This window comes from Melospiza melodia, chromosome 6 (genome assembly GCF_035770615.1).
Source record: "Melospiza melodia melodia isolate bMelMel2 chromosome 6, bMelMel2.pri, whole genome shotgun sequence".
In the NCBI taxonomy this organism is placed as follows: domain Eukaryota; kingdom Metazoa; phylum Chordata; class Aves; order Passeriformes; family Passerellidae; genus Melospiza; species Melospiza melodia.
The window spans coordinates 3,631,047-3,685,700 of record NC_086199.1 but is presented as its reverse complement, the minus strand read 5'-3'; the positions used below and the strand labels follow the sequence as shown (position 1 = coordinate 3,685,700).

General features: G+C 45.6%; 3 protein-coding genes across 6 annotated transcripts; 1 reads left to right on the top strand and 2 right to left on the bottom strand.

Annotated features, from left to right (window-relative positions):
• Positions 1 to 1,918: 1,918 nt before the first annotated feature.
• On the top strand, positions 1,919 to 21,418 carry DLGAP5 (DLG associated protein 5). The gene is made up of 19 exons (XM_063159666.1): positions 1,919 to 1,978; positions 4,411 to 4,660; positions 5,775 to 5,977; positions 6,406 to 6,498; positions 6,880 to 6,964; positions 8,655 to 8,750; positions 9,478 to 9,551; positions 11,176 to 11,468; positions 11,906 to 12,024; positions 12,104 to 12,224; positions 12,653 to 12,738; positions 13,268 to 13,428; positions 14,153 to 14,245; positions 15,646 to 15,850; positions 17,252 to 17,462; positions 17,818 to 17,875; positions 18,986 to 19,139; positions 19,495 to 19,544; positions 20,201 to 21,418. The coding sequence occupies exons 2-19, from the start codon at positions 4,420 to 4,422 to the stop codon at positions 20,321 to 20,323; spliced, it is 2,466 nt and encodes an 821-aa protein (XP_063015736.1). The 5' UTR covers positions 1,919 to 1,978; positions 4,411 to 4,419; the 3' UTR covers positions 20,324 to 21,418.
• Positions 21,419 to 22,338: 920 nt separating this feature from the next.
• Positions 22,339 to 27,610, bottom strand: LGALS3 (galectin 3). The gene is made up of 7 exons (XM_063159665.1): positions 27,555 to 27,610; positions 24,679 to 24,726; positions 24,520 to 24,542; positions 23,832 to 24,254; positions 23,595 to 23,683; positions 23,185 to 23,353; positions 22,339 to 22,590 (listed from the first exon to the last, which is right to left on the bottom strand). The coding sequence occupies exons 3-7, from the start codon at positions 24,535 to 24,537 to the stop codon at positions 22,435 to 22,437; spliced, it is 855 nt and encodes a 284-aa protein (XP_063015735.1). The 5' UTR covers positions 24,538 to 24,542; positions 24,679 to 24,726; positions 27,555 to 27,610; the 3' UTR covers positions 22,339 to 22,434.
• An 11,568-nt stretch (positions 27,611 to 39,178) lies between these two features.
• On the bottom strand, positions 39,179 to 53,392 carry MAPK1IP1L (mitogen-activated protein kinase 1 interacting protein 1 like). Of its 4 annotated transcripts, XM_063159664.1 has the most exons (5): positions 53,311 to 53,361; positions 46,265 to 46,388; positions 44,410 to 44,437; positions 42,763 to 43,476; positions 39,179 to 41,852 (listed from the first exon to the last, which is right to left on the bottom strand). In XM_063159664.1, exons 3-5 carry the CDS (start codon positions 44,431 to 44,433, stop codon positions 41,841 to 41,843), a joined length of 750 nt encoding a protein of 249 aa, XP_063015734.1. In that variant the 5' UTR covers positions 44,434 to 44,437; positions 46,265 to 46,388; positions 53,311 to 53,361; the 3' UTR covers positions 39,179 to 41,840. The 4 variants fall into 4 exon arrangements, with proteins under 4 accessions (XP_063015734.1, XP_063015731.1, XP_063015732.1 ...); XM_063159661.1 differs by lacking the exon at positions 46,265 to 46,388 and having other exon boundaries at positions 53,311 to 53,392; XM_063159662.1 differs by lacking the exons at positions 46,265 to 46,388; positions 53,311 to 53,361 and adding an exon at positions 46,572 to 46,663.
• Between the last annotated feature and the right edge of the window lie 1,262 nt (positions 53,393 to 54,654).

The window sequence follows — 54,654 nt, the reverse complement described above, 5'->3', positions numbered from 1 at the left end:
ATGGGACCAAATGAACCACTATGTCCCTTCCAGCTCTCTCCGTTCTGGGATTCTGTGCGTGGTGGGAGCGCTCATCACTGTCCCTGAGTCCCGGTGGCACTGAGGGCTTTGCAGAGCCCTGATCACAGACGTCCCTCAGCCACAGGCGACCCCCGCTGCCATCTTGGCGCCCCCCCGCCCCGCGGGACGCCAAGGGCAAGCCACGCCCCCGCGCCCTCAGAGGCTTCACCTCCCTCACTCCTCCAGCCAATGAGCGGCAAAAATGGGCGGGGAAAATCCCAAAGCAGCCAATGGAAATGAAGAATGACCATGGGGCGACCAATAAGCATCCCGCTCTGGGGTTCCGGCGCTGTCAATCACCTGCCGCACTGAAGCCAATGGGAGCCGGGCATCCGCGCTGGCCAATGAGCGTTGGCGGGTGAGATTTGAAAGCGAGGCGGGGCGGCGCGCGGAGGGGGCTGTGCAGCGCGCGGGGCCGGCGCAGGTAATGGCGGGCCCGGGGGGACCGGGGGTCCCGCGGCGGGGCTTGGGAGCCTGGAGGGGCTTTGAGGGGTCGGAGGGGCCGTGACTCCCCGGCAATGTGCTCCGTAAGGGTCCCGCCGTGGGGCTGGGCTGGCAGCGGTGCTTCTTCGCTGAGTTGCGGTGGGAGCAGCCGGGGGCGCTGGCGCGGATGGGGCTGAGGGGACGGTCCTGGGCTGGCCCCGCACGGCCGGGGCTGGGCTGGGCCCCGGGGCCCGGCTCGGAACCGCTGAGTTCACGTTTTACTCAGTCTCCACCCGCTTGTATTTGTTTTGGTTCAGAGCAAATTTGGGAGAGGGTTTTTAAAGGAGTTTTTGTAGGAAAACAGGTTCAATCCGCCCCTGCTTTTAACCGGTCCGGGAGAAACTACTTTTTTGAAGAAAAGTAGGAAAAAAAAAGTTTATTAAACAATAAAACTCTTCGCTGCTCTAAAAGAGATGACAAACTGAGAAAAGCCCCCTGCCCGGGTTGCAGCTGAGCTCACTCAGTTTTGATCAGTTTGTTCAGTGCTGGCAGTGTCGCAGGCCAGGCCCGGTGGGTGCCGGTGCTCCCCTGCGTGTTCAGTCCAGAGCAGGTTTCCAGAAGTCTAAAGAAAAGGGGAAAAAACTACTACAGTCTGGGGAACTTTCTTGCTTCAGCTAGCTAAAGTAACCAAAAGCAAAAGAGAGCTCGGTCCCGCTGTCTGTCCATCCGCAGACAACACAGTCAGCAGCAGGAATGCAGAGGAGGAGTGCAGAGTATGAAAACAAACTTCACACTATTTCTCTGCCCCCCTTCACTCTCTGGAACACGTCTTAAAAGTGCAAAACTTATTATTCAGCATAAAACAGAACGAGACAATTGGGGATAAAAGCATCATATAGTCAACACAGGACACTGCTTTAAAAATAGCAATACTTGCTCTTCCTGCTCTGTTTTCTTATTGTTCAGCCTAAAATGTTTTCGTGTTCAGGTTGCTCTTTGGTTCTTATTGTTGGTCAAAAGTGTCTGTTTTCCTTTGTTGTTATTTATGGAAATAAATTATCAGTTTTAAGTTTTGGTAGTGTACGTTAGCCAGTCACAAATCCTTTGTCACAAGGATTCTGTGCACAGTCCTTTGTCACAAGGGGTCACAAACCCTCTGTTCCTTTCTTGCTCATGCTCATGTCCTGCTCTGTTTTCTCACTATTCAGCCTAAAAGAGCCCCTAAATGTTTTCATGCTCACATTGCTGTTTTGTACTTCTTATTGGTCAAAACTGTCTCTTTTCCTCTGCTGCTATTTATCCAAATTAATGATCACCTTTAATTTTTGGTACTATATGTTAGCCAGTCACACATCCTTTGTGTAAGCCCTCTGTCCCTTTCTTGCTAAGAGTCTTTACTTGAGTTTATGTCAATTTAAATACCAATTCATCTTCTAGGCTCCTGTTTGGGCAAGATACTCCACGGGAACAGTGACCTGGGAAGAAGAGCAGACAGGTATTTTTGTTTTGAACACATCTTTGGGATGTTGAGCATGACATCCATTTTTAATGAGCCCACAGAAATCACTGGTAACCTTGCTGTTCTCAAAGGGTAAATTTAGGAGCTTTGTCCTGAAAAAGGATGAGTGTAGAGACTAAATTGCAGCTTTGAGGAATATTTATCATCCACTGGGCTCAAAAGGCTGCTGCTTCTAGGACACAGATAGTAGAGATGTATTCCCACTGTTTTCTTTATGGCTTTCTGTAATGCCATGGAATTACTAACAATTCTGTCATGAGTGACTCTGTGATTACTAGCAGGATCAGTTCAAATATGATTATTGGAGATGCTCATTAATTAACCTCCCTTAATCACTTCTATGTAAAGCAGGGCAGATATGACCTATGAACTGCAGTGGAGGTTTTTTGCACTCATCATTAACTGGCCTTTTTAATCAGTTTCTGAAAAGTGGAATGCAAGATGCAGGGTGAAGCCCAAGATATTCACAATTCAGGTGGTGCTGGTGTGGAGCAGCTCTTCCAGGATTGTGTGGAGAACATCCAGCCCCTGATTTGAGTTTTGATTTTTTTATTCCCCTTTAGTCTTTAATTTCCACTGAATGTTTTTCTCTCCTGAAAAAAAAGGAGCACAATGCACTGATTTTGGTTTCTGTCCAAGCAATTTTGGTTTCTGTTCTAAGCAATTCCAGGGGGTTGTGCAGGTGCTGTTGGTGCTGTGCAAGATTCCCCTCCATGAACACTTCCATGGAGTGGGGAGCAGGGAGCTGCCACTGATGGCATCTGAACAGGCTTGAGCTGAATTCCTTCTTCCACCAGCTCAGCTTCTCTCCTTGACTGCTTTTCCCATAAATAAATCCACTTTATTTCTGCATTATTTCTATTTTGCTGCTTTTTTTCTTCTAACATTTGGGTTTTCCAGCTGGGCTGCTGGTTGAGTTTTTGGCTTTTGGTGGCACACAGATGGGGAGGGGATGGACTTTAAGAAATCCTGTATAACCACTGTCAAGGCTTTTCAGTTCACTGAGGTTCCAGAGCATGCTGTCCTGAAATGGAGAGCCTCAGTAAATGACTCAATTGCCAATGAATTAATAACTGTTGGGTGTTTAGTTTTGTTGCAGACATCTTTATGGAAAATCCTTTCCTTAGGATTTTTCCTCCTGAGAAGCTGAAAGGCCTCAGAAACAAAATGTGAACATTGATTATCTGCTGCTGTGGGATGCAACAGGTGCATCTGGGATTGGTCTCATGTGGTTGTTTCTAATTAATGGCCAATCACAGTCAGCTGGCTCAGACTCTCTGTCCTAGACAGAAGCTTTTGTTATGATTATTTCACATTCTATTCTTAGCCAGGCTTCTATTCTTTTAGTATAGTTTTAATATAATATATATCATAAAATAATAAATCAGCCTTCTGAAACATGGAGTCAGATCCTCATCTCTTCCCTCACCCTCAGACCCCTGTGAACACCAGCACACAGTGTAGCTCTGTCACCCTTACTGTAAAAGTTTACTGCTCACTGTGAAGCTGTGTTCTGTAAGTGGTGGGAGATGAGATGTGTCATGGCTGAGGTGGAAAACCCTTGACAAGCCAGGTTTCAGTGGGGGTGCAGGGGATAACAGAATCCCAGAGAGGTTTGGGTAGGAAGGGACATTAAAGCCCATCTTGTTCTCATCCCCTGCCATGGGCAGGGACACCTCCCACTATCCCAGGTACTCCAAACCCCATCCAACCTGGCCTTGGACACCTCCAGGGATGGGGCAGCTACAGCAGCATCTCTGGGCACCCTGTGCCAGGGCCTCACCACCCTCACAAAGAAGAATTTCTTCCCAATATCCCATCTAACCCTGCCCTTGGTCTGTTTACATCCATTCCCCTTGTCCTGTCATTCCAAACCCTCTGCACCTCTCCTGGAGCCCCTTTAGGTACTGTTAGCACAGCAAGTGCAAACCAGCTGACAATTGGCTTAAGGCTTCCTCAAGTTAAAAAAGATGGGAAAAATTCTGCTTGAAATAACCACTCTTTATTGCAGTTACATCCTGGAAACATCCTGGTTCTGATGGCAAAATTCCTTGCTATCAGATAGGTCTAATCTAAATGGAATGTTGCTTCCAAGTATTGTCCTACAGCTCTGTCATTTACTTGCTCATCTCCTTAATGTGGAAAACAGCTGTGGAGAAAGCAGCCCAGCCAATCCCAGCCATGGGGGCAGTGTCCCCTCCTAATTCTGTGCCACACTTGGTGACACTCAACACCCAAACTGGTCCCTGGAATGAACAAAAATCATGAGAAATTGCTGAAAGAGTCATTGCTGAAGTTGTCATTTGAGTTTTTCTGGCCATGTACAGAAATAAAGAATTCAGGGCTTTGCTCATAACATTAACAAAACTGGAAAACAAATCATGACAGTGTTTTGCTTGTTGTGTAAGGTCATCAGGATGGCTGCTACTTCCCAGTTTGCCAGTAGATACAAGAAGGATTTGAGTACAGAAGCCCTCAGGACCAAGCTTGCCCGCAGGAAATCCATCCTCCAGAAGGAGAACAGGCACAAGCTCTTTGAAAAGGGCCGGCAGCTGGGGCTGGCAGATGTCAGTGTTCAGCTCCCCAAGGACAGGGCAATTTCTGAGCTCAAGGAAACCAGGGACTTGTGCTCTCAGGAGAACAGCAATGGGAAGCAGAGTAAGTAAAGAATTGCTATAAGATTGTTTTTTAAGTGTTAAAAATTGTAAGTAGGTTTAGTAGCGTTATCACAGAAACCTAATAACACTCAACATTTCAATTTGACAAAAAAGTTGAAGATTTAAGACCCTATCAGCCTTTCCAAGTGTTAAAATCAAGACAATAAAATCTTAATACAGCTGTACCTTTGTGGTGTGAATGAAGCTTTGCTCTGGTTTGTCTGCAGCAGCTAAAGGAAGAATGCATTTTGTTATTAATATTCAATAGAAGTGCATTTATGATTGCTTTGTCCTTTAAGATGTGAAAAACTCCAATCTAAAATACCATCTAATACACATGTCTGTTATGTAATTAAAGTGTGCTTAGCAATGGGCAATTTTATATTATATATAAAATTATTAATGGATAAATGCATTATATGATTGCATTTTGAAAATAGCTAGTTTTGGACAACTTCTTTTCCTCCCAGAAAACAGAGCCTGCATATATGCTGAATTCTGCCCCCTGGCTCTCCTGGATGCTTGTGGTCTAAGAAATTAAGTTAATATTTCAAAATGTTAACAAGTTATTGGAGGATAGTAACAGGAGTTCAGTCTGTATGTAATATTATCAAATAGGAAATTTAATAAGTTTGTCTTGATTATCTTTAATAAATTTCAACTTTAAGTGGATATTAATTTTTCAGGTAGACATAATTCAAATTTTGCAACATCTTAAAGTTTTATTCTTTCATGTAACTTCTGCCTCATTTATTCTCATTTATTGGTATCTAAAGCTGAGTTTTCAATGACGTTGCAAGTGTTTGAATAGAGAAACTGGTACAAATAAACCAAATAAGAAGATGAGGTGTTAATTTTCATACCAGTAACCTTGCAAGCCTGTGAAATGGGAGTGAGTTTCTAGTAATCCTCAGGTGGATATTTGGGGAAATTCTATTTGTAAGCTGAAATTTACCATTGAATTCCCTTTTAGTGGGAAGGGTTAAAACTCGTCAGAGATTCCAGTCAGTTCCTCTTCTACCTTGGCAAAGTTTCTTGGAAATTTCTGACTTCTTGTTGGCTCCAAAACCATCTTCATGATTTCCTAACCCATCTTTGCTGCGTGTGTGCTGCAGGGGCAGCCCCCAGTGCAGGCTCCAGGAGGATGAACGAGCGCAGGGAGATGCTGCAGCGCTACAAGGAGGAGAAGGAGCTTCGCAAACTGCAGGAGCAGAGGGAGAGAGCCAAGAAAGGGGTGTTCAAGGTTGGCCTCTACAGACCAGCTGCACCTGGCTTCCTTGCTGCTGAGGAGCCTGCAGTGGCAAAGCCAAGAGAGAAGGTAACAATGAGAAAATATTTCATATCTCAATTAATTGCTTCTGTGTATGCCGTTTAAATTGGTGTTTTTGTACAAGATGTGTGTGTTATTTCAAATAAACTGCTTATTTTGCAAATGCTTTATTAATGTTATGATCAGGGAGTAATTTGGCTCATTCTCTTTTCTAAACAAAGCTGGAAATAGTACTAATGATATGTGGATTTTTGTATTTGTGATTAAGTTCAGTTCAAAAATTGGAATGATTCATCCACAAATGAAAGAGCTGTGTTATTTTAGAACCAGTAACTTGTTCATATTTAGTCAAAGCTTTCACACTTGATGCATTTTGCACAGACATGTTGTTTTTCACATTTATGCTTCTTGCTCAGTCTCAGTGACAAAGGGAAAAAGGAGTTAATAAACTCTCATTTCCTTGGGGATGTTTTCAGGCAGCTCCTGCTTTCTCTGGAAGGATTACTCGGTCAAAAGCCAAGCTCCAAGAAGGAAAAACCATGATACCAACTGCACCTAAGTCCTCTACGGTTTGTTTTTTATGTATCTATAACTCCAGTGAATAAATTTAGAGAAAGGGATGAAATTTCAGACTCAGGGTAGTATCTTTACAAGTTTGATTAGATCAGAACAAGCAGAAAAGAGCACAGGTTTTTCAGGTTATTTAAACTGTTTCTTAAATCTTTTTCTGACAGTGCATTAACTAGTTAGATAATGCACAATAACATATCCCTAAACCAATCTATTTTAAGTTATTCCTAATGTCTCTCTACTTTTTAAAGCCTCCTGTGCCAAATTATTTAACTTTTTTCTTTACTGTAATCTAGGGTAGATAGATGAGGAAAGAAATTGGGCTGCTGATTTTCTGGAAATCTGATACTTCACAAAAAACTTGTTTTTTTTTCTCCTAGGTCAGTGCCCATGGGCAGAGTGTACACTCTACACAGGCAGGACATAAACAGATGAGTGCAGCCAAAGTGGCTGAAAAGGAGAAAGGTATGGAAATACAGCTGAACCTGAAAGTTGGGTATTTTTGGGGAGAAAGACCCACAGCACATTTTTGGGTGTAGGAAGGAAGGAGGAGGTTTTAAGATGGCCATTTCTACCAAGGGCAGCAGCTGGTGAATTATCAAGTGTGTGGCTCCAGGGCTCACAGGAGCTTGTTGCCTCCATAGGCTGGGGAAATGCAATGCAGGGTCCTGACAGTCCTGGTTGCTGATTATTGCCCCTGGGAGAGGGAAAAGAAACAGGTCAGTAGGCAAATGACACAACTGCCAGATGTCTCAGCTCCTGGAGCTGACAGAGGTTTGCCTCAGGAAGAATATCACAGGTAGTGTCTCATTCTGTGCCACAATTACAGGTATTTCTTAAGAAAACAGCAGTTAAAAATAAACAACCTGTGCCACCTTTAAGAGATTTGAATGCCTTGGATCAGAAACTCTTCTTCATAGCTCAGTGAGATCCTTAAGTGGATACAACCAAGTCATGTGGAATGTTGATGTTCATGCAAGATATTCAGTAATTCAGAGTGAAATGACTTTCACATCATTAATCTAATCAAGTCAGCAAGCTGCAGACCTTTAATTTCAGTAGTGCCCTTGGTGAATACTGAAAAGATGTATTATTAGTATTTGATACAAGAATTAAAATGTTTAATTCTTGCAAAATGGTCATCCATTGATTATTTCTTTCTAAAATTGATTATTTCTTTCCAAAATTGATTATTTCTTTTGTACTGAATCAAGGATATGCATTATATGTACTTAAACTTCCCTGCCCATGGCAGGGAGGTTGGAATGAGGTGATCCTTAAGGTCCCTTCCAACCCAAACCATTCTGTGATTCTTTGAAACACCAATATAAAAATGTTTGGGAAGTGAATGTTTGATAAATCCAATGTTGTAGTTATTTACCCAGTGATTTTTTTCCCCCAGCTTTTCATTCTAGAATCACAGCTTGACAATAAAGACAGGAATAGCATGAACAGTTACCAAGTGGGGATTTTAGACAGGCAGGGAATGGAATAAAGAGCTCCCATGAAATTTGTCTGTGCAGGAAAGTGCTGTCATTTTAAAAGCCTGTTAGAAACAGTGCTAAAATACAAAGATGAAAATGATGATGATGATGGGTGATACAGTGCATGAACTTGTCATGTTTTATAAAATATTTCAGAGCAAATTAGTCTTAAGAGTACTTTGTTAGATTGCATTAAATTCTAACCTTGGAAATCTTTCATATAATGGCCAGGGCATCACTTTGTTACACCAATGGTTTGCTTTAGCTTCCAGCTGTGCCAATAACCATGGCAAAGATATTAATCTAAAAAACTTCATCTGTAAAACAGGGAGGGCCTTGACTCTGCTTGCAGGGAGCTGTGGGGAGCATTCCTTATTAATGTTGTTATAAAGGAGTAATTATTAATGTTATGATAAAGGAGTTTGTGCATGGCATCAACCACACAGATGGAGCTGTGCAGGAAAAGCACCTCCAGTCAGGATCCCTCAGTGCATTGCCTGCATGCCAGGGCCTGGCTGTGCCCTGAACTGACCCAGCCCTGCTCATCCTGACAAACCCATGCAACTGATAACTGCTGGTGCATTCCTGATTGCTATAAAATGGAAACTTTGTTGTTACTTGAGTGCAGCTCCTCATTAAACTTGGAATCTCTGGGTTAATCTCTCTTGCAGTGTTGCAGCCTGCAGCCCAGCCAGCCCCAAGTGTGAGAGTCACCAGAGCAGCTGCTGCTGCAGCCAGGCAGGTGCTGAAACCAACTGCTGCTGCTGGTAAGTGAGGCAGAGCTGGGAAGCTCAGCTGTACCTTAGACTGCATTTAAATCTTGCCAAGTTATCATCTAAGAAAAGGCCTGAGTGCTGCATCACCCACACTCTTGTCTGGAGCTCTACATCAACATGTTGAAACCAGCACTTCCCACAAAGCCCATCAGTGTGGAGCATCCATGTCCACATGGTAATTACAAACTCAGAGAACAAAGCCAGCACTGGTACAGATTGGCACTTTGGCTGTTTATGGCCATAAAATTATTAAATGTGTGAGCAGGAGCATCTCTGGAAGAGATGAGAGCCTTTGTTCTTCAGGTGAGAAATTTCTCTCTGTCTGGGTTTGCCTGTTTACTGGAATTCAGTTCACCAACAGAATTCCTAAGCCATATTGAAATTAAAAATCTAAACTCAAATTGGCTTGACACTCTCTCTCCAACCTTTTAGGAAATAAGGTGACTTTTATTTTTACTATATGGCAAGATGTAAAGATTGATGGCTTAATGAGTTTGTTTTCTTTGTGATACATCTGTTACTACACTGTTAAATCCTAGGCCAGGCTTTCTTTTGAATGAACTTTTGCAATGCTATTTCTTCCCTGTAGCCACCTCCCACCCAAGAAATAAAGCAGTCTATCCCTATCTTTAGCAACTGGATTTTTATGGCAGTGTTTTGGTGAAAGATTACATGAATCAGCTGCCTTTTTGACCTCTGGGAGTGTCTCTTTTTGTAGGTAACCAGTCACAGAGAAAGGCAGCAAACACAACAGGAAAGCAGAAGAAAGCAGTAAAACCTGAACCCATAAAGGTAGGTCATGTAATAGTTGAAATGGAAAAGCAGTAAAACTCATTTAAGAGCCAATAACTGTGTCATTGTAGCTGAAGTGCTCAAACATAAAAGCAGTAATTTCAGTAATAAGCTCGAATTTGGGAAGGACTTGTATGTATTTATACTGCCATATTTTAAAAATTAAGATCAAATTTAGTGCTCATGTAGAATCTCAGATTGCTGTGACTTACAAGAGACCCACAAGGATCATCCCATTCCAACTCCTGGCCCCTCACAGGACAACCCCAAGAACCCCACCATGGATATGGGCATGGCTGATGAATGATCTGATTACTAATCAGGATCTGGACAATGATTTAAAATAGACAAGAAGTTCTTGCATGACATATCTGATGTTTTAACTAGTCAAAAAAATAAAATTGCTTTGCTGGTTTGATCAAGCAGCTGTAAATTTTTGAAGTGTATTCTGAATGGATCCTTTTCCTGCTCAGGTAACAGTATGAGACTCTAGAAGCTGAGAAATAAACACATTTTAAAATTTAGGGTTTTAATAAAAACCTAAATTTTAGGTTTTGAACCAAAAAATAAGGCTGGAAATGCTGTTCCCTGCAAAGTAGAACACTATTCTCTGCATGATTTACAGCTCAAGGCAATCATTGTGGTTCTTGGTGTCATCACTTCCAGAATTTTTTATGCATTTCTGTGCAACAGCTATCCATGATTTTTTCCTTCTTTTGCTACACTCTTCCCTCTCACACCTCCCATCTCCACCTTGTTCCTGTAACTGAGCTGTGCTCTAGAGTGTTTGAGATTGTGCAGCCACACCCAAACAGGAGGTGAGAGCACTTTTCTCTGCCTTGGACAAGCACCTCTCCACAGGCAGAGTCCCTGCCAGTTGCTAACCACAGGCAGCTCATTGGAAATGTTGGCTAAAAGCAAAATTCAAGGTTTACATTCCTAGCAGAGGTGACTGAAGTACAACAAGACTTTCAGTGGGTTGAAGATGCATATTTTCTTGAGAAACACCCAAAGTTTTTCTGGCTGGCTTGAGCTAACAATCTCAATTGGGTAGCTCAGAAATGTGTTCTGTGTGACTATCTGGTCACTCAGCTCATAAGAATGTGAATTATTGTTTAATTTTTTTTTCCTCTTTTAAAGACATTCTGTGGTGCTAACTGCACTTGGGTTGCATTCCTCAGCTATCAGCCTATTCCAGTTTGTTTTTCAGTCTTTGGATTGGAGTATGTGCATAAACTATGGTTATTCAACAGTGCCAGTTGGATTTGGAGCCAGTAATTCTGCTCTTGAGGGTTTTATCACCTTAAAGCTTTTATTTCTAGCAGAGGGAGCAAGCATTTGTCAATTTTAATTATTGTTTTGGTTGGTAAGGTGTTCTGCTTTAGCCCCTGGAGTGGATTGTTGCATAGTGAAGTGTTACTTCTGTCTCTAGAATTATTTGCAGGTGTCAGAAAATGGTTGGACTTGTTGGTAACTCATCACTTGTGTCCAGATGTGCTGGTTGAGGAGCTGATTTACCTTAAGCTGTTCCCTTCCTGGTGGCTGTCAGACACTCCTGTTATAATTCAGCCCATGCCTATTGCAAACACATGATTTGATGATTTGTCTATCTATGCTGTTACAGATAATTTCTTCTGAACATGAAGTGGAGACGAATGCTGGAGTGGAACCAGAACTGAAAAGTTCTGCTGCTGATTCCAAGCACTCAATGCCAGTAGAACTTCAGCAAGAACAAACCTCAGTGGAAAACACCAATTTTTCTCCAAGGAGACCCAGAACACGCTCCTTTGCTCCTCAAAACTTTGTGTTTCAGCCTCTGAGTGGATTGGCAACCTACACTGTGACACCCATGTCTCCTTCAAGGGCAAATGCTTTTTTGACACCCAGTGCTGTCTGGAATTTTTCAAAATCTCCAATGTAAGAGTCTTCCTTCTAATAGGGCCTAAAATGCAAGTGAATCTCTGTGGGGATACCAAAAATCATTTTTCTGTAGAAAAAGATTCACTCTTTAACAAAGTGTTGTGGTGTTGTAACACCTGATCTTTATGGTTTCTATCATTGTTTAAATATGGACTTAACACAACAGCAGAAATGGGTGAATTTATATGGATATAATAATGGATATGGATATAATCCATATAATATAACAGATAGGGATATAATCCATTATTCTGTCCATGCTTGAGTAGCAGCTGTCAAAGACTCTGCCCTGTATCCATCTGCACTGATTTATTTATTTATTTAGTGTTCTGTGGAGGTTTGCCTTCTAAACTCTGCATTTCTGTGAAATTCGCCCATATTTGATGTCACTTTCTCACTGTGTCTTAACTAAATGTACTTTTGTTTGTTTCCAGCAAAATATTTGAAAAATCCAGTGAAACTAAAGCACAAAAGTCTAATTTAAAAAGTCAGCCTTCACCTTCTGTTAAAGGCATTCAAGAACAGCAAATGAGCACAAGTTTGGAAGGAGGAGGTAGGAAGTTCACATTTAGTTTATGCTGATGCTTTTAATTATCACCAGATTGTGAACAAATTCCTTTCATACTTTTCAGCAGGTGAATCAGATGAGAGAACTTCCACTCAGAGATCAAACAGCACAACTCCTGTCTCAACAGCACTTGCAGTGAAGTCAGATGATACAAGAGAGCAGGAGCATGATGTGCCCTATTTCAGGTTTGGCTTCACTTGTTTCATTTCCCTGATGTCCATTTGAAAATTCTTAATAAGAAAAATGAGACTTCTTCTAAAGATCAGCTTAATTTAATGCTGACTGGTGTCTGTCAGCTCTTACCTGAGTAGGCAGATATTCCTGCATTCTTTTTTATACCTTAAGGTACAAAAGGTACCTTTTGTACCTGTTTGCCTTGCACCTAAGTGCAAGGAAAGTAAAATTCTGGAGACTAACACCTTGTCCTAAGGATCATGAGCTTGAAAGCAGTAGAAAAAAAATTGCACCTCAGCCACTCAGCAAAATAAAACAATCCAATCTTCAGCTCAGAGGCTGTGGGTTCTCTGAGAGCAAAAGGATATTATCATTAACAGGCACCACAAGTCAGGAAATTCTCCAAATCCTTATTTTTTCTCTATCCTTGTATTTTCAGAAACATTCTTCGGGCTGAGACAGAGAGGCTGCTGTCCCAGTGCCTGCAGTGGGAAGGAAACCTTGAGCTGGACGTCCCAGAGGATGGTAAGAGTGAGCTGCAATGGGACAGAGAGAAGGACATGTATGTGCTGTTTGCAAAATAGCAAAAAATAATCTGCAAAGCTGTGCTAGAGAAAGTTTAGAGTTGGATCTGCCTCAAGATACAAAATCTCCTATTCCTAAAATTTGTGTAGCACTTGCAGTGATGGTGATTGATAAAGTGAACAAAGTGCACATCAAAATAGTTGTTCTATTGCCAGTCAGTATTTAAATGTAGGAACTTTAACCAAGCTGGTTTTTAAAAATAAGATTAGTTTTTAATGTGGAATATGTGCCCTTATCTGGGAAAATACAGATGACTCCAGCAATGCTTATCTTTAACACTTGAGAGAGAATTTTTTTTTTTTTTTTTTTTTTTTTTTTTTGTAAGAAGCAACTTCAGAGCATTTAATTGGGCAGGAAAGCTCCATCTGAATTGAATTGCAGGTTTGCAATAGGTGGGACAACAAATTCCAGGCTCCTCAAACACTTATTTATCCAAGATATCCTGTGTTTTTCTTCTTCTTGCTGCCAGCTAAAGACCTGATTCGCTCCACAGTTGGTCAGACAAGGCTGCTCATAGGAGAAAGGTTCAAACAGTTTGAAGGACTGGTTGATAATTGTGAATTTAAACGAGGTGAAAAAGAAACAACATGTACAGACCTGGATGGATTTTGGGATATGGTTAATTTTCAGGTATGTACTTGCATGTTAACTTAGTAGGATAAAATTGATGGAGTTATTTATGAATCAAGTATTGATTTTTTTTTTAATATTCAGATTGTATTTTTTATCTTTAATGTAAAAAATGCAGGTTCTTGTTTTAACACTTGGTGACAGTGAATTGTTCCAGTTGGGATACTATGAGCTATAATTCATTTACCAGTTCTGTGTTGTTTTTGGGCTGTGTGCCTTGTCTGTCTCTGGAATAATTATGTTGGGCCAAATTTTATTCTGTTTTGGAGTGAGGATACAGTCACAATGTCTACCTCCCAGTTTTTGGAGAATTCCTGAAGCTCACCTGAAAAGTAGGGGTCCCGTTCTTCAGTATGAGAATAATGCAGAAATTACAATAACTCTATTTAGGGCTCAGCTTAGGTGGTAGAAAACCTTAATCTCTTTTCCTCTGTTGATGCTTTCTTTAGTTTCACAATGAAATATAATCTGAATTACCAAAAGAGCTCTCAACAAAGGAGTTTGTAAGTAATTAAATTAAATGCAGAGATGGACTTGTTATGGTCCTAGTCACAGGTTTTGGTCCTAGTCACAGATTTTGACTTCTTTGCAGAAAGTATAAAAGTTTGATCTGCTTCTTCAGAAGTATTTGAGAGCTGTTTCCTGCAGGATGGAAGACTGTGCTTGTTTGAATAAAGGTTATTTTACAGTGTATTCTTTTGCTTTCCTTAAATGTGACCAACAGATTGAAGATGTGAATAAAAAATTTGATAATCTGGTGAAGCTCCAAGGCAATGACTGGCAGCCACTTGATGTCCCAAGCAAAGCAGTTGTCAAGGTATGAATAGCCCCTAAAGCACATCTTGCATGGCTTCTTTAGATAGATTGAATATTGAGTGAAATTCCTCTCAGGGATTTTCTCCCTTCTCCCTCACCTCTCTTGTATTATTTGGTGGGTTTAGTCCCAGTTGCCTCTTTTGGCTGCTAAGATTAGAACTAAGAATTAACAATGTATTTTTGGAGTCATCGGATTCTATGCTAGTAAGACAAAGCTCTTAAATTTAGGATGTAAACTTACTCTTCAGATGTAAAACAATTTATCTGTAAAACAATTTAGCTGGGCCACTGACATAACTGGGAAGTAAACCACCCAGGAATTTGGGAGTGAGTGCCAGTTTGGAGCAGGGAGTGCTCCATTGTAATGGTGTCCCTTTAAGCCAGCACCATGGGTGGCTTTAAACTGCTGCTGCTCTAAGCACAAATGGATCTGACACTCTCCAAAATAAGTTAGTGCTGATTGCAAAATAAGCTGTAATGCGAGTTGTTTTATCTCCTCTTTGGTTTGAAATATAGGATTGCTTCTGAATATAAATTGTATTTGCATTGCCTAAACTCTTAAGTTCCTTGAGACTGCTTAACTAATTATAAAATTGAGGTGAAGATGGATAAGAAATTCCAGGCATGGGAAAACAGAGGGAATGTGGTCTGTGGGAGCTGCCCATAAATGCCAGAACTCTTCAGGTGGTACAAAACAAAACTTCCCTTGGAAAACTGAATGCCAAGAGAGGCTTCCCTGACTGCCTGGAGTCTGTCCTGTGGTTACTCTGTGTCCCTGCCACTAGGAGTCCCTGCATCCCAGTGCTTCCAAAATCTTACTGAATTTATCAGGAAAAAAGTTACATTGAGGATTTTTGAACTGCAGATTCATTTGAAAAAAAAATTATTGATGCTGTTAAGGTAACTCTGTGATGTCAGCTGGATGGCAGCCCAAGAAGTGCTGGGGATGGGCAGAGGCCTTGATGCATAAAATTGTAGAATTGTTGAGGTTGGAAAAGTCACCAAATTTAACCATTCCCCCAGCACTGGCAATGCCACCACCACTGTCCCCAAGTGCCACATCTCATGGCTTTTAAACCCCTCCAGGGATGGGGACTCCACCCTTCTCTGGGCAGCTGTGCCAGGGCTGGACAACCCTTCCAGTGAAAATACTTCTCCTGATATCCAATCCAAACCTCCTGTGGTACAAATTCATCCAATTGCTCTGCTCCTGTCCCTGGGAGCAGAGCCTGAATCCCCCTGGCTGTGCCCTCCTGGCAGGAGCTGTGCAGAGCCACAAGGTCCCCTCTGAGCCTCCTTTTGCTCCTTGCTGTGTCTGTGGCAGCAGCCCCTGTGCAGAGGCTCATGTGCAGTTGCTGCTGTGCACAATTGCAGGTGTGAGCCAGGTTTCTGTCCTTGCAGAAGAAGGCAGTGCCAGGTGCAGTGCCCAAGGCCAAGCTGGAAGCTGCTGCCAGAGCTGCTGCCCGGAGCCGCCTGGCCTCTGTCAAAGCAGCCATGAGGGACAGGATGAAGCAGGGGGGAGATGCTGAGAAGCTGCCAGAGACAGAAAAAGTGGTTTTTGAAGCAGGATTTTTCAGGATTGAAAGCCCTGTGAAAAACTTTTCAGGTAGGTGAAGATTAATTGTGATTTTTGTGATCTGAAAGTACCTGAGGGTTGAATCCATTTCACTGGGGAGAGGTGTCGCAGACATTTTTTCATAGAAATCCTTTCTTTGGGACTTGTTCATCTTCTGGGAAGCTGAGGCCCCAGAAAGAGAATGTAAACAATGATTATCAGCTGCTGTGGAATGCAATAGGATGCACCTGTGATTTGTTCATGTTCCATGTGTACAATTAAGGGCCAATCACATGGCAAGCTCTCTGGAACACAGGGACAGAGAACTCTCTTGTTTTTAGATTCTTTTCTATACTATTCTTAGGTTAGCAGCCTCTGCAACTTCTCTCCTTATTCTTTTTAGTATAGTTATAATGTATTATAGATCATATATCAATAAATCCAGCCTTCTGATCATGAAACAAGATTCTCATCCTTCTCTCACCCTGGAGACCTCATCAGGTCACTGTAATAGAGAGGAATTGTGCTGTTTGTTCTGGCTACAACTCCAGGACTGGACACACTGTTTCACCCAGTGCCTGATTACATCAGGGCTCCAAAGTGAACTGGGGTACATGAATGTGCTGATTTGAGTGGTTATGGCAGCATGAAATCCCTGCTTAGGCAGAGCTGAAATAGCTGGTTCATGTTTTCCCAGCATAAATTTAATAATGAAATTCTAATCTGAGCATGCCCAGATTCAGCTGATGAACCTCTTCAGCAAAGTCAATGCCAGCTCACATGCTCTAATTGCAGGACAGGAATTGGGATTTTTATTTTTTAATTAAACCTCTTGCAGTGCTGTCCTCAAAGCTGCAAATAAAGTCCACTCATAATCTGTGCTCATGGTTAACAAGATTGTAACATAATCCAGTTTGCTGTAAAAGCTGTTTAATAGTTCAGGTTTTTTAACAGGAGCTCAAAATATAACTTCATTTCCAGCATTATATCTTATTGACACCTATATGCAGCCAGTATTTCCAGTACTTCTGTTTCTCTCAGATTTCTAGTACATAATTTGATTTTAAATTCCCTTTTTTGGGTGCAGATCTCTCTTCTCATGACAAAACTAACAATTTTTTTCATGTGCCCTTTTCTAAGTAGGGGGGAACTTCTGAAAAGCTTTGAGCAACACTGGATTTAAGCCACCTCCAGCAGAGACTCTGTTCTAAGCATCAGTTCTGAATCTGTGTCTTTTAAACTCTATTAAAATGGCCTGATTTGAGAGATGGAAGTTAATAATTTCAATTTCTCTTTGCAAGTGTATGTAAGATTTCCATCTAATATTTGTATAAGATGATTCAGCAAGCAAAAAACAATTGTGTCTCTGGTTAGAATTGTAATGTGATCATTTCAGTTTTTGGAAACTGCTGTAGGAATGAAATATGTATGAAATATTTATACATTTTCCAGGTTTGCTTCCAAGGACCCCTGGGAAACGGGCAAATCAAAGATCATCCATCAGATCTCTGCTTTCTTCTCCTCTCTGTAAGCCTGAGGATGCACCTGCAAAACAAACCCCATCAGCCCTCAACCTCCACCCAGCCCAGAGTCTGAAAATGGACCAACTTCCCACTGAACAAACTCCCCCCCTGGATAAACTCCCTGAAAGTCTTGAACAAAGGTAGGAATGTTAAAGCAGCTTTTAATTAACCTTGTACAAATCATTTTAGAGCTGGAACTGAGAGACATGATGTTAAAACCCATCAAATGTTACCTTTCCATTTGGCAGTGATAAAGTTTGCAAAGTGCTTGTGACTTTTCCTTTCCTTAAGCAAATATTAAAGAGCTTTGCCCAAATGTAATTTTGCTGCTGGGGTAGAAGTTTGTTTGCCCAGGAAATTTGAGTTTGATGTAGCTCAGCAGTGCCAACCAAGGCAGCAAAACTGCAGAACAAATTGTAACATTAGTTGGACAAGTCAGAAGGTGATTGATGAAGATGATTGAGAAGGATGAAAATGTTTTGGTTTCCCTTCCAGCATTTCTGTGGCTGCAGAAGAAACGTGTCTGGCTGCTGGCACAGCATTGGGAAATAAGGTAAGTCATGCATTGTTCATGGATGTGCTTTAAATACTCTGGTTTTACTAGCAAAGGAAAAATTCTTTTGATTACCCCTTGGATTTCTGATCAAATCCTCACTTAGAAATCTTGTGTATTTCTCAGGGCAGTGCTTTTTACCTCTGGGTGGGCAAAGCTGGGGACTGCTGCAGTTTGGGGACCTTGTCTTGCTCTTCAGAGCTGTGTCCTGGCTGCTCCAGGGGGACACTTGTCACTTGGACAAGCAATGTTCACCACCTCCTGCTTTCTGGTGGGGATTTTTAAAATGCATTTAAAGTGTAATAATGCATTATGTAATATAAGTAGTACAATAATAATGTAATATAATAATGCATTAAATGTATTTATGGACCCTGACTAAAAGCAACAGCACTCAGAGCATCCTCCACAGCAGAGCATTGGGCTCTTAATCTCCTTAATTAGTTAAAAGAGCTAATCCAAGTGTCAAAAATTCATATCCTGAAATGTCTGAAGCCTTGGTGACATTGTTTGTGTTTGAGTAGCCTTAAAAGAGCAGGAATGTGGCCTCTAATTCAGGTGATGCTGTGCTACCAGGGAAGGTTGGTGCTTTGGAGTCAATCATCCTTTAGTAACTTTCATTGGAAATGGAGTCTTTAAATTTTATTTGTCACTGCTTGGATCTGTGCATGACTGCAGCACTCATTTCCCCTCCCATCCCCCTACATATAATTTTTTTTTTTTTAATCCTGATTACTAATTTTTTCTTATGGCTTTTACTACATCCTTTCTCTATTAAAATGAGTGTTGGTGATTTTCCTCTCTGGGGAAACCTTTCAGTGCTGCTCATGGGTTTTTCTGGAGGAAAAGTCACCAGATAACACTTGAAGTTCAAAACCTTCTTTCCTGTGGAAGAACTTCCCTTATCCTGTCAGAGGGATTTTTAGGCTTTAAAGGGTTTTTGGGATTTGAGTCACAGCCTTCACCCTGAGCCTGGGCCTGCCTGTGCCTTGCTCAGTGCTGGAGTTAAATCTTTCCTGAACTGCCCATAAAATCTGTGGGAGAGATGTGTGGACTTGGTCTGACATAACAAGGACATGGCTGGGAACAGAGAAAATCCCTGTTTTTCAGGTCCTGGGAGATTGTAGCAGTGAATCAAAAGCAGTGGATGGCATGGAAGAGATGGAACTGTCTGCTGCAGAGCAGGGCCAGGACATCACCATGTGCAGCCCAGAGAAGGAGACAAACCCTGCTCAGCCTGGAGAGCCACAGATCCATCAGCCAGGTGCTTCTCTCAGAGCTGCAGGGGTGCCATTGCTGGGGCCTTCTGTTATCCTAAACATTTATAATAATCTGAATGTTACTCTTTGAAATCAGATTGATTTGTGGGTGCTGTTAGAAAAACCTCCCTTAGCTGATGTGACTTAAACACAAGTTGCACATGAGCAAACAGTGCCCCTGGATTTCTCTGTACAGTTTCTGAGGGATATGTGAAAGAGAAAGCCGATATAAAGAAATAAATACATTTTAGAGTTTGGATTTCTTCTTTTAATAAATACAGAAAGCAATACTGTGTTTTCAGCTTTGGCAGCATCAGACTAACTTTTTTTTTTTTTTTTAATTATATACTTATTTTTCAGATGTTTCCTGCAGTGATTTGACACTCATTGACAGAAATCCTTTTGATATGGTAAGTTGACCTTCAAGTTTATTTGACTAAGGCAAGCTGCATGTTGCAGGACTGTTCACCTTTGCTGCAGACTCAGTTGCTGCACAGAGAAAATTAAACTCTTAAAGATGTTATCAAGCCAATTGCTGTAACTTTAAATACAAACCACATTCCAGCTGTCTCCTTGCTGGGCTCACACTGGTGTTCCTTACTGCACATAAAGAGTGTAGGATGAATCAAGACATTTGTAGCAGGACCATGTCTGATTCTTGTCAGATTGAGCCTTTAAATTGTGTTTCTTACAAACTTCCTTGTAGATATTCATTAACAGCCTTTTTTTTCTTCCTGGAATTTTTTTAAGTCTACCCCAAATCTTTTTTAATCACCTCAGCATTTAGAGCTGGAAGTAACATTCAGCAGGGAAAAGCAGATGTGCAAAAGCTTTCACATTTAATACAATTAGGGTGTAGGTTTTCTTGTGAAAAACCCTCTTTAAAATACAGATTACTGACTTGAGCAAGGAGTGTTTTTCTTCAGCACAGACCATGTGTAATCACTTTTTATTTTATGCCTGGGAAATAAGCTTGTAAAACTGCTTTTGGGGAAAATCAGAGTCCTTTAGTGCTCTGTGGTTTAAGTGTTCCTCCAGCCCTGACTCCACTCTGCTCCTCCCACAGCCAGTGCTGGATGCTCAGCTCCCCTTCACTCCAGTCAAGACCAAAGCCCAGAAGTTTGCAGCAGCTGAAGTCTTCAGTGACCTCATCGTGTTTTCTCCCATTGGTCCCTCTGGGGATCAATGAAAAGTGACTTTTATGCAAAATATGTAAATTCTATGAAGAGGAAGCCCACAGAGGGTGTCTGGAACACAATCTGCTACCCTGGAATGTGTTGAGAGAGGAAGAGTGGCCATGGTAGTGGATCTGATAAAGGGTTTGTATCATTTGATGGTGCAGCTGTGGGGCACCAAGCTCTGCTGTGCATCAGTAGTGGGCTGTGTTCTGGTGATCCCTGCTGTGTCCTCTGGCTGTAAATTCTCACTGCAACCTGAAGCATTTTTATGTTGGTATCATTTAATGTATCTCCTGTCTCCTGCAGGTTGTAAAACTGTTACCTTTGAGCTTTTCTACCCTGGTATGACCTCATTGCTTGTTGTTATTACAAGGTGCCCACCCCACCAGCTGTGCCCGTGCCCTGTATCTGCTGGGATGGCACCTTTGGGGTGACAGCCAGCCTGTTCCCTCCCCAGAGCACTCTGCCATGCTCTGGGGGTGCCTGTGCACCCCCAGGCTGCAGTGTCTGCTGTGTTCACACCTGCCTCAGCTCTGGCTCTGGCAGGGCTGCGTGCATGCAGTTCTTCCCTGGGAAAGTTTTCCTGCTGTGTAAGAACCAGTGGATTTGTAATGTGAGAAACTAACTCAGAACAAGGATTTCTAAGTCAGATAATACCTTTTCCTGGTGATGTATTGAAATAGGCATTGATATTATTTCCTTTAAGGATGCAGTTTTGTATTCAGTATCATAATAGACCCATGTTTTCTACTTGTTTTTGACATGTTTATGCTCAGTCTCTTCTCTCATCTTGTTCGTTGTGCATTCCCCATCCAGACTGTAACATATTTGTGCATAAGCAACATGCCAGTTCTGTAGACTGTGGATTTGAGGAGAAGCATTACAGCACCACCACTTGTTATATTTTTAACAAATACCTCACTGGGCTTCTTGTCCCAGTGAGACCTGAGTGTAACACACACATCCTTCCACCAGCCTTGATCCCAAACCAAGCTGAGATTTCAGTCCCTCAGCAGAAAGTGGCTGCCACTGCCAGGGGTTAAGTTTTAACCTGGAAGCTGTGTACTGATTACACTGAATAAAGAGGAAGCTGATGTGTGCTGGAATCCATTTTCTTCATTTCTAACTCCAGTTCTAGGGATCTTTTTAATCACTTTCCTGCTGAGGAATGGTTTGGGTTGGGAGGGAACTCAATGCCCATTGAATTCCAGCCCCAGCCATGGGCAGGGACATTCCACAGACCAGGGTGCTCCAAGCCCCATCCAGCCTGGTCTGGAACACTTCCAGGGATTCAGGGGCAGCCACAGCTTCTCCATGCTGGTGGTAGCAGTGTGCTGCTCTAGACTGCTGCGTCTGCTGGGAATTTTAAGGACTCTGCTTGTAACTTGGCACTCAAAGCATGAAAGGAGTCACTGTTACAAAACAGCATCAGCCACGTCAGAGAAAGCTTTGGAAACTTCAGTGGTGGCTGTTGCACTGTTGTTTTCCAGACAAGACTGCAGTGACTCACAGCAAAGGGAACATACTTCTCTTTTTCTTTTTTTACCAGCCTGACTCACAGGATGAACTTGCCAATAAAGCTCCCCACCCTTGAAACTGCTCTTGACTCACACGGGGGTGATGAGTGGGGAGCAGCACAAGCCTCGTGACCCATTCATGGAGTACCCAGCACTCGTAGGGATGGGATCTCCCTGGGCTGGGAAATGTTCCTGGTTCAGGGCCCCAGATGGGCAGAAATGAAGGACAGGGATGGCTTCTCCAGCCATGGTGTAGCAGAGAGATTTTGCTTCCTCCAGCTCTGAGCCCTCTCCTGAAATGCCTCATCCTGGTCAGGCTCAGAGGCTGTCAGGTTTTCTCTGTACTTCCTAGAGGATTGCTGCCCCTGTGCACAGGACCAGGGCAGAGTGGCACAGGCTGCTTTCCCAAGTTCCTCTCCACAGAAATCAAACTCCTTGTTGCTGCCCCTGCAGCAGGAGCTCAGCTCACCTGGACCGTGTCGCATCTTTCGAGATACGATTAAACCAAATTGTACATGTTCAATGTTTTATTCCCTCACAGTGAGCTGGTGAGAAGGCACTTGTGTCCCACCCTGCCAGAGCAGGGTTTGCCAGAGTGCCCCCAGTCAGATCATGGTGGGCACCACGCTGGTGAGGGCGATGTCCCCCCCGATGCAGAGCTTGGTGACCTCGTTGAGCCGCCTCTCGCGGAAGTTGTACTGCAGCAGGTGCGCGTCGTTCACGGCCACCTTGAAGTGATCCGTCTCACAAAGCACCTGCAGCTGCAAGAAAAGCCCCACATCAGCCCCAAACCCCCCTGGATTTGCTCTGTTTTAAGGCACACACCCGAGCAGGCAGGCACTGGCTGCAGGTGCTGCCAGCCCTGGGGCGTGGGGAGGAGCTGCAGCACCAGCGCCCTTTGCCTTCTCAAAACTCTCCTGTGCTCTCCCTCCTCCGTGTTCCAGCCCAGTTTCTGCCTCCTCATCCCTGTGCCAGTCCCTCAAAGCAAGGCTCCACATTGTGAACCTCCTTTGCAGGGAAAAACACCTCGTGAGAGGAGATGCCAGCAGGGAAAACACCGCACAGAAACCTGTCCAACCACTGTGCAGAACAACGGTGTAAATAAGGAGGGTTTCATAACCCATGGGATAGCAGAGCAGGGCAGAAGTCATGCCCTGGGCAGCTGGAGCTGCAGGAGGGGGTCAGAAGAGCTGGAAGGTGCTGTAGGGACAGCACATGGGGTGGCTGCCCCAGAAACACCCCTGGGAGCTGATCCCTGTGCAAAAGCATCATTGTCCTTACACAGGCCTTGCTGCCCAAACCCTCTCAGTGCTCTTGGTGCAATGAGACTGAGCTGGGATGGGTTTTTCTGGTACCTTGAAGGGTTTTCCAGCTTCAAATGGAAACCTGGGAGCTGTCCTCTCCTCCTTCCCCCAGGTGTTCTGGAACATGGAATTGCAGACGATGACTTTCCTGTTGTCTTCGTTGAAGCGGGGGTTGAAGTGGAAGGCAACGTCATTCCCTCTCTTGAAATCCAGTGAAAACCTGCAAAAACAAGAATGGAGTTGCTGCTTCTGCCACACAAAAGCCCTGAACTCTGTTGCAGGGCTTCCCAAAAATAGCAGAGAGAAAACCCCACAGGGCAACAACAGGGCATTTACACATTTGTAATAACATTGTAATAGAATTTGTAATAATATTTGATGTTACACCAGGCAGGGGTTGTTCAGGAATGGAAAGCAGATTCCAGCCCCCAGAAAGCAGATTCCAGCTGAACCCCCAGTACCTGTTTGGGTTGGGGTTCACAGTCCCAGTGATGGTGATGAGCAGCCGAGGGACGAGTCCTGCCTGCAGGGGCAGCTCAAAGGGCACTTTCTGGGAGACAACAGGCATTTGGTGTCAGCAAAAAAGCCATCTCAAAAGCACAATGCCACCCCTGGGGACAGCCAGCCCCATGCCCTTCCCTTGGCCAAGCAACATCAGCCCCTGAGGACACAAACCCTCATCGTGATGGAGCCATTACCATGGGAGGGGTTGGTCCTCCCTGTGGAGCTGTTGGTCCTCCCTGTGGAGCTGTTGGTCCTCCCTGAGGAGCAGAAGGCCCAAATCCAGGGCCACTGGGTGGTTGTCCTGGGGCAGGATACGGCCCTGTTGCTGGTGGAGCTCCAGGGAATGCTCCAGGTGCTCCTGGATACGCTCCTGGTCCTGCTGGTGCTCCAGGATAAGCTCCAGGTGCTCCAGGGTACGCAGGGTATGCTCCAGGTCCTCCAGGACAGGTTCCAGGTGCTCCAGGGTAGGCTGCAGGTGCTCCAGGGTAGGCTGCAGGTGCTCCAGGATACCCTGGGAAGGCTCCAGGAGCTGCTGGCTGGTTCCCCCAGGAGGGCCAGCCCTGGCCTGGGGGCGCACAGGGGGCTGGGTTGTTGCTGTTGGCCAAGGCATCAGATAGCTGGGGACACAGGAGAGGACAGGGTCAGCTGGGGGAGGTCCCTGCTGGCATCACACCGAGCTCTGCAGAGCCTGCAGTGACCAAGGGCAAGAGCTCAGCTCTCAGCTGCTCCCTGGGCTTTTCCATAAAACTGCTGAGAGAACGCAGAGGGTCTGGGGATTGAGCAGCTTAGCAAGGGTGTGCTCCCTCCCATCCCAGCCAAAGGTCTCTGCTGCAAGATCACAGCCACACCCCCCCACGGGTTTTTAGAGAAATCCATACTTACAGAGAAACCGTCTGACATTTTTCCTGAAAAACAACAACAAAAAAAGAAGTGTCAGTCATTCTTAACCTGTCCCATCCAAAACCCAGAATTTTTGAGGGGAGTCCAGTTTAGTGGGAGTTGATGGGAATAGATGGGAATTGCTGAGTTGCCATCACGTACCTGCCCAGCAGAGCTGACAGCTCCAAAGAACAAATCCTGCTCCAACACCTGGGGGATAAAGGGGAGGCACTGCTGGGAGAGCAGCCCAAATACCCCGGGGTGAGCCCTTCGATGGATCCAGCACAGCTCACAGCACTCCCAGGATGTCATTCACTCCCCCAGCCCTGAGGCACCATCCAGGATTCCCATTCCCATAAAAAAAACCCAAACAGGACCCTCGGGGCGTGCAGGGGCAGCATCAGCCCAGAGGGTGCAAACCCAGCCCTGCACATTGGGGACACCCTGTGACACACGGGATGGGCTGGGATGGGCACAGGAGGGTGGCAGCACCCACACAGGTCCCATTTCTCCTCCCACGCATCCACAACTGTCCCATTCCAGCTGGAGGGATGGTCTGGAATGGGCACAGGAGGGTGGCAGCACCCACACAGGTCCCATTTCTCCTCCCACGCATCCACAACTGTCCCATTCCAGCCATAGGGATGACCTGGGATGGGCACAGGAGGGTGGCAGCACCCACACAGGTCCTCTTTGTCCTCCCATGTGTCACAACTGTCCCATTCCAGCTGGAGGGATGACCTGGGATGGGCACAGGAGGGTGGCAGCGCCCACACAGGTCCTCTTTGTCCTCCCTCTCATCCACAACTGTCCCGTTCCATGGGAGGGCCAGCAGATAAAAGCTGCTTTGCAAGTTCTGTGAGTCCACAAGCACACAGAGAACACACACCTGCCTGTGCCCAGGAACAGCCCCAGCTGGGCTCCTCCCATCAAAGGGAGCATTCATAAGAGAAGGGAAAAGGGAGAGGCAGGAACGGGGGGGAGAGAAGGAAAAATCCAAATTTAAAGCAGAGAGAAGGCAAATTCTCTTTGGAAGAAACAGCTTTGTTCAGATGCACAAAGCTCTCGGGTGTGGCTGCCCTGCCCCGGGAATAACAAACCCCCAGTTCACAGCCAGCAAATCTCTCCTCTCCCTGCAAAACACTCGGGGTTTTTAAGGCAGAAATGCAGTGAGCCAGAGTCCCAAAGCTTTATTTGCTTTCTGGGCTCTTCCTAAACCCCTTGGGTTCGGCAGGAGAAGCCGGGGGTGCCCACACAGCCGGATCAGGTGTGCTCACAGTGCCCTGTGCTGCTGCACTGGGGTCTTGCACGATCCCCTGTCACACCTGGAGCAGCAGCTCTGCTCCCTCGGGGACAGGCTGGCACAGCCTCGTGTCCCCACACACATCTGGGCAGTTTGGGGCTGTACCAAAACCCCCAAACCCACTAAAGCTCTGCCACCCCAATCCTCTGCAGCAGGTTTGGAGCCCGGTGTCGCCTCCTCTCTGTCCCTGCAGGGCTGGAGCTCCTGGAGCTCTGGGAATGCCCTCTGGGTTGGCTGCCAGCTGCCATGGAAGGGGTTTATCCCCACCCTCTTCAGCAGCTCCCCAGGGATGGATTGCAGGGAATCACAGCTCCAGTGGGGCTGGAAAAGCCCTCTAAGCACAGCCAGCGCACCCAGCACTGTGTCCCCAAGTGCCACAGAGGTTTTAACTCCCTCCAGGATGGGGACTCCAGCACTGCCCCGAGCAGCTGTGCCAGGGCTGGGCAACCTTTCCATTAAGGAATTTTCCACAATATCCAGTTACACCTCCTCCAGTGCAACGTGGGGCCATTTCCCCTCATCCTGCCTCTTGTTCCCGGGGAGCAGAGCCTGAATCCCTCCCAGACCCACCCTCCTGGCAGGAGCTGTGCAGAGCCACAGGGACCCCCCTGAGCCCCCTTTGCTCCAGGCTGAGCCCCTGCCCAGCTCCCTCAGCCTCTCCTCACTGAGAACCTGAGCTCTGGTTTCCAGCAGCATCTGGGCAGCTGAGCTCCAGCTCACCTGAGCTCTCCCCGCCCCAGCAAGGATCAGCTGCAGGGAACACCCCAGAGCTGACCCCAAACATTCCCTACGCTCACAGCAAGTGGAAAAAACCTTCTATCTGGGAAAGAAACACCAGCTCTCTCCCCTTTGAATTCTGCTGTTTTATTTGAATTCTGCTATTCCTGCAGAATTCAAATAAACCCACTCACCCCTAAACGTAACTGGCAGAATAGGAAAATAAAAATGGCTCACATTAGGAAGCATTTCTTATCAAGTCCAGTCTGTCTTCCAACATAAACTTATTACAATATAATATATACAAAAAATATACAATAGTATGCTATAATATAATATTGTAATGCAATAATTATAAATAACACAAATAATAAATATAAATAATATAATAGATGTAAATAATATATAATAACATATTATTATGATATATACTATTTACATATTATTATATTATTTATACTATATTATATTACATTATATTATATCATATTACATTACATTACATCATATTACATTACATTATATTATATTATATTATATTATATTATATTATATTATATTATATTATATTATATTATATTATATTATATTATATTATATTATATTATATTATATTATATTATATTATATTATATTATATTATATTATAATTACGATTCTTCACCCTGCAGGGATTTTGGGGCAGGGCTGTCCAGCCCCCTACAAGTTGCAAACACCCTTGGGCTGCCCCCCAGCCACCATCCCTCCATTATCCCTAAATCCAGAGAAGGTTTCAGAGCTATCCACCCCCCCAGGAATTACAACCACCTTTGGGTCTCCCCCACATTCCCCATCCCTCCATCACCCCCAAAACCCCCCGGGTCTCTCCGTGCGCCCCAATCCGCAGCGCCCGCGGTTCCCCCGCCTGTCCCATCTCTCACCCCATTTTTAGGGTGCACGAACGCGCCCCAAACCCTTCATTTCCGAGGATTTCTGTGCCTGATCCCCCTGTTCCCCCCCGGGACCCCCCATCCCTCACCTGCGTGCGGCGGCTCCGCGCTCGCTCTGGCTCCGCACCGGGACCCGCCCGGGGGCGGCGACGGGAACGGGAACGGGGCGGGAACAGCCGGGACAGCCCACAGGAGCCGTGACAACCCAAACACCCGGGACAGCCCAGAGCAAACACCCGGGACAGCCCCAACACCCGGGACAGCCCCAACACCCGGGACAGCCCAAACACCCGGGACAGCCCAGAGCAAACACCCGGGACAACCCACAGCAAACACCCGGGACAGCCCAGAGCAAACACCCGGGACAGCCCCAACACCCGGGACAGCCCCAACACCCGGGACAGCCCACAGAAAACACCCGGGACAGCCCACAGCAAACACCCGGGAACACCCGGGACAGCCCACAGCAAAACCCGGGACAGCCCCAACACCCGGGACAGCCCCAACACCCGGGACAACCCACAGCAAACACCCGGGACAACCCAAACACCCGGGACAGCCCACAGAAAACACCCGGGACAGCCCCAACACCCGGGACAGCCCACAGCAAACACCCGGGACAGCCCACAGGAGCCGTGACAACCCAAACACCCGGGACAGCCCACAGCAAACACCCGGGACAGCCCCAACACCCGGGACAGCCCCAACACCCGGGACAGCCCACAGCAAACACCCGGGACAGCCCGCAGCAAACACCCGGGACAGCCCACAGCCCCAACACCCGGGACAACCCACAGCAAACACCCGGGACAGCCCACAGCAAAACCCGGGACAACCCAAACACCCGGGACAGCCTACAGAAAACACCCGGGACAACCCACAGCAAACACCCGGGACAGCCCCAACACCCGGGACAGCCCACAGCAAACACCCGGGACAACCCAAACACCCGGGACAGCCCACAGAAAACACCCGGGACAACCCAAACACCCGGGACAGCCTACAGAAAACACCCGGGACAACCCACAGGAGCCGTGACAACCCAAACACCCGGGACAGCCCACAGCAAACACCCGGGACAGCCCCAACACCCGGGACAGCCCCAACACCCGGGACAGCCCACAGCAAACACCCGGGACAGCCCCAACACCCGGGACAGCCCACAGCAAAACCCGGGACAACCCACAGGAGCCGTGACAACCCAAACACCCGGGACAACCCACAGCAAAACCCGGGACAACCCAAACACCCGGGACAGCCCACAGCAAACACCCGGGACAGCCCCAACACCCGAGATATCCCACAGCATCCGTGACAACCCAAACACCCGGGACAGCCCACAGCAAACACTCGTGACAGCCCCAGCACCCGGGACAGCCCCAACACCCGGGACAGCCCATGTCACCCGTGACAGCCCCCACCAGCCCTGTGTTTCCCCTTTTCCAGCCCTGACATCCCCCACGGGCGATGCTAACACGGGATATTTGGTTTTCCTGGCCCTTTGTGCCCCGCACGGCCGTTCCCGTTTCTTTCCCTGCCCTGCCCAGATGTTCTCTCCTCGCCAGATGTTCGCCCGTGCCCCTCACGGCTCCATCCCTTCCCCCAGCTCGGGAAAACAGCAACTGGATTTTGTGAAAAATGTGTATTTTATGATTGGCTTTTGGCAAATATTAAACTGAATATTAGATGTGTTGTGTTAGAAAGTAATGCTGTATTAATTCTCTTAAGCACTGTGTTTAATATAGTTTTAGGTTATAAAAATGTTAAAATAGAAACTGTGCTATGTAGGATACTTTTTATAAAGAGAGGACTTGCACTGAGACAGCAGCCACAGGACACCTGAATCTCTCAGAGAAAGAGAATTTATTGCTCCATTATCAGGAGAAATGAACTTCTTCCCTCCTCGAAGGCGCTGTTAGGATCCAGAGGAAGAAGCTGACACTGCCCAGACAGAATCCTGTGTTTGAATGGAATTTATGCATCATGGATGAGGTGTATGAATATGCAACAGGATATTGCTTTAAGGGTTAATCCTTTGTTAATGTGAGTCCTTTTTCGGGCTCGTGCTGCCCAGAAAAGGTACCTGGACGTCCATAACTCATTGTCTCTATTGTCTCATATTGTCCTAATCCAAATTGTCCAAATTATTATTACTCTAATTGTATTACTATTTTTATAACCATTTTATTGCTGGTAAACTTTTAAAATTTTAAACACAACAAGGGTGAAGGAGTTTTTCCACAGATTTTAAATTCTGAACATTTTCTCCTTCCCCACGATGAAAGTAAAAGCTAAAAAAGCTTTGTTTTCACAGAGGTTGGGCTCTGGGAAGCTGCTGGAGGCAGCTGGAATTTCAACAAACCCCATTTCATTTGAGGCTGAGGGTGAATCATCTCTGGTTTGCTCCATGGGCTGCACGGCTTACAGCAATGGAAAAGAACAAAGTGGATTTGTGCTGAAATCCTGCACTGTGCTGCTGGGAGGAGGGAAAGGGAGGGAAAAGAAATGAATTGGAATGGGATGGGATGGGATGGGATGGGATGGGATGGGATGGGATGGGATGGGATGGGATGGGATGGGATGGGATGGGATGGGATGGAATGGAACGAAATGTGATGAAATGGGATGGAATGGGATGGGATGGAATAGGTTAGGATCGAACAGAAGAGAGGATTTCAGCAGGAAGACACCCACAATGAGCATCCAATCCACCTCCCTGAGCAACTCAGGGCTGACCAAAGGCTGCTGAGGGCCGCACCCTCCAATTGCTGCCTTTAGAGGCACAAACTGCTGCTTTTAGCCCTCAGCTAAAGGGCTCCGCTGCAGAAAAAAAGGCAAAAATCTGATGAAGAGTGTCCCTTCTCCTCCTTCTCCTTCTCCTTCTCCTTCTCCTTCTCCTTCTCCTTCTCCTTCTCCTTCTCCTTCTCCTTCTCCTTCTCCTTCTCCTTCTCCTTCTCCTTCTCCTTCTCCTTCTCCTTCTCCTTCTCCTTCTCCTTCTCCTTCTCCTTCTCCTCCTCCTCTGATTAATTTTAGTATAAATTCCTCTGGTTCAACTCTGCTTATCCAAAAGATTTTCCTTAAAACGGGGCAGCCTCCTCTCCATCGAGGCCCCAGCCTGGATTTGAACATGGTGCAGCTTCATGCAATGCTTGTCACAGGGATTCAGACCAAACCTGAGGGTGTAAAAATGCCAGGGATGCCCATGGGAGTGGCTGGAAATTGAGCATTTCAGGGAAATGGGTACATTATACTTCATGTGTATTAAGTAATAGATATTAAGAATATTAGTAAATGAGAAATGCGCTTAATTAGGGAGTGCTTGCCTCTCCCAGCACCCAGCCCACAGTAAACACTGCCATGTCTTTGGAGGTGTTTTAGGGCAAAGGGACCTGGAGAGGATTCCAGGCACAAATCTGGAGGATCCCTGATCCACGGCAGGAGGAGCTGCAGCTTCCTGAGCCTGTGACTCAGACAGGGCTCTGTGAACTCCTCAGAGAACAGGTTTCCCTTCCTCCCTAAAACTCCCTCAAGATGTCTTTGGGAAGAAAGATTTTCATGGAAAACGTGTATTCCTATTTTCATTGTTTTACTCAAAGGCTTCAAACGCCAACCAAAAAGGTTTTCCTGTTTTTTTTTTTTTTTCCTTCCCCAATGCCCTGAGGTTTTTACTTGTAGTTATGCAAGACACAGAACTCACAGAATGACTCAAAGATCACCGAGTCCAACCCAACACATAAGGATAAAGAAAATGTGACCAAAAGTCAGTGGATACAGAAATCAAAACCAGACCTAGTGAATTCCTTGACTTAAATAACCCAAGCTGCAGCAAGGATGAGGAGTGAGGTTGGATGGGGCTTGGAGCAACGCGATCTGGTGGAAGGTGTCCCTGCCCATGGGACAAAGTGGCCTTTGAGGTCCTTCCAAGCCAAACCATTCCACAGATCCCTGATTCAGCACCCGTGGGGTGGGTGCTGAGCCCTGTGCACACACAGCAGTGATGCTCCTCACCTGAGTCATCCCTCGGTGACTCACAGGACACCCAGGCGTGGCCACTGAGCCTCACAGCTCTGCTCTGGGATCCAGGGAGGGGGAGGCTGGTTTATGGCCAGGAGTCAGCAGAGCAGGGCTGGAACACCCTGGCTTTGAGGGAGATGTGAGGCACAGCAGATCTCCTCACTCACGGCCTTGTGATGCCTGGCCACGCAACCCTGGCTCCTCCAAAGCGGGTGAAGAGTTACTCATGGCCTCGAAAATCAATACATTCTGTGGGTTTGAATTTTTTTAAGCACTTCCAAGTGTCTTGGTTGCTTCAGAGAATCCTCAATGTAAAACAAAACCCTCCTTGGTGTGACCGTGTTCACAGGGGTCTGAGGATGAGGGAAGAGATGAGGATCTGACTCCATGTGTCAGAAGGCTGATTTATAATTTTATGATATATGTTACATTAAAACTATACTAAAAGAATAGAAGGAAGGATTTCATCAGAAGGCTGGCTAAGAATAGAATAGCAAAGAATGATAACAAAGGTTTGTGGCTCGGGCTCTCTGTCCAAGCCAGCTGACTGTGATTGGCCATTAATTAGAAACAACCACATGAGACCAATCCCAGATGCACCTGTTGCATTCCACAGCAGCAGATAACCATTGCTTACATTTTGTTCCTGAGGCCTCTCAGCTTCTCAGGAGGAAAAATCCTAAGGAAAGGATTTTCCATAAAAGATGTCTGTGACACCTTGGTACCATGGATGGTTTGAAGCCCCAGATTGCAAACCCAGGGGTGGGAGATGGAGGAGCCAGGGAGGTGGATCAGCCATGAGAACACCACCCCATTTCTGGGGACGTGCTCTCAGCTTGCCCTTCACTGCAGCCAAACACTCCAAGCACGAGTTGCTTTCCCCATTTTAAGAATTCCCAGCATTTCTCCAATGGCAAGAGCCAAATGATGCCTGACAGTGGCTGGGCCTGCTTGGGGAGGTTGATGCTCCTCACTGCAGCTGTGGAAAAACACCCCAGTGCAACAGATAATTCATCTCCAGAAGGGAAATACCTTAAAGCTGTCATTTGGGTTACTGAATAATTTTAAAGCAGTAATGGAAAATAATAAACAGAAAGCTGATGGCGAATTAATTGGAGGAAACCAGTCCAGAGGGCAAGAATCTCCATGGTGTGAGAGATGCACTTCCCCTCCCAGCGCAGAAAAACCCACATCCACATTTCCCTGCCTTGTGATTCCTGTGGCCTGATGTGCGTGGGACTGGCAGCACCCACAGTGTGCAATGTTTGGGCTGCAGATCTGCCACGGGGGCTGTGCTTGGCACCGTCCCCAAGTGCTAAATTCAGCCACCGTCTCTGCCTGTGCCACCGCCCAGCCTGGGGAGCTGGGACAGCATCTCCTCCTTTCTGCCTCAGACTGGGGATGAGGCTTTGAGGAGCCTTTGTGGAGCCCTCATGGCCCTTCCCTGAGGCGTCACCACAGCTCCAGCCCTGAATTCCAGGGGCTGAGTCACCTCTGACTCTCCTAGGCAATAAAAAAATGCATCACAGCAAAATCAGGCAATGGGAATCTCCTCTGGGACAGGCCAGACTTGAGCAATTTCATTCCAGGGCTTCTGAGAGCAGGGATGAAGAGTGTCCCTCCTTCTCCTTCTCCTTCTCCTTCTCCTTCTCCTTCTCCTTCTCCTTCTCCTTCTCCTTCTCCTTCTCCTTCTCCTTCTCCTTCTCCTTCTCCTTCTCCTTCTCCTTCTCCTTCTCCTTCTCCTCCTCCTCCTCCTCCTCCTTCTCCTTCTCCTTCTCCTCCTGCCCTTTTGAGGATTTAGTTAATTCCAGAGCTTTTTGGGCTGCATCACCATCTCCCCCTCCCCAGAATCACTCTGCCCCAGCACTGGGGAAAAGCTCCATCAGAGGAAGGTTGAGAATTTCAGCACCCCGAGTTTGATGGCAAAGAAAGGAAAACCAGGGGATGAGCAGCACCACCCCTGCTGCTCACATGAACCCTCAGTGTACCAGCAGGTCTGGGCTTGCTCTTTATCCTCCTTTTATTCTTTTTATAAAGCACCAAAGCAAAATCCTGCCTCTGGAGCTCCCTCCTCCTGGGAAACCCAAGCTGCACTCACCCAGCCCCTCCTGCCCTGGAGAGCTGCAAGTCCACCCCAAAAATCTCCACCCATCCACTCATGCTGGGGCTGTGGATGAGAAAAACCCTGCCAGCCTTGAAGCTTTTGTGTGATTGAAGATGAGGAAATGAGGAGCACTTTGAGGCTGGCACTCAGAGCCGAGCAGAAGTTGCTTTTGGAGCCTTAAATGAGTCTCGTAGCAATTTGTGTCAGCAGAGATTTTACAGAAGTCCTCACGCTCCCCCTGGCTTTGAGCTTGATAGAAATTCCATCCTCCTCTGCCGCCTGGTGCCCAGGGGCTCTTATGGAGAATCCTGCATGCAAATATGATTAAATAACTGCAGGAGCAATGCCTGCAGTGACCCCAAATGCTGCTGCAGATGGGGCCAAAGGCCCCAGGGCTCGTTGCCATCAAAATCCAAGATCTTGGTGCTTTTCTTGCCCACCCTCAGCCTAAAGAGCTGAGAGGAACAGTGCTGTGCTGCAGGAAGGGATTTCATCAGTTCACTGAGGGCAGGGAAAACCCTCCTTGTCTCTGGGACAGATGCTCCATAAGGAGAGCAAAATCCCTGTGTGACACCACCCTGAGCACATGGGGCTGGGAAAACATGAAGGGCAAAGAAAGGCAGGACAGCTCAGCCTCAGGCAGCAGAAAGCCTCAGTACCAACCACGCTGCAGGGTTTGAAACAACTTTATTATAGAGCAATCACAGAATCTTTGAGGTTGGGAAACACAAATCCAACCTCAGTGGGTGGTTTCTGCCAAATCTCAGGAAACCAGAGGAGAGGGAAAAGCTTTGGAGGAGTCCTTTTCCTTCTTTCCTGCGCTAGATTTTTGCAGAGCACAGGAATCCATCCTGCTGTGAACCCCTACACTGAGCAGGGCTCAGATTTAAACCTCCTGAGTTTGTGTTCCTCCTGCAGAGCCAGGGCTCAGGCAGTGTCTGTGCAAACTGCAGGTCCTAACAACCTCTCCCAGCAGCACCATATGCCACTAAAACGTTGGTTTTGCCATTTTTTATCAGATTCCGTGTTAAAATAATCAATAATCAAACACAGCCACCTGTCCCAGAGGCTTGGCAGGGCAGGGGGAGCAGCAGCAGAGCCCTGTGGTGATGAGCAGGGTGGTGGAGGGGCAGCTCCAGCACTGAGAGCAAAATCCAGAGGGGCCTCTGGATTTCTCTGTTGCTTTCTCTGAAAGCCTCTGTTGCTTTCACACAACACTCAAAAACGGTTTTCCAACACCTTACATATTTTTTTTTACCCACTCAGAGCAGTTTTTGCTTGATGTCAGTCCATTCCCACTCTCCTTTTAGCAGCTCCCTACTCTGTCAGCCAGGACAGGAGAGGAGCATCAAACAAGGATGGTGACAGTGGCAGCACAGAGCCATGACTGTGATCAGCCCAGTATTCCAGGTTCATATTTTTATATTATTATTACTAAATTATTATATTTGTTGCTTTCTGAGGGGAAAACAGGACAGAATCCAGGCAGAAATGCAGAAATGAAAGCCTGGTGTGGAAGCTGATGGGACTTTGAAGCAGCTCAATTAAAAAACCTCCAAGATCAACAACTCTGTGTCCTTGAGAAGTGCCAGCAAAGCCTGGCTTGACAGAGCTGGGCACACAGGGAGAGCAGCAGCAGGGTATGAAAGCAGCAATTTCCCCACTTTGAGTGAATTTTAACTGTGATATTCTGCCACCTTCTCTTTGCTGGAGGGTGTTGCCTGTAACTGAAGGGAGCACAGGCAAATTGGAAACAACCCCTCTGAACCATTTCTGTCACACAGCACTGGGATGTGAAGATTTCACATTGTGCAAATGGAGCAGGTTCCTTTCAAAAGGCACCACAGCACAGGGTTACTTTTCATTATCCTTTAGCAGCTCAGAAAAGGGGAATATCCTGACAAAATGCCCTTTTCAGGGCACACTTCTGGGTTCTCAGCATGGATCTACCCCAGGACAACGCTGCATTCATGGGCCAGGGGTGTCACAGAGTGGGATGGACCCACAAGGATCATTGATCCAGCCCCCCAACAATCCCACCCTGGGCACCCCTGGCACTGCTGTCCAAACCCCCCTGGAGCTCTGGCAGCCTCGGGGCTGTGCCCATTCCCTGGGCAGTGCCAGCACCCTCTGGGGGAAGAACCTATCCTGATATCCAACCTTAACCCACCCTGGCACAGCTTCATGCCACTACTCCCCATTCTTGCCAAGCCCAGGAATTCCCAAATGAAATCCAGTGTCTTTTATCATCTCCTGAATTTACTTCAAGAATGGATAAATTCCATATTTGCTTTTAACCAGCACTACTTCCTAAGAGTGATGTGTGATTCTGGTGGGAAGGGACACTGGGAGGTTCCTGGTTCCCACTTGGAATGAAACTGAGCTGAGGCAGGAGTTTAGGGGTTAATTGCTACAGGAATCCCGTCCCCTAATCACAAGAACATGAATGTGCAGCAGCAGGTAAGATCTTGCACAGCCAGCAGGAGGAGGACCTGAAATGAAACCCGAGGTGTGCCAAGGGCTGCTCATCACAGCCCTTCCCTGTGCTGCCATGAGGAAGCTGGGAAGAGCACGGAACACAGGCACTGAGATTTTATCTCCCAGTCTCGTTTAACAGGGAGGGTTCCTCTGGAAGGTGATAACAGGGAGAGAACTGTTCCTGCTGTGCACTGGCCTGGGTGTAGCTTGGGACTGCACGGCAGCTCAGGGGATGCAAAGTCCCATTGTCACCAAACAGCACAGCCTGACCAGCCAGGGGACCTCTGAAACAAAACTATCACAGAATCCCGGGTGGGTTTGGTGGCATCAGACCTTAGAGATGATCCAATTCCAACACTGCCATGAGTAGGGACTCCAGGTTGTTCCAAGCCCCATCCAACCTGGCCTTGGACAATTCCAGAGGTGGGGCAGCCACAACTTCCAACAAACCTGAGAGGTTCTGCAGGCAAGAGTGACCAAAAACACGTCCCCTCTCTGTTACCAGCTGGCATTTTTAGTTAACTCGTTCCACTGGCCTGTGAGAGCAGAGGAAAAGTTACAGCAGCTCATCCCACTACATCACCCTTGGAAATGGGGAAGCTGGGCCAGCAGTGAGTGAAAGAGAGGATTTATCACCCCAGTGGAGGCACCAGCCCTCTCCAGACCCCTGCCCAGGGATGGGGGCTGTGGGTGCAGAGCTCACTGCCCCGCAGGGCACACACACCTCCAACACCCACCCAGGGACACACTGGGGTCCAATCCTCCTGAGATCCCCCTGCCCATCCCCTGTGCCTGGCGTGAGCACACCCTGGTGGGACACTGGGAGTGTGGAGGAGTTGGCTGGAAGCGCTGGGTGAAAGCTGAAATTTTTGTTTTGTCATTACTCAGACACCAGTGCCTGGTGAATAAAAGGCTGTTTGGTGTGTATGGAACTGCCCTTCAACAACTGGAATTCTGATCTTTAGAAATAGGGCAGCCAATATTAATAAAAACACACATGGAACATTTCATCCTTCCACGGATGCTGAAGGGCTCTCACTGCACTGAGGCTCAGGACACCCTTCCTATCAAGGGGGGAGGAATCCCTATCCACAGCAGGGATGGAATGAGATGGTTTTTAAGGCCCCTTCCAACCCAAACCACCCTGTGATCACCACCTCTCTCTCCTGGGACAGTCGGGAGTGGCTGGGCAGTGGATCCATTGGTGGCTGGGCACAGCAATGGAGCTGGGCTCACCCACTGGAGTTTGGGCACCTCCTTCACAGGAGTGGAGCAGAACTGACATATCCACAGCGGGATGAACCCTGCACTGACCACTCTGCAACAGCCCTGAGCAGCTTTTACTCCTCTCCTGTCGGTTTCTCAGCTGTTTAGGTGGCCTGGAAAGGCCCGGGGTGGCCTTGGACAGCCCGGCACTTCAAAGGACGAGAAGAGACTTCTGATCTTTTCTCGGTCTCGGTGTTTATTAATTGTTTATCTAAAAGATTTTCTCTCAGCCCGACAGAGGTCTGCACAGCAGCCAGCCATGAGCACACTGAGAGCCCCCGGGGCGGTCACTTATCTTTATACCCGAAGCTACGTATACAATATTTGTACTTTTTCCCCAATACCTTCTACTCTTATTAACCAGTGCACTTCTAGTAATACCCAATCCCAAAGTGCCACCATCACCACAGAAGATGGAGGCCAAGAAGAAGAAGAAGAAGGACAGGACACGCCCCAATTCCTCCATCTTACTTCTTTAGACCCCCCTGTACAGAAATCCTAAACCCTGTGTCTCACACTCTAACTAACTTATCCCTTCACCATTCACCCAGTGAAATCCTCCCATCCTCATACAGGTGTCATCTCCCGTGCAGGATCAAAGTCCAGCCACAGACACTTCTGGCAACATTCCAGGACTCCCGAGCCCCCCAAGGGTGGTCTCGGCCACTCTGCACCTCCATCCTGAGGTGCTGAGATCCCACACTCTCCTAAGAATTATATAAATAAATAACACTTAGAACCACTGAATCTGTTTGGAGAAGCCCTCTAAGATCGACTCCAACCATTCCCCCAGCACTGCCAAGGCCACCACTGACCCCTGTCCCCAAGTGCCACATCCACACAGCCTTTAAATCCCTCCAGGATGGGGCTCCCTGGGCAGCTGTGCCAGGCCTGGACCATTCCTTCCAGGAGGAAATTTCCTCTAACATCCAATCTAAAGCTCCCCTGGTGCAGATCAATTCCCTCTCATCCTGTCCCTTGTTCCCTGGGAGCAGAGCCCAGACTGCACTCAGAGCTGTGCAGAGCCCAAGGTCCCCCCTGAGCCTCCTTTTCTCCAGGCTGAGCCCCTGCCCAGCCCCCTCTCACAGCACTTGGTCCCTCAAAAATATTCAGCTGAAGTTTTCTGGGTCTGCAGGGCAGCAATTAACACAAATGGATCTGCATGGCCATGTCCTCACTGGTGCACAGGAGCTGCAGACAGAATTCATTTGGGAAATCCAGAGCAAGGGACAATCCCACAGCTGAACAGTCAGGACAAAGCACTGCCCACACACTGCACTGCTCTATTAACAGATGTCAGGAGTATTTTTGGACCATGGCCTAAAAAGAGTTTTTTGTTTCCATTATTTCCTGCTCACTGCTGCCATTTTTACCTGCCCTGAAGGGTGAAGGTGTGAACCAAGGCAGCAGCACTGGCCAGCTCAGTGTGACTGCTCTGCAAGCCAACACATGGAAATGCAGCCACAAGTGATGCCCAAATTCAGCAGCTCACACTGATGCCAAGCCCTGGAGTTTCTGTTATTCACTTTATCCCATCAAACTCCTGGCAAGTGTGTAAGAACAGGGGATTGGGGGTCACTTACCACATCCACGTGTGTCAGTCTGGCACAGGAATGGTTCAGGGGCAGGGAAAACACACACACACAACTCTTCACAGGTAAAAACCAGTCTCATTCCTCCTCTGGAGCAAGCAAGATCAGATATTTTCTCTCCTAATTACCAAGGAATTTGTGAACAGGCAGTACCTGGGGCTGACATGCTACACCAGAGCCATGGTCCCATCCACATTTAATATCCCTCATGTACAGGCTGCAAATATCACAAAAGGAAGAGGAAAAACACTCACAGAAGTCAAGTAATTCTGATTTTATATTCAGGCTTTGCAAATCAAGGATGTCCTATTTTTACTATTCATTCAAGGCAAAAGTCTACACAGGCATGTCAAAAGCAGGAATTGAAAAACAGTGAACACAACAGTCTTGAAAATACGTTTAATGTCTAATCTTATACAAAAGTGACAGCATTTTCAAAAAAATATCAAATCCTGTATTTATAGCTTCTCACTATCATACAGCAATATTTGTTTCATCTAAAGAAAATACAGCAGCAGGTGATAATCTATACTTTAAAGATGTGATTGCTTATATTTCGTATTGTAAACAAATGCAGTATGTCAACCTCAAAGCACAAGTCAAAACAAACTCCTCAGCAATTGAACTCAAAATGATGCATAGAAATGTACAAATTCCATTGCAAAAGCTTCAGGCCAGAAGTTGCTCACACTTGACATAACATGTGATAAAGTTACTACACGGTATATAGTGACACCTTGAGTTTTTACACAATAGATTAACAGGAATACCCTTTTCACTGCTATGCAAAGAACTCTGCTCACAAAAACAAAGGGGTTATGAAACAGTTTTCATGACCTCAAGAAATACGAATATACATTGAAAAACATCCCATATATATTGAATTTTAGCCTAAATGTTCCAGTAATAAATCCTGCCTATTTCAGGAAGAACCTAGAAGTCTAGTTACTTTTACAAAACCCCTTTTCAAAAATCATTACTTGCTACTTTTGCTTTATCCTTTCCTACCTCTTCCCATTCCCTGCAGAGACATATGGCCAGTGCAATTCCAACTGGAGGGCTGCTACTGCATGATCCATTCATTTGGAATAAATGTTTTTTTCATTACAATGATTTACAGTCTAAGGCTGCAGGTATCAAAAAAGCACTTAAGCAAATGCAGTCAATGTTGCTTATGTTAATTTTTAATTAGTCTTGCCAAGTCTGCTTGGGGGGTAACTGGGGTTTTTTTTAAGGTTAGTGAAGACTTGCACTTTTGGTACTTATTCCAAGGGTTAAGTTGCTGGGGTTTAAGTTGAAGTGTTAAAGAATTTTTGTTCAGCTCCAGTATTGTCTTCCTAAAAGAAAAAATAGACATTCCTTTGCTATCAGCTTTCATGATGTTGGATTAAAGCAGCCACAGCTCAGCTGGCTGCTTTCTCCTGCAAAAATACTGTAGGACTTTGCCATAAAGGCTGCAACTACCAAGGAGCATCACCACCAGGTCACCCCATGTGCTTTTATTTTATTGTGTCCATCGCACGCATGCAGGAAGCCACGAAAGCACTGGAAGAGAATTAACTCGTGTTCACAGTTCCATGATACAAAGACTCCCTAATGAGCTACCATGTGAAGCAAAATCTGTTCCTAATTCTACCCACAGAGGCTAAGTCAGGAGATCCCCAGCTGGGGAGGAAACAGACTGTCCGTGGTCCGAGTGCAGGCCGTGAAGAACCACCAAGAGCCGCGGCCTCGGCAAACCCCGCGGGCGCGCTTGGCACAGATATGGCAAGAACAAGAAAGCTCAGGGCAGTGCCCCTGGGGAGAGGCAGCTGCACAGCAGTGCACAGGCTTCCTGACATTCAATTTCTCCCAAATTCCTCCTACTTTGTGAGGTATGCACACACCCAGCTGGGAACAGGGGCTGCTCCCAGGGACAGCCAACGAGAGCCCCTCGCGCCCAACGGGGATCTCTGCCGTGACACGACTGTGCCAAAAACTGCTGGGAAGGGAATGCTCAGGTTGGGTTTTAAGCTCAAGTTCAGTTTCCAGGGACTCTGAAAAAGTCTGCCAGGTTTACACAACCCAGCAGCCAAGTCAAATTTGAAATGACTAGAACCCAGGTCAGAAATAGGGAAGTACCTACGTGGGGATCAGTTTCTCTTTACACAGACCAAGCCAAACTTCCAACCACCACAGAATGAGAACTGGCAACAGGATGTCCTCATTTGCATGCATAAAACTCACATTTTGCTGATTCAAAGTTAACTGCACATCCAGGTTATTTCACTTGCACAGGAATGCCTGTTTGTGAACCCCAGCAGTGTGCTGACAAGTCACACCAAGGCTTCCAAACGTGGCTCTTCTCCTCCGTAGTCCCAGACCGAGCAATTGGTTTGAGTATGTACAAAATGCTGAGAAAGCCTTCGAGTTCACATGCTCTGTCTTGTTAGTCTGAATTACTGTAGCACGTTCAAAAATTAGGTTTCTTGACTAAAATGTTGAAACACTTTCTCTATTGACTTTTTAGAATAACCTGAAAATAGACAAAATATGACTATCCATCGTTCAATGACCAGCAGGAGTCTGGCAACGAGACTTAAAGCATTAATTTAAGAATTAACTTTTTAAAATTCCATGGGCCTGATTCTTTATAATCCTTACATGGCAACTCCTCTTTTTCCAAGGAATACTTGCCAACATAAGAACCACAGGTGTGTTAGTTGATTTCTTCTCTTTGTATTTCACTTGATTAAACCAAATAATTATGCCAGCATATGAGCAAGGTAAATTGATGTAAACTGCTCCTTCATACCTCAAATGCACATACAAGAGGCAATATTCTTCATAGCCCCATACATTACTGAAACAAAAACTGTAAAAATCTCTGTAAGTAGTGGATGAAGGTGGAAAACTACAGTATTTTGTTGCCCAGGACGTATTCAGCGGTAAGGCTGCAAGAGACAATAAGGCATGGTCAGTACAGGCTTGTCACATGGCAGTTCACTCACAGTTACAAATATTGTTAATTAATCACAAATTCATCCTTATAGTCTGTTATTCCCTCCTTATTGCTGTATCAGTAAGGGGAACAATTATTCTTGATTAAAGGGATGAGAATATTTCCTCTTTCAGAATTATTACAACGCTTTCCCCCTTTTCTTGGCTTTCAGAGTTTTTCCAAGCAGTGGAAGACTACTATAATAATAGAATAATTATTTTTATATATGCATAAAATAATAATATAAATGTATGTAATGTGAGATATAATACAACAATAAAATAATACTATGATATAATATAATATGGCATAATATAATATGGCATAATATTATACCACATTATATTATATTATATTATATTATATTATATTATATTATATTATATTATATTATATTATATTATATTATATTATATTATATTATATTATATTATATTATATTATATTATATTATATTATATTATATTATATTATATTATATTATATTATATTATATTATATTACATTATATTACATTATATTACATTATATTACATTATATTACATTATATTACATTACATTAATTATATACTATGATATACTACAAATATAATATACTATACATATACTATAATATACTATAATATAATACTATACATATAACATAACATAATAGTGACATAATTTAATAAATATAAATTAACATAATTTAGCCATCCTGGTATATTTAATATTTAAATTGCTGTTATCTCACTGACTTGATGAACAAAACTCGAGGTGTGCTGAAACTCCTTACCTGCACTAACAGGTTTTACACTACTGAATTTCCCCACTTTAAAGTGAAACACTTTAGAGTAACTTGAGACCAAAATGAAATACTCACATGGGGACCACCAGGCATTGATGGAGCACCAGCAGGACCAGATGGCACTTGAAAAGGATTAGGGGGCGTAGGATATAGTCCTGGAGCTGGATATGATCCCGTGGGTGGAGGGAATGGGCCGGGCGGTGTCGGTCCCCACGTCCCGGGCGGCACCGTCCCCCACGGTACCGTCGGCGCAGCCCCTGGAGTCTGGGTGGGAGCAGAATATGGCCCTGGGGGTGGATATGGCATGCTGGGAGCAGGATACTGCCCTCCCATTGTTGGTCCCCATGCCCCAGAGGGCATGGATCCCCACGGCCCAACAGGAGCGGGAGGCGCAGCTGGCTCCGTTGGACCTCCGTAAGGTCGTGGAAGCTCTGGAAAGGGCATATTTGGTGGAGGGTACTGCCCTGGTGGGACAGGACCTGGCACAGTTGGGGGTGGATATGGACCACCAGGAGGAGGGCAGGAGGGTCCGGTAGGAGGAGGAGGAAATGGAGCAGGCGGTCCCGGGGGCATTGAAGGATACATTCCCGTGGGAGGAGGTCCGAAGGGCACGCTGGAAGCCGAGGTGTTGGGCGGCAGTCCCGTTGGAGTCATAGGGGGGGCGCTGGGGTTATTCCAAGGGTTGGAAGCCGGCCAGCCCTGCGGAGGCTGCCCGGGCTGCTGGCCAGGCTTGGTGCTGCTCACTTTGGAGGTTTTAGCAGGCGACTGGTCTGGTAAAGCATCTGCCAACTGAAAGACAAAGGGCGGTGAGGATGGAATGTGCGGGCCGGCATTCCCGGCTGCAGCCACCCCCCCACACAGCCCAGCTGCCGAGGGAGGAGAGGAGCTCTGGCGGCTGCACACACACGATTACGTTCATTTCTGGGCAGCTCCTATCGCTAAGGCAGCAGAGGCGTTCTGACAGGCCACGGTTAAAAACCCAAGAGACAAAAGGCGACCCCAGCACACGGAACAACAGGCAGCTGCAGCACAAACCTGCAAACATTTCCCTAAATTTCCATTGCAGCTATCCTGATGGCATGAAAGCACAGCCCCTTGGTTAATGCCACAGGAGAGAACCCACGAGCAGCTTCTGATGTTTAGTCCAGGGATTGATTGCTACCTCTACCCCAAAGGAAAACACCATTACTGTGACACAGAGGAGATGTCTCAGCTGTCAGCTCCCCTTTTCCTTCAAAAAACGATGCCGGCTTTTAATAATCAACACAACTGGCTGATTGTGGTATTTTCTGAGACCCTCGACAAAGGGAGGAATGATGAACCTGGCTCCATGCTCTTAGAACGCTAATTTATTATTTTATGATCTATATTACATTAAAGAATACTAAACTAAACTGTACTAAAGAATACAGAAAGGATACAGACAGAAAGCTAAAAAGATAATAATAAAAAACTCATGACTCTCTCTTGAGAGTCTGACACAGCTTGGTCATCACTGGCCAATAAGTAAAAACAATTCACATGTTGGATAAACAATTTCCAACCACATTCCAAAGTAGCAAAACACAGGAGAACAAATCAGATAATTATCTTTTTTTTTTTTTTTTTTTTTTTTTTCTCTGAGGCTTCTCAGCTTCCCAGGAGAAAAATCCTGGGTAAAGAGATTTTTCAGAAAATATGATGGTGACAGCTGATCTTCAGGAAAGAAAAACTGTTACTTACCGAAAAATCATCAGTTCCAGACATTGTGCTGAAAAGTAAGGTAAGATAAAGTGAAATTTGTTGAAAATAATAAAGGTATTTTTAAGCAAGACTAACTGAGACATCTACATTTGTCTCATGTGGGGCAGGGATCAGGACACCTGTGCCAGGTGTTGCTTTGGGGATCCCCACTTGGTGAGATAAGGGGAATAAATTTTCTCTCTGTGTTTTAGCCCTGTCCCAGCTGCCTCCCTGTGCTCACAGAGTGACCCAAACACTTTTCTCTGGATAAAGTTCCCATGGAAAGGGAAGGCCTGAGCCTCCACCTGCCTCCTCTCAGACAGGTGTGACACAGGAGGTAAATGGGTCACATTGCAATAGCAAAAAAGATTTTAAGCCTTCATATGGAGCCTGCCCAGACAGGGATGCCTGGGAAGGATTCCAGGTGTTTTCTAAACTGGGATTTGGAAAAGGTAAAGCAGGACTCTTGTGGGTGAAGTCAATACCTCTGAACCAAAACATGATTAAATCAGAGAAGGATGGGATGGTTTGGGTTGGAAGGGACATTAAAGATCACCTGGTTACACCCCCCTGCCATGGCAGGGACACCTGCCACTGTCCCAGGCTGCTCCAAGCCCATCCAGCCTGGCCTTGGACACTGCCAGGGATGCAGGGGCAGCCACAGCTGCTCTGGGCACCCTGTGCCAGGGCCTGCCCACCCTCAAAATTGCTCCCAATCTCCCACCCATCCCTGCCCTCTGGCACTGGGAGCCATTCCCTGGCTCCTGTCCCTCCATCCCTTGTCCCCAGTCCCTCTGCAGCTCTCCTGGAGCCCCTTCAGGCCCTGCCAGGGGCTCTGAGCTCTCCCTGGAGCCTTCTCCTCTCCAGGGGAGCACCCCCAGCTCTCCCAGCAGCTCCATGGCCTCCTCTGGACTTGTCCCAACAGATCCTTCTCATGTTGGGGACCTCAGAGCTGGAATCACACAGATCTCACTGCCCAAAATAAAAGAACTACAGCTTGCTGATGGTTTATCCTCCAGTTATTTCAGAATAAATAATAACACCAAGGGCAGAGGGTGTTTTCATTTACATTCCCCAACTGCAGTAATTGACTGCAGAGGTGTCACTCGTGTGCATCCAACTCCCAACCTCTCCTCACTTCCACATAAACGGGCACCAAAAATTAGGGACAAATGAGACATTAACACATAACCAGAGGTGAGCAAGTGTTTAAAAAGATTACCAAGAGCAGCTAAAAAGCTTGAGGGGAGAGTGTAGGGACATAAGAGCAGGAAAAATGTAAAAGACAAGTGAAAAGTAGAAATACTACTGCAAAGTTGGTCCCCACAAAACACAATCCTTGTATTGCCCTTGCTGATGGTGGAGAACTGACTTCTAAGAGAGAGAATGGTCCCAGGGATGGAGGTTTGTACAGAATGCCCAGACCAAAGAGGTTTTTAAGCTCCCTTAGGTTAATATATATCCACATTACTTACATTTTACTGCCTTAGGTTAATATATATCCACATTATTTACATTATATTATTTGTACAATCTTCTCAGAAACTGTATTTTAAGTTTGTTACTACCTACACAATCTCCTGACCTCAGGACAGCTCTGATCACACAAGGGGCCATTCAGGTCAACATCCCATTTTGTCTTAAAGTAGAGAAGAACAAGAATAGGAATGACTTACATTATATTATTTGTATATATTATATATTTATATTATAAATATAATACTTATATAATACATATAATCTAAATTATATATTTATATTATATTATTTATATATTATTTTTATATTTATATATTGTATTATATATTTATATTGTATTATTTTATTATATATTTATATTATATTATTTACTTACGTTATATTATTTGTACAATCTTCTCTGAAACTGTATTTTAAGTTTGTTACTACCTACACAATCTCCTGACCTCAGCACAGCTCTGATCACACAAGGGGCCATTCAGCTCAGCATCCCATTTTATCTTAAAGTAAAGAAGAAAAAGAATAGGAATGACTTACATTATATTATTTGTATATATTATATACTTATATTATATATATTATATTTATATAACACATATAATATAAATTATATATTTATATTATTTTATATATTTATATATTGTATCATATATTTATAATTTATTATTTTATTATATATTTATATTATATTATTTGTACAATCTTCTCTGAAACTGTATTTTAAGTTTGTTACTATCTACACAATCTCCTGACCTCAGGACAGCTCTGATCACACAAGGGCCATTTAACTCAGCATCCCATTTTGTCTTAAAGTAGAGAAGAACAAGAATAGGAATGACTTACATTATATTATTTGTATATATTATATATTTATATTACATATATTATATTTATATAATACACATAATCTAAATTATATATTTATATTATATTATTTCTATATTATTTTTATATTTATATATTGTATTATTTTTTGATATTATTTTATTATATATTTATATTGTATTATTTTATTACATATTTATATTGTATTATTTTATTATATATTTTTATTATATTATTTTTATACATTATACATTTATATATTATATTATATATTTAGCTCTGATCAGACAAGGGCCATTTAGCTCAGCATCCCATTTTATCTGTGACCAGTAGAGAAGAACAAGAACACCAATGACTCTCACCCCAACACTTCAATGATTCAAATCTGTATTTGAATCAGCTGTAGACAATTTCCATGGAGCAATAACCCTCCAATAATTCCTTTTCCACAAACACAAATCCAGTTTCCTCACTTAGACGAGGGGATGTCTCATTTGCCCACTTGAGAGCTGTTCCTACAACACCCACTGGCAAGGCACTCCACAGGCTGCTATTTGTTGCACAAAAGCCACCTCCTTTTTTTTGTTCTAAACCCGGATTTTACTACTTTCACTTGCAGCTGAGGAAATCAGCAAGTCTCTTCTCACCCAGCCTGCCCATGCTGATCATTATCCTACAGATTTTTACCATTTTCTTTCATCTCTGCCTTCTCCAGGCTGAGTTCCAGCTTATTCCCCTGACCCTGGTGCAGCAGCTCTTCCCTACCTTTGATTATTCCCTACCTCTGATTATTCTCCCTGCCTCAATCTGAGGCTTTTCCAAGCCTTTTGTATCTTTTGGGATGAATGACAAGAAAGAACCACAGAGAATTGAAGATGTGGGATAACCATTGATTTATACAGTATCATAATTATGCTCTGGTTTGTCTTCTATTTCCTTCCTAACATTTCTTCATTTTTCAGCTGCTTTTAGATCCCTATGGAACTGACACTTCTGGGGCAATATTTCACTCCTCAGTGTCAAGGGTCAGCTCAACATTTTATATGTGAAATTATATGCACCACTCTACATTTATCTACTCTGAATCACAGCAGATTTATTGCCATTGAATTATTTTTGCTCATTTATTACCCAATCCTTCCTTACTTTCCTGAATGGCTTTGTATCAACAGGACACTGCTCATCTCATTTCCCAAGTTATTTATGACCACATGGAACAACCCAGACCTCTGTGGAAACACAGTGAACTTTTCAAGTTCCTCCTAATAATTTAAATAACCCTTTCAAGAAATACCTTGTAATTTAAATAAACCTTTCAAGAAATACCTTGTAATTTAAATAAACCTGTCAGGAAACACCTAATAATTTAAATAAATCTTTTAAGAAATATGTATCTGCAAAGTTGATGGAATTCAGTGCCTAACTGCATGAATACAAAGGTTTGTTATAACTTATAATATATAAGTATTAATTTATAACAGCAGTTGTTCTTTCAAGTAAGAACTCTCTGTCTCAGATGAGGAACATTTCAGATCAAGGATTATTTGTTTAAAATTGAGAAACCAACTGAACTACATCAGGGAAGTGGTTTCTGCTCCTGCTATTACAGCTCAGCAGTCTGAGACATCTATTACAAACTCAATTTCTCTTCAAGAAATACCTCTTCTGCTAAGAATTCATTAATTTTTGCAATCAGCCACACTCAATAATAATAAGTTGGCAGGGGATTTTTGGTGGTGCTGTAGTTCAATTTACCTCTATGGACAGAGAAGCTATTTATCATAATCCCCAAAATAAAGGAAAACAATTAATATACACACAAGTACAAAAAAAACCTTTTACACAAGTGCACAGATAATAATCATCATCATCATCAGGTTATTTAAAACCACCAAAACAGGTCAAGAGAATCTTCATTTCTTTGGGCAGATGGAGAGATGGGATAAGACCAACTGAAAACCAGATCTACACCAGACTGAAAATAGTCCCCACAAGAAGTTGGAACATTTGCTGCGAGGGAGAGAAGGAAGAGAAGAAAGGAAAGTAAAGGAGAACTCAGAAGAAAATCCTGTGATCTGTCACAAAAGTGTCACAGAGGAGTAAATTCAAGTCAAGCAGTGGGTGAACACAGCTGAAACAGGCCTGCTTCCCAAATATCAGCTGATATCCCCAATATTTGTTAGCAGATCATTTCCAAATATTTCTGTGCCATGAAAATGAAGAGAACAATTCTGCTGCACGATTTATGAAAAAAAAAAAGAAGAAAAAAAAGTAGTTAAGCATAGCTTATAATGAGATTTAGTTGCTATTTTACTTTGGCAAGCAGACAAGAGCAACATTTGTTGGCAACATTTGGGATAACTGAGCCCATGCCAAGCATGTCAAGGATCCTCTTGCAGAAAGGATGCCCTATTTCAGGGATGTTTTTTAAACAGACGTTGAATCTGGGTACTGCCACCTTCATTTCATCAAAAAGAAACTGAAATTACCCTTCACTTTCAGACAACAGATGAACTCATCTGTACTTAAATCTGGAACCTATGTTCCATTCAGCTTGTTCAACACTAGTTAAAGAATTCCAGCCAAAACCTTACAGGAATATTAATTATATTGTTACAATTATTGCCCAAGGCATTCACATGCTCACCAATCAGACTCAGAGACAGTGACAGACAGAAGAACCCCAAGTAACTAAATTTTAAATTTTAAAGTTCCTTCCAGGTCACACATGGGCTCAAGATTTTAGAAAAAAAAATCCACACAATATGGTGGCTTGATGGGATTTTTAGAGTCAAGATTTTAGGAAAAAACTCTCCACACTGATTGGTGGCTTGATGGGATTTTTAGAGTCAAGATTTTAGGAAAAAACTCCCCACACTGATTGGTGGCTTGGTGGGATTTTTAGAGCCATTAGAATTACCAATTATCTCTTGAAGCTTTCCTGGAGCACAAGCACTGATAGCAGCAGAGAATCCCATTCATGCAGCAGACATTCCTTCTGCCACATTCCAACTCTACTCCAAATCATCCTCCCTGCAGCTGGGATGAAGAAAGAACAAATGAAAGAACAAATGGAAGGAGGGTTCAGGAGCTGAAGTCACTTGGCAGGGAGCAGAAAGGCAACAGAGCTGGCAGCATTCAGAGTGAAGTCCTGCTTGCATCCACTGTGAGATAAAATTCCCTTTGTTTTCTGAAGGCCAACGCTCCTGGAAACATCTCTGCCTTCCCAGGAGCCCAGAGCCAGCTCTGCTGCTCAGGGCAGCACCCCTGAGCCCCTCAGAGCTGGATGGACAGAGATGCTCAATGCCTGCACAAACACAGCTGCCAGGAGCTCAGGCCCTCCCACCCTTTATCCTGAGAGCCAGGAGAGGCAGGAAGGATTTCCCTGAACCTGCCTGGAAATTACACCCATGGATATCCATCCTCTCCATGAGCTGCTCCCAGAAATCACCAGCAGGGAGGTGGGATCAGAGAGGCTGAACTGGGAAAAAAGAAAGGTTGGGAAGCTCAATTCCAACCCAGCTCTGGCAGGAGAGCTCCTCCAAGAGCCTTCACAAGCAGGGGTGACTCAGGGAGGTCTGTGCCTGGTTCTGGTGCTACGTGTGCTGTGCTAAATCCATCCTACTGCACAGCTTCCACAACAAAGCAGCTCCACGATGGTTTCTGCAGCTCCAAACCCTCTTGGATTGCATCCATCTCACCGAAACTATGGTGTAGTAGCAATTTTTCTCATGTTTTTGCCTTTCCTGGCTTTTATCCACCACCAGTTCCTTACAGACCCTCATTAGGAAGAGCCATCCAAAGCACTTTTTCTAACCCAAAACTAAGCATCAACTGCTTCCCTATTTTATTTTTTTTTTGAGTTGTATGACATTAATCCAACACTTGATGTGCCAGATTTAGTTCCTGTCTCCAAGATCATCTTTCAAACACAGAAAAAAAAAGGTTTTCTGGAGATGCAACAGGCAGTGCTGCATTTCCACTGGGTGGCACGGCAGCCTCGGCAGAGAGGTTCCTTTGTCACTCCACCATGACTAATTCCTGCCAGCACCACCTCATCCACAACAGCATCTCTGCCCACATAAGTGGAACTACCCAACATAGCACCCGGAGAAAATGGAAGAGACACCAAGTCTTTGACGGCTTCTAAATGTTTTCTAAAATATGCAAATTTCTGCAGCTTCAGGCGTTAACTATCAACACTTCAGAGGCGGCCTTTAGACAATCCCAGAATGGTTTGGGCTGGGAGGGACCTTAAAGATCATCCAGCTCCACCCCTGCCATGGCAGGGACTCCTTCCCAAGGCCCATCCACTGCCAGGGATCCAGGGCCTCCCCACCCTCATTATAAAGAATTCCCAGTTCCCAATCTCCCATCCATCCCTGCCCTCTGGCACTGGGAGCCATTCCCTGTGTCCTGTCCCTCCATCCCCTGTCCCCAGTCCCTCTGCAGCTCTCCTGGAGCCCCTTCAGGCCCTGCCAGGGGCTCTGAGCTCTCCCTGGAGCCTTCTCCTCTCCAGGGCAGCACCCCCAGCTCTCCCAGCCTGCCTCCAGCCCTGGAGCAGCTCCATCATTTCCTCTGCACTTGCTCCAGCAGCTCCACCTCCTGGTTTTGGGGTCCCAGAGATGCACACAGCACTGCAGTGGGGTCTCAGGAAACTGGAGCAGAGGGGCAGTTCCCTGCTGCTCTTCCCCCTCTTTTCCCTGCTGCTCACTCCCAGGGATCCAGGGCCTGCCCACCCCCACAGGGAACAACTCCTGCCCAAAATCCCAGCCAGCCCTGCCCTCTGGCACTGGGAAGCCATTCCCTGTGTCCTGTCACTTCAACCAGCCCCTCTCCATCTTTCTTGCAGACTCTTCAGGTACTCAAGGCCACAACTGGATCACCCCAAAGCCTTCTCCAGGATGAGCCTTCCCAACCCTCCCAGCCTTTCCTCACTGCAGCCCTCTGATCATCTCCTCTGGCCCCTTCCCATCCCTAAAGCCTCCTCAGTGCTCACACCATAAAATAATCTGGTGTACCCTGGGTATTTACCCATTGGGAAAATAAAGTTTATTGACAAACTAACCCAACAGGTAATTCATCAGGATCTACGAGAGGTCTGGGGATATTTCTGCCCCTTTCCCTGTCTATTATAAATGAAAAAATGACAAAAATAACACTTCAGATTTTCAGGACAGATGTCATGGTGGCATTTGCTACAAACTGTCCGCTACCAAAAAGAAAACAATTCCTCAAAGCAGAGGAGGAGCTGGCAGTGCCCAAGAGCTGCAGAACACGAAGCCACAAGGATCTGTGATCTGTGCCAGCTCCTCACCCTCACCAGGCCCTCCAGCCCAGCAGAGGGGAGCACAGAGCACAGGGAGGTGCCCTGGTTGTGCCAGCTGTGCCACAGAGCCAGGGCACAACACAGATCCCCCGCCCAGAGCACCTGGAACAGACCTGGGACTGCAGCAGCTTGCAATGATTCCAGCTCTAAATCACCCTGAGGGCCACAGAGCCTCCCAACAGAGAATCCCACGGGGGTTTGGGGTGGAGGGGACACAAAGCTCATCCCGTGCCAGCCCTGCCATGCGGGGACACCTCCCAGCAGCCCAGGCTGCCCCGAGCCTGTCCAGGAGCACTCCCAGGGACCCAGGGCAGCCCCAGCGCTCCTGTGCTCTCCTCTCGAGCATTATCAGTTAATCATTATCATTATTATCATAATTGAACACTCTGACTCTGAGCAACAACCATCAAACAGGGTTTTGGTGTGCCACCACCTAAAAACCACCAAACCCACGTGTCCCAGTGCACCCCCAGCTCTGATCCACACACCCCCAGACACATTTCTGCTGCAGAAAAATCACTTTTCAGCTCTTACACTGGAACCTTCCTTCAACTGGCACTGTTAACATGCACACGAATGAACTCAAGCTTCAAGAATACCCAAAACGCTTCCCAGGGCTGGCCTGACATTCAAGATATTCACCATGGATTTTTCCTTCAGCCCCTAGGAAGGGCACTCTCAGGGTGTGTCATTTTGCTTTCAAAATCACAAAGCAGCGACTTTTGTCCTGGCAATGAGGAGCCCCACCGCCAAGGCTGAGGAGCACCAGATCAGCCCCGTTCTCCAGGGAATTCTCCTGGAAACAAGTTTTTCATCAGAAATCAAACCTGATACCGCGCAGTGCTGGCCATGCCCTGTGCATCAGCTGCATTAAACACGTTAAAATCTAATAAACCAACTTCTCACCAACTCCGCCACGCCGCCTTTCCCGAGCCCTTCTGTAGACAGGAAGCTTGAACTTAAACTCACTTAAATGCAACGCACGCTCATTGATTTGCTCATTAATAAACCACGGCCGCAAAATACGAAAATAATTAAAATAAATTAAAAAGCCGAGCAAATATTGAACCCAGCCACGCCAGCGCCGCCGCAGAGCCAGCAGGCCCCGCCACGAGCGACCCCCGGTGCTCGGCAGGGAGCAGCACCGCCCGCCCCCCGCAGGCGGGGCGGCACCTCCGGGATGGCCGAGGCGCGGCCCGGCGGCCCCGCGGCCGCAGCCCCCCCGCCCTCCCGCGCTCCCCTGCCGGCGGCGGGGCCGGTGCCGGTACCTGAGCGGGGGGAGCCGGTGCAGGCCCGGAGCGACGCGGCGGCCGCAGCTCCACCGCCACCGCGACGGGCACCGGAACCGGAACTGCGTCACGGCGGCCACGCCCACCCCCCGCCACACCGGAGGGGCGCGCGCTCGGCCACGCCCCTCTACGGCCGCTGCGTCACCGGCACCGCCCGGCCCCGGTAAGGCCACGCCCCTTTCCCGCCGGCAGCGCGCGTCATAGGCCACACCCACCCTATGGCCACGCCCACGTCATATGCGGTACAGTCCACGCCCATCAATCATGAGGCCACGCCCCTCTCCGCCCACAAACGTCTCACGGGCTGGGTGGGGGCACGTGACACCTCCCCTGAGGGGCGGGCGCGGCCCCTGAGGGGACCCGGCCTGCCGGCCCCGAGAGCTGCTCTTAAACAGCGTTTCGCCACCGTTTCACCGCCATTTTCACCGCTTTCATTTAAAAAAAACTTTAAATTGTATCTTGATTTGTCGCCTCCTCTCGTCCGTGAATCAGAATCTGCGCCGTGCAGTTTAAGACCTGCAGCAGAAACCGACTAAGCAAAGCGCTTACTTTCCCCTTCAACGGGGAAAAAAATAGAAATATGCTTAGTGTAAAAAAAAAATATCAATTTAACTACTAAGAAATTAAAATGTTATTTCTGTGTGCAAGGTAAATTGCAATTGATGGTTTCAGTAAAAGCTCCAAGAAACCAACAAAGAAAAGCTGTTACTTTCTGTCCCTTCAACGGGAAAAAAAAAGTCGAAATATTCTTAGATTTAAAAAAATATCAGTTTAACTACTAAGAAATTAAAATGTTATTTCTGTGTCCAAGGTAAATTACCATTGATGGTTCCAGTAAAAGTTCCAAGAGCATTGATTTGTTTAGACGTACAGCTGCCAGTGCCAACACTTCAGCAGAAGCTGCACAACTCCTGCCATGTTTAACAGTGTAATTAACAATCGTATAAACTGTGTAATTAATAATCATACAAACAGCCGTTTCTAATGGATTTATATGACTGCTGAAAATCCAAATCTGATTTTCTTCTTGCCGAGTAGGAACGACTAAAGGCAATCCCAACAGCCCCAACAATTCCACCACACTCCTGAGAGCTCTGTCAGCCTTGTACTCATGACCACTGGCCGGGATTTCCCCTCACCTTGCACAAAATACCACCACATTTTCACTTTAAGTTATCCCAAATCATGTCTTTTCACTTTTCAAACCTAAAGCTGCACCTGAAATCTGCATTTTTCCCTTTCCCCTCTCCCTGTGTGTCTCTGTGTCCACAGCCCCTGTGACAGGGCCCAAACACACGGTGTGGTTCCCTGCTGTGAAAAATG

Bases quoted from the DNA above. Each gene is read 5' to 3' on its own strand.
- LGALS3 (XM_063159665.1), bottom strand. The intron at 23,684-23,831 runs GTAATGGCTCCA...GTTGTCTCCCAG, and splicing joins GAGGACCAACCCCTCCCATG to AAAGTGCCCTTTGAGCTGCC. The intron at 23,354-23,594 runs GTACTGGGGGTT...TTGTTTTTGCAG, and splicing joins GTGAACCCCAACCCAAACAG to GTTTTCACTGGATTTCAAGA.
- DLGAP5 (XM_063159666.1), top strand. From the start codon at position 4,420: ATGGCTGCTACTTCCCAGTTTGCCAGTAGATACAAGAAGGATTTGAGT. The intron at 4,661-5,774 runs GTAAGTAAAGAA...TGTGTGCTGCAG, and splicing joins GAACAGCAATGGGAAGCAGA to GGGCAGCCCCCAGTGCAGGC. The intron at 5,978-6,405 runs GTAACAATGAGA...GGATGTTTTCAG, and splicing joins TGGCAAAGCCAAGAGAGAAG to GCAGCTCCTGCTTTCTCTGG.
- MAPK1IP1L (XM_063159661.1), bottom strand. From the start codon at position 44,433: ATGTCTGGAACTGATGATTTTTCG. The intron at 43,477-44,409 runs GTAAGTAACAGT...TTTGTCTTTCAG, and splicing joins CTGGAACTGATGATTTTTCG to TTGGCAGATGCTTTACCAGA.